Source organism: Copadichromis virginalis, linkage group LG15 (genome assembly GCF_057382275.1).
Source record: "Copadichromis virginalis isolate Kocher_CV1m ecotype Utaka linkage group LG15, C_Virginalis_male_GT1.1, whole genome shotgun sequence".
NCBI lineage: Eukaryota > Metazoa > Chordata > Actinopteri > Cichliformes > Cichlidae > Copadichromis > Copadichromis virginalis.
This window is the reverse complement of record NC_140632.1, coordinates 33,635,564-33,695,836: the sequence shown is the minus strand read 5'-3', so window position 1 is coordinate 33,695,836 and position 60,273 is coordinate 33,635,564. Positions and strand designations below refer to the sequence as shown.

Genomic DNA, 60,273 nt, shown 5'->3' with positions numbered 1-60,273 from the left:
ATATGTTGACAGAAATTTGAACAGTCTCTGTAATTACTTTTACATCTTTATATGACAAGGTTTGATAAGGTTGTATGAAGGCTCGAGGAAGGGGATGCAACACTGTGAAAGAAATACTGTATGTAATACTGAAAGAAATGATTCAACACTGGACATCTCTCGGGCAAAGAGAGCCGAGTTTGCAGTATACCATTGTGGAAGAAGCTTCTCCGATGAGAGGTGAAACGTGCGGTCGCTTTTCTTTCCAAGCTCCTTAGACTACGATGACCTGGATGACCGAGAACCGTCACAGACACAGTGTTGAACATAGAGGAGTTCAATTTACCCTTTTGTAATTCCTTACCTTAACACCAAGCGTTTCATATTTTATACATGACTTTGGCATCCTCAGTGTGATTTTTTTCCCCTTAAAAATAAAAATTGCACTCTAGCTCAGGGGGCGATCACGTGCCATATGGATGAGAGCGGACGGTCCACCGGTTCAAGTCCGACCCTTTCCCCTTCTCTCTCTGTCGTTTCTTCCCTGTGTCTATCAAATAAAGCTGAAAAAAAAAGTAAATTTTCTGAAAGTAATCATGGCCTGTCATTTCTCTTTACTTAGCTGATTGGTTCTTTCTGATTTTAATCTATAACATACTTTGACCATCATCATGGCATGCATCATAGCTTCACTACAAAAACAGCATCAATTCAATGTCTTTAGAAGACTAAAAACTAGATATCTGATATGTCCTTTGATCATTCACTGTGGAAAACTTCAAAAAGTGGATATTGGGTGAGCTTTTAAAAGGTGTGGGTGGCTTTACTGTACACTTTGATAGTCATCTGGCTTTAATTTTTTCTGTGTAAAAATAATGTTCATAAAATAATGCCATTTTAATTCTTAAATGTAGGGTATGGCTATCGAATGAAAAAACAAACTTGGTGTTGACGTGTTTTGAATGAAGCATTTAGACATGTTGCATTGATCAAACAACTTTGTCCTGAAGGCCCTGATTCGTTTTTAATCAAAATCTTGCAATTTGAGCATGAAGAACCTGAAAAGCAAGATAATATGCCCAAAGGAAACTGTAACAAGTTTAACAGGCAGTGAAACAATGAGAGAGCATCTATTGATTGTCACACATTCTGGGATCCAGGCCCTGCACACAACTGCAAGAGGTCAACTTGATCATCAGAGTTTGACTTGATGCATGCTCGATCATTCAGGTAAGAAAATCCCAAAAGGTTGATTCTGTTGAATCTGTTGATTCTTCAGTCTCAGCTACTGCAGGTTTCCCCAACCTTATGAACAGTACATTTGCACAATAACTGAAACTAGCCCCCTGATGAACAATGGGCTGTGAGGGGCTAAATAAGGTAATAAATAAGGATAAGACAGAATAAAACTTGGCACATGGCAAACACATTCCTTCATCTGAAATTGATTTATTTTCTGTTTATATCCAAGTACAAGAGCTATGGGAATAAAGACAGAGGAGACTGTCATAAAGAAATTCTGACAAAATGCACACTGATAAAAAAAAATAATAAAATCTTGAATGTCTACATGTAATACCTGGACATATGCAGGTATCCGATGCTGCTTGAAGAAGAAAAAGACTACAGAGGCAAATTTGTTCCTGTAGACTGTTGCAACTTCCTTTGACCTATCTGTATGCAGCCAAGACGTTCTACGTATCAGAAAGCTGTCACCTTTGATGTGCAAAGAATACATTTAAATTGCTTCCATGTTCCTCTGAGTGTCACGAGACTGATAAAATTCTAAATCTAAGTTGAATCAAAAAGGGTAAATACTAAATGCTTGAGACAGTTTCTGAGTCTAAAAACTGGGAAAAATAACTTCAGAGAATGCAAGGCAAACAAAAAATGAATGCAAAGACATGTGCTATGAACACCATGAAACAGCTGGGGTGACAGAAGTACCGAAAGAGGAAAGATACTGAAACAAATGGAATTACAAATCCACAGAAAAGCGAGTTTGTGTTGGAAACAAAGTGTGATGTTGGTGTGATAGGTGAAGAGTCCAAGCAGTTATACTTGTGTTGGAAGTAAGCACTTGGTTGCACGTTTGGCAGACGTTTATGAAGACACTGTCTTGTTTGAGCAAGTAATCCTTAAAATGACATCACCAATAAACATTGCTATGGTAATAAGATTAACAAAGCTGTCTACCCTGATCATGTTCTTCAGTAAACATGCATTTAGCTGATACTGGATCAGTCACACAGGATTACTAGGAAGCTTTACACTCCAGGCTCTATTTTGGTGGCAGCACAACATATAACAAATGCTTCAGCACAAAGCAGGTAGTGTTCTGATGGAAATGTGTCTTAAATGTTTCTGTGTACAAGACATTAGACACTTCAGCCACTAAAAGACCTTTGACCCCTTAACATCTAGTATATCATATTTCCCAGATTGTTCAACAAATTTTCGGACAATTCTTTTAGGCTTTAAAGGGTTAAAGTTTAGTGGAAAAGAAAGCATAATCCTAAACCTCACTTTGAAAGGATTCATCAATTTTTAACCCCATTTCCAAAAAAGTAACAATTAATTTAAACCCTATATTTAAATGAAAATAGTACAAAGACAACATCCAATGATGACAGTGAAGAAACATAACACTCGAGGCTTTTACTATGGAGCTATAGTGCTATGACAACTTGTGAAGAATGTGGTTTACCATTGTTGTGCTGAATAATTAATATTGTGATTGACTTAAAATACTTACTGAAAGCAAGTGTTGCTAATTTCTACACATGCCTTCACCAATTCTGGTGCACATTACCAAAATCCTGTGCACTAGTGTGCAATACAAGCACAAGTTCCTCTGCCTTTAGTTATATACCTGAACTTTTACTGCAGATATCCTTTCTAATATTTACTATTTGGTTGTTTTGTTTAGTATTTTCTTGCTGGAATATGCAGTACCTTAGCTAAGGGTTATCATCTTATCAGTAGCACAAGTTGCTAACAAAATCTTTAGATGCACTGATAATTCAGTATTAATTGGATCTTCACAGACAACTTTGTATAAGATGAGTATAAATGTATTGTATTTGGGGGAAATCAAGAAAAAAAATCTCAGTTTAAACATTTTAAATACTCTTTTTGTATTCTTTTCAAATAAATACACAGACAAAAATGACAGTGATTATAGCACAGGATATCGGTACAGGTATCTGTAAAAGACACTATACCTATAAAGGAATAGACTGCGTTATAGTCCACTCTTTTTAACCTAAAGCTCTGTTGTACTGTATTTAGATTAATTTATGAAATTTAGTTTTTTAATATTTGTCTTGGTCCTTGTTTGAACTACTGATGTTTTACAGTGTACGGAAAGCTTCTACATCAGTCTATTAAATCCCCACAGTCACCTAAAAGTAGCAGGACACACGGTGATGCAGCTGCAGCTTCTGCTATTCAGATTGGTCTGAATGCCCCCGTGCAATTAAAACAATTGTCCACATTAACTTTGTGCTTGTTGTTAGCCTTAAACCATTAAAACAGAGCCCTGTGCACTGTGACCAAGCTGACCTTGCAGGAAGATAAAACACATGATAAAGTCATAATAGCACATGTAATTTGTGCAGATGCTTTCTTGATCAAATAATTAGAATGAGACAACAACTGCCCCTGATCCTATGTTGTTGTCATTTTACGTTACTCTGTTATTTCAATATTGGAAACAGTCAGCAGCTGTAAGACAATTTCTATGGAAGGGGACATGTTGTGTGTGTGTGTGGTTTAACAGGTCACAAACAATGAAGTTTCCCATTCACAAAAATTCAAGATGCTCTGGAAAGTAAAATTCACATTAAATTAAAGACACCCTGGAGGTGTTCTAGCGATTAGAGGAATGAAAGTTCCCCCTAAGTGGAGGCTGAACCCTCTGTGGACAGGCAGAGAGGACAGCTGTAGTCACTGTTAGCCACTGCCTCACCTCTGGTTCTGCTTTAGCTAATTAAAGTTCTGTGGAGTTGGTAGTACGAGCGGTTGACTCAGGAGGAAGGTCACAAATCATAGTCAAACTTGTACTCATGTGCAAGGTAGATCCTGCGGAAGATGAGTGCAGCCAAAGCCAGAGTGAGCACCACAATGAGAACTGCAGAGCCTGTGTGGCTTTCATCCTGAGGCTGATGAATTGGTGTGAAAACTGCTCTGCTGGCTGCTGACTCTCTTTGGGTCTGTTGGGCGCGACGTTGCCTGGGGCTGAGAGGACGATCGGAACTTGTGGAGGTTGTAGGTGTCTGAAGTGCTTCTGCTCTTGTGGACTGAGAAGCCTCTACCTGTGGAAGAGGATCTCAGTGTAAGCATCATTAAGACAAGGACATTAGTCATCTCATTAGTTACATTTTTGGCTGTTTGGCTGTTTCCTCAGTAAATGTCTGAAACTCACTTATTTTATAGACTTTTTCTACTAAGCTTTTAAGCTTTTGTTCTTCTGTCTTTAAAATGCTTTGAACCACTTTTAGGAGCTAAATTTTGCCTGTCCTTTAGGTCAAGCAGCTTTGGTCGGTCGCAGCAGCAGACTACAATGTTAAAAATGAATGTTTGAAATAATACACTAAGGACAGTACAGTGACACAGCAGTTAGCACTATCGCCTCACAGCAAGAAGGGTTTGAATGGGTTGAAATACACTGGCCACGGGCTTTTTCTCTGAGACATGCAGTCAATAGGGTGAATCTAAATTGCCAATAGGTGTGAATGTGAGTGCGAATGGTTGTCTGTCTTTCTGCGTTGGCCTTGACAAAGACTGGTGACCTGGTTGATCTGTTCCGTCCTTCATCCTGTCTTCTTTCTCTCACCCCAACCGGTCGCGGCAGATGGCCCCGCCCCTCCCTGAGCCTGGTTCTGTCGGAGGCTCAGGGAGGTTTCTTCCTGTTAAAAGGGAGTTTTTCCTTCCCACTGTGCTTGCTCATAGGGGGTCATCTGATTGTTGGGTTTCTCTCTGTATGTATTATTATAGGGTCTACCTTACAATATAAAGCACATCGAGGTGACTGTAGTTGTGATGGGCACTGTATAAATTTACAAGGAGCTTTTAAAATGCTTTCCAGTTAGGGACATGGGAGAGTGCACAGTAGACACCTACACATGTATGCACCTAAACACACAAATATGACAAAGACCAAAGCAGAAATGTTATTAGTTTACACAGAACTAAAGCAGCTTTAGGTGTGCTGTAATTTCCTGTTAATAACCTAGTGACTTTAATCGCCAAGTTGCTTTATTTTGTACGCACACTTTTTAAGACAGCCAATCACACAGGACAGCAGATGCCATTAAAACGGATTCATGCTGATTATATCAGACAAGGACATCATCACGAAATGTGAACAGCAGGACAGCTTGGACATGACTGCTGCTTAAATTAATTTATGAGCTTCAAGCTGATTACTGCTATATAGAATTCAGCTGTCTAGCAGGAAAAAAAATTAAACTGAGAACAATAACATCTAGAGTTTGGCTACAATGAACACAAAAAATTATCTTCTATTATGATAAACTAAATATGTGCTGATATTATAAATTATACATTTGTAAAGGAAAAAAATTAACAGCATTTTGAAGCAAATCTTAGATTGTATTGAGTAGAATTGTAGTAGATCAATATACACTAACAGAAAAGTTTTAGAACACGCCAATTTTTTAATTTTGTATTGACAATTACGCAGTTTTATTCTCATTGCACATTGAAATGAAAACATAGTACAAATAAGCAATTAGAGTTAAATAAGAAATCATGGAATCAATTTATAGACCAAAATGTATTCTAAACTTTTGACTCATCAAAGTAGTCCCCTTTGGAAGATATAAGAGCTGAACACACCTGTGGCATTAATATTCTTCACAAAGTTCTTCTCATATCTGTTGCTGAAGTTCCCATAAACGTGCGGCACTTGTAGGTTACTTTGCTTTCACTGTTCTGTCCAGTTCATCCCAAACCAGGGTTTAAGTCTGGAGACTGTGCTGGCTACTCCGTGTTTTTAAGCTTACCATCTTGTTCTTGTTTACTGAGGTAGGTCTGACATAGCTTGGACTTATATTTTGGGTCCTTGTCTTGCTGTAGGATGGAATCCTGATCAACTAGGCACATACCAGAGGGTATTACATGGCGCTGCAGAACGCAGTGGTAGCTGTTTTGGTTCAGGGTGCCTCTCACTCTGAATAAATCACCAACCCTGGATCAAGCAAAACAGCCCCAGACATCACACTTCCTCCTCCATGCTGAAACTACATGGTTTAGCAAAAAGGAAATTTTGAAGCGTAATCCTACATTAGAGATAGTGTCTGTCTCCTGAATCCAAACTGGAAGCTGGTTCCATAGAAGACAGGCCTGAAAACTGAAGGCTCTCCCTCCCATTCTACTTTCAAATACTGTAGGCACAACAAGTAAGCCTGCAGTGTGAGAGCCAAGTGCTCTAGTGGGGTGATATAGTGCTATAAAGGTCATTTAGATAAGATGAGGCCTGATTATTTAAGACCTTGTATGTGAGGAGCAGGATTTTGAATTCAATTCTGGATTTAACAGGAAGCCAATGAAGGGAAGCCAAAACAGGAGAAATCTGCTCTCTCTTTCTAGTCCCTGTCAGGACTCTTGCTGCAGCATTTTGGATTAACTGAAGGCTTTTCAGGGAGTTTTTGGACATCCTGATAATAATGAATTACAGTAGTCCAGCCTGGAAGTAATAAATGCATCAGCTAGTTTTTCAGCGTCACTCTGAGACAGGACATTTCTAATTTTAGAGATCTTGCACAAATGGAAGAAAGCAGTCTTACATATTTGTTTAATATGTGCGTTGAAGGACATATTGTAGTCAAAAACACTCCAAGATTGCTCACAGTGGGCTACTTTCAGTCATTGTTCAAAGGTACTGTAAGGTTGGGGAAACCTGCAGTCAGCTGAGACTGAAGAAGTCACCTGGATGAGTGGCAAAACGTTTCTCCCACTGAATACGCTACATCCAGATGAACAGAATCAAGTTTTAGGGATTTCCTTGCCTGGATGATTGAGCATGCATCAAGATGCTATAGTTAACAGTTTAACTACTGCCAGCTTGAAGACCTGGAGTACGTAGCCAATTAATAGGTTGATTACATTAAAGACTGAAGCACTAATTAATGTTAGAACATTTTTTGAGCAGGAATGGGATCTAAAAGAAATGATGATGGCTGGGAGGGAGTAATTCCCTGAGTTAACTCAGAAAGATCAATTGGAGAAAAAGACTAAATGAATATTAATGGTACTGAAAGTAGTTGTACATAATGTTATCTCTGTGAGATTATTATGAGTCCTTTTTTCTCTAATGGTAAAAATTTTATTTGTGAAGAAGTTCATGAAGTCATTACTAGTTAACGTTAAAGGAATGGCTGATTCAACAGAGCTCTGACTTTTTGACAGCCTGGCTACAGTGCTGAAGAGAAACCTAGGGTTGTTCTTATTTTCTTCAATCAGTGATGAATAGTAAGATGTTCTAGCTTTATGGAGGGCTTTCTTATAAAGCAACAAACTATTTCTCCAGGCTAAATGATGATCTGCCAGATTTGTGACACGCCATTTCCTCTCCAGCCTACAAGTTGAACAAGAACAAGATGGCGCCGAGTATGGCAGCCTTGTCGCGAGCTCCCCCAAGCAACAGCTTTTTTCTGTGTTTAATTTTACTTTTCCTTCATTTTTTCGCGAGTAGCACATGTCTCCTTGTGTACGACCGACAAACCTTACTGGACATAAAAGACGGTCTTTCTTATAACTTTCCGGAGTTCAAGTTTTGCAACACGGACGCTCCGTTTGCAGACCCCCCATTCATCTCACCTGAGACGCCTTTGTTCTCTGGCCCTGGAGGCCGCAAACGCAGATGCAGAGGGAGAAGATCTGGCGTTCTGGTTCGACTGAGACGGCGCACTAACAGACCACCGTTACCCAGTTTATTACTGGCTAATGTGCAGTCTCTGGAGAACAAGCTGTGCGAGCTTCGGGCACGGATCTCATTCCAGCGAGAGATGCGGGACTGCTGCGTGATCTGCCTCACAGAAACCTGGCTATCAGACAAGGTACCGGACTCCGGAATACAACTACCGGGGTTCTCCGTGCATCGCGCGGACAGGTCACAGGATCTTACTGGGAAAAGCAGAGGCGGTGGTGTGTGTTTCATGATCAACAACAGCTGGTGTGATTATGCGAACGTGCACCCGGTCAAATCCTTCTGCTCACCGGACCTGGAGTACCTGATGATTAAGTGCCGGCCATTCTGGCTACCGAGGGAATTTACAGCAGTGATTATTACGGCTGTTTACATTCCCCCACAAGCCGACACTGACCGAGCACTCAGGGAACTGTACAGCGCGATCAGCAGCGAGGAAACCGCACACCCAGAGGCGGTGTTTATCACAGCCGGAGACTTTAATAAGGGAAACCTGAAGAAAGTCTCACCCAAACTCCACCAACACATCCATTTTAACACTCGTGGAGATCGGCTACTCGACCACTGCTACACCTCTTTCCGGGATGTGTACAAAGCCCTCCCCCGCGCCCCATTCGGCCAATCAGATCACCGCTCCATCCTGCTCCTGCCCGCCTACAGGCAGAAGCTGAAACAGGAAGCTCCAACCCGGAGGGCGGTGCACTGTTGGACGGACCATTCGGAGTCTGCGCTGCGGGACTGTTTTGATCACGCGGACTGGGAAATGTTTCACGTGGCCGCTAGGGACATTGATGAATACACAGACTCAGTCTGCGGATTTATCAGGAAATGCGTGGAAGATGTCGTCCCATCCAGAACAGTTAAATCCTTCCCAAATCAAAAACCCTGGATTAACGGAGATGTTCGCGCGGCACGGAGCACCGCCTTTGCCTCCGCGAACACATCGGACTACAAACACGCACATTACCAACTCCGGAAGACGATCAAAGCAGCCAAACGTGAGTACAGGGACAGGGTGGAGCAACAGTTTGACAACCCTCGGAGTATGTGGCAGGGACTAAACACGATCACAGACTTTAGAGGGAAAACCAGCACACCGCAGACCACGGCCTCTCTGTGTGAGGATCTAAACGTATTCTACGCTAGATTCGACACAGCGAACACCATGAGACCGGACAGTGTGCGCACCGCGGATGACGTCAGTGCGCACACTGTGTCTGAGGAGGATGTGCGGAAGTGCTTCAGGAAGGTGAACGCGCGCAAAGCTACTGGTCCGGATGGGATTCCCGGCCGCGTCCTCAAGTGGGGAGGATCATCAAGGACTCCAGTCACCCCAGCCATAAACTGTTCAGACTACTTCCATCAGGAAGGAGGTTCTGCAGCATCCGGTCCCGTACCAGCAGACTGAGAGACAGCTTCTTCCATCAGGCCATCAGACTGCTGAACACGTCATAGACACCTCAGCTTCACTACTGGAACTTTAACATTATGCACTCCATACTGTACAGTAATGCCACTGTTTTGCACATGTCTCACTCTGTATATTTTATTTTATATATTTTATTTATTGTTTACTCTATTTAATTTGTAAAATATGTGTACACACACACACACACACACACACACACACACACACGTAGAAAAATATTTAGTATACACATCCAGAAGTACATATATTTATTAGTTTCAGATGTAGCCATTCTTGTATTTTTTGTTTACATTATTGTATTTTGCACAACTCTGTTGCTTGTGAAGCTCGCACACAAGAATTTCACTCACATGTGCTGTACCAATGTACCTGCACATGTGATGTGACAATAAAAGTGATTTGATTTGATTTGATTTGAAGTCATCACCTTTAAGGTGCGCGTTAGAGAGTTATACCAGAGAGTTGAAAGTAGTTTTAATTTGAGGCTCTCTTTTTCACAGGAGCTACAGTATCCAGAGTCATATGCAGTGAAGAAATAAAATTATTAACAAGATAATCGACCTCTGTTGGACTAACGTTCAAGTAACCGTGCTGCACATGTCATTGTAGAAGACAGTGGATGAATTTATCCCCACTGCTGTGTAATAGGGCTGCTCGATTATGGCAAAAATGATAATCACGATTTTCACTGAAATTGAGATCTCGATTATTTGACGATATTTATTTAACCCTTACGACCTACTATAGAACCAAGTCCGCCAGAGCTTATATTATTTTTTTACATGTTATAGTGCCATTGGGAGCATTTCAAGTTGCTATACATCAATACAACTGTTATAGCCCATATTTTAATAATATGTATGCATTAAGTCCATAGTAACTACATTAATTACAAAAAAGTGCAATAAACTACAAAAAAATTGAAAATCATTTTTGTTTTTTACATATATTTCTACTTGGAGAAATTTAAGAGGTTTGTCCCTCAAAACTTTAAATGCAAAAAATAGTTTACAACAACAGGAAATTTATTTTGAGTGTCTTCATAGTTTTATTTTGGAGATAAAGCAATTTTTATATAGTGCAGGAAAAACAAAACAATCCTATGATTCAAATTTGCAAAGAAAACAGCAGGTGCATCAAAATAAACTATTTCCAGCAGTGCAATATGAGTTCTAAGCATCCCAGCAACTATTCAGAAAAGTCAAACATGACTTATAAAAACACCAGTATAGGTTTTTAAGGCCTACAAGTAAAAAAAACTACATGTTCCACGAAGATGACGTCACTTCCGGTTTCTGGCAGGAAATGGCGGACATGCGATAGTTCGCGCTGACGTCTATTTCAATGTGGGAACGAACAGCTGATCAGATGGCAAAGCTGTTTCTGGAATATTATGTTTTTGTTCCTGCAAGCGCTTTTTATGCAATTTTTGCAAAGCTTTATGTGGAAGGAAACCGTGACCGAGGACAAGCTGATGGCATAAGATGTAAGTACAACTCCTCCGGTTTCATATGCAAAAAAAAAATTATTGCGCTAGCTTAGCGGTTCCGGTTCTACAGGGATTTAAAAATAGTTACACAAAACAGAGCGTGCTGCTCTGACCGGTGTTCTGGGAATTTCTCCTACCCCGTAAACCGTCCTACCCGTAGTTCCTGAGCATGTGCGCGCATGCGCACAACACAAAAAGGGAAGCTAAGCGCATCCGGCTGTGATTTCACGCTACTCCATTGTCATATTTGCAGGAGAATAGGTAAGTAGTAAGTATTAGTACTTTTTATTGACGTTGATACTTGATTTTTTAAGCCTTTGTGATTGTTTGTCAATATTAAAGTGAAGTCGCTATCTGCTTTCTGCACAAAACTGTCGAATTTGCAGATTCGGTGAAGTCTGCTGTCAAGTTACCGGACACGTGGTATTTGCACAACACTTTTGAGTCCGCAGCTTCGGTGTTTTAAGGCTGTTTCGGTAATTTCGTTATTTAATAAGTTAAATTATTTGCATTGTCAACTGCACATATTGAAGCTCATAAGAAAATGTTTACTGACATTCGTAGATATGGAGAAGAAGTGGGAAGAGATTTACGCGTTCATTTCTGCGGGCTCCTACCCTTCAGGATATGACAAGGCTCAGAGGCAAAACCTCAGAAGATATGCCTCAAAATTCAAACAAAAGGGTCAGTAATTTACTGTTAATACTAACAACTCATATATGTGGTTAAATTAATTTCTAAATATATATTGTTTTACTGCAGATGGAGAACTCTTTGTTGGAACCAGAAGAGTAGTAAAAACCATGGATGATGCCAGGAAGATATTTCATGAGTTTCATTCATCTCCAATTGGAGGACACACTGGCACACACAAAACGCTAAATGCAGTGTGTTCCAGATTTTACTGGTTTGGTATGACAGTTGACATTAAAACATGGGTATGTATTAACTGTTTGTACTGTTGTTAAATAGTGTTTAAAATAAGCACATTTTTTGATATCAGTTAAAAATATAAATAAATATGGTTAATTAGTGATATTACAGTAATAACCCGTAGGCCTGGCAGAGATTTGAAGACACGCACACAAACTATTGTTGCTAAATAGTTTGTTCGTTAGAGAATATGTCATTAAGTGTTTTTGTTTTTTACAAATGAGAATGTTGAACATTTACGTGAACTCCATAAATATTTTTACCTTAAAGATTCAGGAATGTGACCAGTGTCAAAAAGTTGGGAAACCACTGACTGCTGTGCAACCGTTGCAGTGTATTCAGGTAAATATTATGCCCCGTTTACCCATCAAACTATGCTTGTAGCTCATATTCATAAAGGCAGGAGGGTTTGCCAACTAATTTTAACCATCAATGTTAATGTGTACATTATACAAATTGTTATTCAAATTATTAATTTGTCCTTGATAGGTGTCTGAAGTGTGGGAACTTATTGGTATAGATCTTACTGGACCTCTTCCTAAAACTTCAAGCGGCTTCCAGTATATACTTACTGCAACTGACTACTTTTCAAAATGGGTTGAAGCTTTCTCATTAAAAACGAAATCTGCATCTGAGGTAGCCCAGCACTTGTGCTCCATTATATATAGACATGGCTGCCCCAAAAGGATTTTGTCAGACCAAGGCAGAGAGTTTGTGAATGAAGTAAGTGTTAAATAATTTTCAGTTACATTTTTTAACTTTACTTCACTGGGGTCAAAGATTTTTTTCTTGTGTGCTTGTATAAGCAGTATAACCTTGTCCTTATCTGTTGAAGCTCAACTCTGATCTTTGCAAGTTATTGCAAATTGAAAGAAGTGTCACAGCAGCATACCATCCACAGACGAATGGTCTAGATGAAAAGACCAATGACAACATAAAAAGGTATGCCTAATTTTTATCTATCAGTTTTTAATAACATTACTTATGTTATTCAAACTTAATTGTTACTTAATAATTTATTAATTTCTTTACTTCTAATTAAACTTTGTCTTACTTACTGTGTTTACATATTTCTATGCCTGCATTTAGAGCCCTCCGAAAACTGGTGAATGACCAGCAGAATAACTGGGATCTGTATCTAGAGCCCACCCTGTTTTCACTTCGGTCAAAAGTACACACCACAACAAAATACACACCTTTTTTTCTGATGTATGGAAGAGAGGCAGTATTTCCATCAGAAGTGCCTGTTCAAGTGCCGGTGAGTGTTTGTCAAATTCTTTCTATGTTAGAACTAAGAATTGAAACCATTTAAGAAAAAAACCCAGTAATGTCTTTATGAATATGATATCATCTTGTTTTAATTGCTAATATCTACAAAATTTTAGATTTCCAACATCATTCTGCCAGACGACAAAAGGTACAGTGACTATGTACAGTCTGAAAGTGAAGCACAACATGCAGTTAAAGAAACTGCACAAGAAAACATTGCGAAGTCACAAGACAAGCAAAAGGTTGCATATGCCAAGCGGGCCCTGAAAAAGTACAAAAATGTTGTGTACAATGTAGGGGATCAAATTCTGCTTCTAAATATGAGGAAACGTGGGCGAAAAGGAGGAAGACTTGAACCGGATTTTTCAGGTCCCTACACAATTGATGACTTCAGTGGAAAATGTGTTAGACTGAAAAACGCTGAGGGAAATACTTTAAAAAGTCTATACAGTATTGACCACATTAAACCCTATAGAACAAGCCACCCTGTCCAAGTCTCAACTCCAGCTGAACCTGTTGAGAGTAGCCCATCTTTTGAGATGTGGCCTTGCAGTCCTCAGCATCAACATGAAGCGCTGCAAAATAACAGATCCTCTGTCATTCAGTTTGCACCAAAAATAGCTCAGGTAAAATCAGTCCAAGCACCAGAAGAGCTTGTACCAGTGACCCCCCAGAAACCCAGCACGCAAGAAAAAGGTGGCATAGCTAAAAATCTCATTCTGACCGGTTGGTCAATTGTTGCCTGTTTGGCTAGTCAGATGGATAGAATGTTTTATTTTTTTCTCCCCTCTTGCTAATTTTGACCTGTTGGTCCAATTTTTGCTAATTTCTGATTTACATAAAGCTACTCCCCTCTGGCATGTTTATGTTGTTGGCCCGTTGGCCCTTGTCTGCTTGTGGCCCGTTGGCCATTGACCGTGATTTTCAAATGGCAATTGTTATTACTAAAGAAACTTATCATATTTTGTTTTTTAGTGAAGTGGCTTTGGGCTGCAAAAGACACCGGGCGTGTGGAGGCAGTCGTTGGGCCATACAAATTGTATGACTCTTCTTTTCGCACACTGGAGGATAGTGGGTGGCTTTCTGATGAGGTAAGTGAAATAATCATTTTTGGTCCTAGTGGTGGTCTGTAAAAATAATCTTCTTTTAATCCAAACAGGTCATTGATGCATACCTGCACTGCCTCATTAAGAAACAAAAGGCAAGTAAGAACGTATGCCAGTTATTTCACAAAGGTATTTTATAAAATTTTGTAATCATTTAAAAAAAATAATAATAATAATAATCTTGCATTTTTTCAGAAACCCGTGTATCAGTTGTCTTGCGTTGTTGCAACCTCTGTTTTCTGGGAAGTTTAAATGTGTCAGCAAGGTAATGTAGATGTTATATTGGTTATATAGTGTATGTTATGTAAATAAATCTAAACCTTTATAAACTTAAAAATATTCCACAGATGTTGTTTCTGGCTGAGGACATTTGGTTGTGCCCACTGAACTCTGGTGCACACTGGATACTTGTGGTACATGTTCACACCTCATGTGTTTTTTCTCTATTTTGTTTTACTGTTCTTTTTAGCAGCATATTCTTATTTTGAAAATGTTTACAATTGATTATGTTTACTTGAGTGTAATACACATATTCTACTAAATACAATTTTTATTTTAGGTTGTCAAAATCTCCTCACAATCTGTACTGCTGTTAGACCCTCTTGGAAATGAAGGTTGTTATGAAAGGAAAGTTATGCGTAACTGGAGGTATTCATCATTCATTAATTATCTGTTTTAGGTTGTTTGGTTTGTGGGGGGTTTTTTCTTTTTATTTAGAGCAAAATGCTGGCTACATTTTAAAAACTTGTTTTGTTTTTATTAGGAATTTTCTGAAGATGAAAGGAAAGGAAGAGTCCCGAGTGGATTGGAAAATGGAGACTCTGCCACACAACAAGCAGATGGACTCCAGCAGTTGTGGAGTTTTAGTGTTGAAGGTATTTAATAAGCAATTGTATTTAATGTATTAAACTAGAATTAAGTTAATCAATTGCAATTACTGTAACATATTTTACAGTTTGCCGAACACTACCTTCTGAGTGGAGAGGTTACTAGGGTGCTGTCCACTCCAGAAGCCATTGGGCTGCACCGCACTGAAATTGCTTGCGAACTGCTAGAACATCAAAGTAAGTTGAGTCATGTGCTTTTGTATTGCAATAGCACTTTCAGTTTTGTTTAAAACTGTTAGGTTTAATGTCAGTGTGTTTCTAGGTAATGCTGATGACTACTGTGTGGTTTGTTCCATGCTGGAAGCCGATCCAGACTCCAGTATGATTGAAATGGTAAAACAAATAAACCACAAATGCAATATACAGTGGCTTGCAATAGTATTCGGCCCCCTTGAACTTTTCCACATTTTGTCACATTACAGCCACAAACACAAATCAATTTTAATTGGAATTCCACGTGAAAGACCAATACAAAGTGGTGTACACGTGAGAAGTGGAACAACAATCATACATGATTCCAAACAATTTTTACAAATGAATAACTGAAAAGTGGGGTAATTATTCATCCCCCTGAGTCAATACTTTGTAGAATCACCTTTATCTGCAATTACAGCTGCCAGTCTTTTAGGGTCTGTCTCTACCAGCTAGAGACTGGTAGAGACATTGGTCTTTCATGTGGAATTCCAATAAAATTGATTCATGTTTGTGAATGCAATCTGACAAAATGTGGAAAAGTTCACGGGGGCCGAATACTTTTGCAAGCCACTGTAGTAATTATTTTCTCATCAAATTCATAATGTTGGTTAACACACTTACACACACCCCCCCCCCCCCTCCCCTCCCCCCCTTCTCCCTCTTCAGGTGCAGTGCGAGTTTTGTTCCAGATGGGCACATTTTGGATGTGCTCAATATGAGAGCAGCCTGGTCAAGTACCTGTGCGACAAATGTGCATAATTTGTACACTGTTTCTTTTTCAGTTCTTTCTCCCTGTGTTCTGTTGATCTATAAACGTCAAATATATGTATCTGTAAATATATTCAGTAAATATATACTGTAACTATAATGGAGTGAGTTCATTGTCAAAGTTTATATAGTCAGGTGTTCCAATCACTTCAGTGGTGACAGCTGTATAACTTAAGCACCTTGGCATGCAGACTGCTTCTACAAACAAGTGCCAAACCATGCTACCTTTGTTATTATAAAGTAGAAGCATACTCTGACAGGAAGAATTACGTGCCAAAACATGCTACCTTTGTTAATAAGAGCAAGAAGCATAATTCTGACGGGAAGAATTACGTGCCAAAACATGCTACCGTTGTTATTATAAAGTAGACGCATACTCTATGTTGTGAATGTGAATGTGACCTACAAGCACACTTTAATGGGTAAAAAAAAGTGTCAAACCGAACTGGCTTTATGAATATCAGCTACAAACATACTCTGATGGGCAAAGTTAAGTGGCAAACCATCATACCTACTTAAATTTGTGCTGGAATTATTGTTTGGCAGCAGAAATGTGCATAAATTACATACAGTAGGACATTTTGCCAAAGTAGGGCAGTTTGTCATATGGCAGCGTAAAATTATCCTACGGGTAGGACGTTTTGCCAAAGTAGGATGGTTTGTCAGAACACCGGCTTTAAAGGGTTAACAATAACAATGTATTGAATAATGACTTTAAAAAAATAATATAAAATAGTGTGAGAAATACTGATAACAGTGCAAATGTTTGCAATATAAGAAATAAATGAAAAATGTAAACATCTATGTTTAGTGAACTTTGCAGTGTTGCTCTGTGGTGCAGCTACGACACCGTAGCAAAGTTTACACACTGTGTCTACTTGATCCACGTCTGACTCCGCGAACCCATAATGTTTCCAAACCACTGAAGTTTTTTTTTACCTCTTTTCAACCAACGGCAGTCACTCTCCTCTCCAAATAACTTCTGCTTAGCTTTCTGAGCTTCCCTCGGGTCCTCTTAATTGTTGTGACGTGTGTTCGAAACAAGAGGTGCGCTCGTTTTGCCACACGGAGCAGCGCGAGAGTAAAGCACGAGGGAGGTGCTAATAATCGGCTCAGTCACTTTTAATGATCGTTGAAAGCCCAGATCGTAATCGTGATTAAAATTCGATTAATTGAGCAGCCCTACTGTGTAATACATTATTATAAATTAAAATGTTATTAGGGAAAAAAAAAATCAGACAAAAGGTTTTCAGGAAATGTTATTAAATACTCAGTTTCTCTGCTATATATCATAAAAAGATCTAGAAGTGTGATTAAAGTGGAGAGTGGGTTCTTCTACATTTTGATAAAAGCCAATTGAGTCTAATAATAGAATAAATGTTTTTAGCATCTACATGAATGTTAAAATCACCAACAGTAATTATTTTATCTGAGACGAGCACTAAATCAGATAACAAGTCTGAGAAATCAGACAGAAACTGTGTAACGGTGTGTTCACACCGAACGCGATGGACGCGAATAGAGCGTCAGGTTTACATGTAAAGTCAATGGAAAGGCGCGATGACGCGCGATTGCGGGTCCCGCGAAAATTCGGAAGCAGATTTGCGTCGCGAAAACGCCAAAACGCGTGAAACGCGCGTCAGTGTAGCGCGTCAGGCGCGTTTGACGCGCGAATAAAACCACGCGCGTGAGTTTTTGTGTTGCACTTTGTGCATACGCGCGTTTCGCGTCTACCGCTCGAGTTGGAAAAATCTGAACTCCAGCGTCAAATCGCGCCGCGACAACCAATCAGGAGCCTGGTGACGTGGCTGTTACCTAGGTCAAAGGGGCAGATCCAGCCAAAGCCCTTCATTCTTCATTCAGTATGGAGGAAAAGCTGATCAGCGCCGTGGCTAACCACCCCGAGCTATATGATGCCAGCTCCTATTTCTACCGAGACAGGAATAAAAAGGACCTAGCTTGGAGACACATAAGTGAGGAGATCGGGCAACCTGGTAAGTTCATTCCTTCTTCTTTTTAATTTTCAGACTGACCCGATGAAGCCGTGCAAAAGCTAGCAAGCGCGCCTACTGTCCCGCGATTTTCCCACTGTTGTACAAATACCTTTCCGCTAACCAGATAATGCGTTTATTCAGAGGACATCTGCAGGAGAAAGTGGAAGAGCCTCAGGGACACATATAATAAGGAGAAGAGGTCAGAGAAGGAGAAGAGGAGTGGGTCTGCAGCAGGATCGGGGAGGAGATGGAAGTTCTTCGCGGTCATGGGGTTTCTGGACCCCTTCCTCACCCCGCGGGAGACCAGCGGTAATATGGTGCGGACCGTGGAGAACTTCTCCCCCGAGGACCAGGGACAGCCCGAAGAGGCAGCAGGGGAGTGTCAGTCAGAAGGTATGTTTACAATTAATTAATGTAGGCAGTTAATTTATGCGTGTTGTCATACAGGAATATATTTTGTTTATTAATAAACAGTATAAAGTAGTCCCGCTGTTCATCCGTCACTGCCTCGCCTTTTCGCTGATTTTTTTTATTGCACCGTACAGCTTTCAACGATGCGCATTGCATTCTGCAGCCCAAATGACAAATCTCCTCCGTGTCGTGTCTCCTGCGCTTGCCAAACTTATCATGTTTGGTTTTGATAACCATCACTTCAAATAGAAAAAAACAGCACAAAAACACTCATAACTATGACCCTCATTCGGAAATAGACACCTGCACCGGGAGCGAAAAAGGCGCACGAAAGTGGCGCCGCAGACGGAGAAAAAGCGCTGCATAATACTTTTACGTTTTAAAATCGACAAAGGTTTGCACTTTGAGAATCAACTTGTGAGAACTGTGACTACTGTTCATGTGCTGCAATAAATGGGAGACCACTGTATATAATAATAAGTATATAATAATATAATATTCTCTATGACTATTGTCTTCAACCTGTTAACATTTAATATTGTCTTGATAGAGTCAAGTTATCATGCAGCAGAGTCCTCCCCTGTTGCTTCTCCTGACTCCCCAGTCCCTGGTCCCTCCACTCCTGCTGCTGCACCCACAGGTATGAACATCAAGCACTGATAGCTTTTTACTTGCTTGGATTCCCTTGTGATCACCTTTACTAAATATCTACAACCAATCTGTTCATATCCTGTTTTTTTTTTCAATTTTGAAAATGACAATCTAGTAGCAGCCTTCTCATTTCTTTGTGGTGTTTTGTTCTGTTTTTTACAGGCCCACAGAGGAGGAGAGCTCGAAGGCGGTCGAGGGAAGGGTCCCAGGATGGTCCATCGGCGGTGGAGCTGGCTATCCTGGAGTCCCTAAAGAGGCCACGCCCGTCTGCAACAGAGTATTTCCTCCTCGGCCTTGTTCCTGCTCTGGAGAGCATGCCGCCTCAGACACGAGAATTCGTGAAATTCCAAATTCATAAATTAGTTTTTGACAACAGCACAGCTGTGCTAAATTTGGAAACATTGGACCCTAATGATCAGTAGTTTTCTGATGAGGCAGCAGCTCTCCAGGGCAGAAACAATGTTCTTATTCTTCTCCTCCTTCTCCCCTGAGGCTCTTCCACTCCAAGCTGGGTCCTTTTTATTCCTGTCTCTCTGTAAATAGTTAAATTTCATATATTTATGTTGAATCTTTTTATTACTGAATTTATATATTTTATCAAATAAACATTTATAATGACAAATGTCTCTGTTCTACTACACAGCAAATATTGGCACCCGACTTGACACAAGTAGAATTTATTTCATATTATACTAATGACAAAATATACTGATACAGTGGGATGCAAAAGTTTGGGCAACCTTGTTAATAGCCATCATTGTCCTGTACAAATCGTTATTTGTCACAATTTAAATTGTCAGTTAAATACATCATATAGGAGACACACACAGTGATATTTGAGAAGTGAAATGCAGTTCACTGGATTTACAGAAAGTGTGCAATAACTTTACACTAAACAAAGCAGGTGCATATATTGGCAACACATAAAAAGAGAAATAACATAAATATGTAGTGTATATCAATGTGTGTGTCTCCTATATGATATATGTAATTGACATTTTTTACTGTAACCGATTCATACAGGAAAATAATGACTATTAATAAGGTTGCTCAAACTTTTGCATCACACTGGTTATAGGAACATAGTGAAGACAAGTTACTTAAGAGAATAAAGAGAGGTTAGGTTATTTTGGAGTAGAGATCCATTTATTAAGAAAATTTTAAAAAGGAGAAAGTTCCCTTGTAGTTGTGGAACATGGATCCTGAGTTGGGGGGTGCCTTCGTCTGGACGTGCTTCCCATCCAGAGCTCCACAACAGAGGGGGAAGTTCCAGCGCTCCTGGAATCCCTCTGCGATGGACCGCCAGTCTTCAGTTGAAGGCACAGCCGTGAAATCGTCCACTAGACAGTCCCAGATGGCCGTCGCTACCTGGGGGATGATCTGGCTCACCATACCTATGACACCACAGCCATGCTATCATTCAACCACTGAACTGATAACAGCATAAATCGAATTAAATTAAATCGGGACTTGATGAGACCATCTGAGTATCACTAGAAATATTATAAACAGTACCAGTTTGCTATCGGTAAACACCGAGAGCATTCACTGTTAGCATAGCACATCCATGTTAGCAGTGTATAAACGATAGTTTATACACGCCGACAGCATTCACTGTTATAGCACATCCATGTTAGCAGTGTATAAACGATAGTTTATACACGCCGACAGCATTCACTGTTATAGCACATCCATGTTAGCAGTGTATACACGATACACTGCTAACATGGATGTGCTATGCCATCAGTAAACGCCGACAGCATTCACTGTTAGCATAGCACATCCATGTTAGCAGTGTATAAACGATAGTTTATACACGCCGACAGCATTCACTGTTAGCATAGCACATCCATGTTAGCAGTGTATAAACGATAGTTTATACACGCCGACAGCATTCACTGTTATAGCACATCCATGTTAGCAGTGTATACACGATACACTGCTAACATGGATGTGCTATGCCATCAGTAAACGCCGACAGCATTCACTGTTAGCATAGCACATCCATGTTAGCAGTGTATAAACGATAGTTTATACACGCCGACAGCATTCACTGTTATAGCACATCCATGTTAGCAGTGTATACACGATACACTGCTAACATGGATGTGCTATGCCATCAGTAAACACCGACAGCATTCACTGTTAGCATAGCACATCCATGTTAGCAGTGTATAAATGGATGGTTTAGCATATATTAGCACAGGTATCAATAAAGGACTACCGTATTGACCACTTTTACTAACCTCAGGCAGACGGACAGGCGCTCTGCAGGTGGGATTGAGCGCCTGTAATTGGTGTCTAGGCGGGCGATTCTGGGACCGACACGGGAAAGCAGGTCCTCAAACTGGCCGGGTGACAGACGATGATATCGCTGGAATCTGCCGTCATCCAGGCGCAGCTCCTGGAGCAAATGGTGAAACTCACCAAACTGCTCACGCGCCTGGAGGACCTGATGGACCCAGGTACGGCGAGGACGTCTTTTACGCTGCTGCTCTGCTCTCCACAGTACATAGAGAAGGGAGACTCTCTCTTCAAGCGCTAGCTCGATAGCTGCCATCTTGCAAAACCAGGTCTGGCACAACTCCCTCCCACATTCCTCCCACATTTCCGGTTCACGCGCGTCACGCGCGTCAAAATATCATATTTTGACGCGCGATGGATTTTTCTTGGACACGCGTTGAGACGCGAATGTACACGCGTCAAATTAGGGGCGTTTGGGGCGTTTTATTCGCGTCCATCGCGTTCGGTGTGAACACACCGTTACGGTGTGTTCACGCGTGTCCAAGAAAAATCCATCGCGCGTCAAAATATGATATTTTGACGCGCGTGACGCGCGTGAACCGGAAATGTGGGAGGAATGTGGGAGGGAGTTGTGCCAGACCTGGTTTTGCAAGATGGCAGCTATCGAGCTAGCGCTTGAAGAGAGAGTCTCCCTTCTCTATGTACTGTGGAGAGCAGAGCAGCAGCGTAAAAGACGTCCTCGCCGTACCTGGGTCCATCAGGTCCTCCAGGCGCGTGAGCAGTTTGGTGAGTTTCACCATTTGCTCCAGGAGCTGCGCCTGGATGACGGCAGATTCCAGCGATATCATCGTCTGTCACCCGGCCAGTTTGAGGACCTGCTTTCCCGTGTCGGTCCCAGAATCGCCCGCCTAGACACCAATTACAGGCGCTCAATCCCACCTGCAGAGCGCCTGTCCGTCTGCCTGAGGTTAGTAAAAGTGGTCAATACGGTAGTCCTTTATTGATACCTGTGCTAATATATGCTAAACCATCCATTTATACACTGCTAACATGGATGTGCTATGCTAACAGTGAATGCTGTCGGTGTTTACTGATGGCATAGCACATCCATGTTAGCAGTGTATCGTGTATACACTGCTAACATGGATGTGCTATAACAGTGAATGCTGTCGGCGTGTATAAACTATCGTTTATACACTGCTAACATGGATGTGCTATGCTAACAGTGAATGCTGTCGGCGTTTACTGATGGCATAGCACATCCATGTTAGCAGTGTATCGTGTATACACTGCTAACATGGATGTGCTATAACAGTGAATGCTGTCGGCGTGTATAAACTATCGTTTATACACTGCTAACATGGATGTGCTATGCTAACAGTGAATGCTGTCGGCGTGTATAAACTATCGTTTATACACTGCTAACATGGATGTGCTATGCTAACAGTGAATGCTGTCGGCGTTTACTGATGGCATAGCACATCCATGTTAGCAGTGTATCGTGTATACACTGCTAACATGGATGTGCTATAACAGTGAATGCTGTCGGCGTGTATAAACTATCGTTTATACACTGCTAACATGGATGTGCTATAACAGTGAATGCTGTCGGCGTGTATAAACTATCGTTTATACACTGCTAACATGGATGTGCTATGCTAACAGTGAATGCTCTCGGTGTTTACCGATAGCAAACTGGTACTGTTTATAATATTTCTAGTGATACTCAGATGGTCTCATCAAGTCCCGATTTAATTTAATTCGATTTATGCTGTTATCAGTTCAGTGGTTGAATGATAGCATGGCTGTGGTGTCATAGGTATGGTGAGCCAGATCATCCCCCAGGTAGCGACGGCCATCTGGGACTGTCTAGTGGACGATTTCACGGCTGTGCCTTCAACTGAAGACTGGCGGTCCATCGCAGAGGGATTCCAGGAGCGCTGGAACTTCCCCCTCTGTTGTGGAGCTCTGGATGGGAAGCACGTCCAGACGAAGGCACCCCCCAACTCAGGATCCATGTTCCACAACTACAAGGGAACTTTCTCCTTTTTAAAATTTTCTTAATAAATGGATCTCTACTCCAAAATAACCTAACCTCTCTTTATTCTCTTAAGTAACTTGTCTTCACTATGTTCCTATAACCAGTGTGATGCAAAAGTTTGAGCAACCTTATTAATAGTCATTATTTTCCTGTATGAATCGGTTACAGTAAAAAATGTCAATTACATATATCATATAGGAGACACACACATTGATATACACTACATATTTATGTTATTTCTCTTTTTATGTGTTGCCAATATATGCACCTGCTTTGTTTAGTGTAAAGTTATTGCACACTTTCTGTAAATCCAGTGAACTGCATTTCACTTCTCAAATATCACTGTGTGTGTCTCCTATATGATGTATTTAACTGACAATTTAAATTGTGACAAATAACGATTTGTACAGGACAATGATGGCTATTAACAAGGTTGCCCAAACTTTTGCATCCCACTGTATCAGTATATTTTGTCATTAGTATAATATGAAATAAATTCTACTTGTGTCAAGTCGGGTGCCAATATTTGCTGTGTAGTAGAACAGAGACATTTGTCATTATAAATGTTTATTTGATAAAATATATAAATTCAGTAATAAAAAGATTCAACATAAATATATGAAATTTAACTATTTACAGAGAGACAGGAATAAAAAGGACCCAGCTTGGAGTGGAAGAGCCTCAGGGGAGAAGGAGGAGAAGAATAAGAACATTGTTTCTGCCCTGGAGAGCTGCTGCCTCATCAGAAAACTACTGATCATTAGGGTCCAATGTTTCCAAATTTAGCACAGCTGTGCTGTTGTCAAAAACTAATTTATGAATTTGGAATTTCACGAATTCTCGTGTCTGAGGCGGCATGCTCTCCAGAGCAGGAACAAGGCCGAGGAGGAAATACTCTGTTGCAGACGGGCGTGGCCTCTTTAGGGACTCCAGGATAGCCAGCTCCACCGCCGATGGACCATCCTGGGACCCTTCCCTCGACCGCCTTCGAGCTCTCCTCCTCTGTGGGCCTGTAAAAAACAGAACAAAACACCACAAAGAAATGAGAAGGCTGCTACTAGATTGTCATTTTCAAAATTGAAAAAAAAAACAGGATATGAACAGATTGGTTGTAGATATTTAGTAAAGGTGATCACAAGGGAATCCAAGCAAGTAAAAAGCTATCAGTGCTTGATGTTCATACCTGTGGGTGCAGCAGCAGGAGTGGAGGGACCAGGGACTGGGGAGTCAGGAGAAGCAACAGGGGAGGACTCTGCTGCATGATAACTTGACTCTATCAAGACAATATTAAATGTTAACAGGTTGAAGACAATAGTCATAGAGAATATTATATTATTATATACTTATTATTATATACAGTGGTCTCCCATTTATTGCAGCACATGAACAGTAGTCACAGTTCTCACAAGTTGATTCTCAAAGTGCAAACCTTTGTCGATTTTAAAACGTAAAAGTATTATGCAGCGCTTTTTCTCCGTCTGCGGCGCCACTTTCGTGCGCCTTTTTCGCTCCCGGTGCAGGTGTCTATTTCCGAATGAGGGTCATAGTTATGAGTGTTTTTGTGCTGTTTTTTTCTATTTGAAGTGATGGTTATCAAAACCAAACATGATAAGTTTGGCAAGCGCAGGAGACACGACACGGAGGAGATTTGTCATTTGGGCTGCAGAATGCAATGCGCATCGTTGAAAGCTGTACGGTGCAATAAAAAAAATCAGCGAAAAGGCGAGGCAGTGACGGATGAACAGCGGGACTACTTTATACTGTTTATTAATAAACAAAATATATTCCTGTATGACAACACGCATAAATTAACTGCCTACATTAATTAATTGTAAACATACCTTCTGACTGACACTCCCCTGCTGCCTCTTCGGGCTGTCCCTGGTCCTCGGGGGAGAAGTTCTCCACGGTCCGCACCATATTACCGCTGGTCTCCCGCGGGGTGAGGAAGGGGTCCAGAAACCCCATGACCGCGAAGAACTTCCATCTCCTCCCCGATCCTGCTGCAGACCCACTCCTCTTCTCCTTCTCTGACCTCTTCTCCTTATTATATGTGTCCCTGAGGCTCTTCCACTTTCTCCTGCAGATGTCCTCTGAATAAACGCATTATCTGGTTAGCGGAAAGGTATTTGTACAACAGTGGGAAAATCGCGGGACAGTAGGCGCGCTTGCTAGCTTTTGCACGGCTTCATCGGGTCAGTCTGAAAATTAAAAAGAAGAAGGAATGAACTTACCAGGTTGCCCGATCTCCTCACTTATGTGTCTCCAAGCTAGGTCCTTTTTATTCCTGTCTCGGTAGAAATAGGAGCTGGCATCATATAGCTCGGGGTGGTTAGCCACGGCGCTGATCAGCTTTTCCTCCATACTGAATGAAGAATGAAGGGCTTTGGCTGGATCTGCCCCTTTGACCTAGGTAACAGCCACGTCACCAGGCTCCTGATTGGTTGTCGCGGCGCGATTTGACGCTGGAGTTCAGATTTTTCCAACTCGAGCGGTAGACGCGAAACGCGCGTATGCACAAAGTGCAACACAAAAACTCACGCGCGTGGTTTTATTCGCGCGTCAAACGCGCCTGACGCGCTACACTGACGCGCGTTTCACGCGTTTTGGCGTTTTCGCGACGCAAATCTGCTTCCGAATTTTCGCGGGACCCGCAATCGCGCGTCATCGCGCCTTTCCATTGACTTTACATGTAAACCTGACGCTCTATTCGCGTCCATCGCGTTCGGTGTGAACACACCGTAAGGCCCAGGTGGACGATAGATGATCACAAATAAAACTGGTTTTCAACAAGCCTTCAAATATATTAAAACTCTGAGTCTGATTAATAAGCTGGAGTGCCGCCACACCGCCTCAGCCTGTGCTTCGAAGATTCGGAAAATTAGTATAACTCGTGGTTCATTTAAACTAACATAATCCTCCTCGTCTAACCAGGTTTCTGTAAAGCAGAAAAAATCAATTTGTTATTAAATTTTTAATTAATGTACTAATTAATGGCCTGTTTAATAATCCACATTTTTGCTTCGGTCTTTGCTTGAGTCGTGGATACCATGTTGTTCTTTTTTTGTGATTTTTTTTTATGTTTAAATAGTTTTTTTGCATTTTTTTGTCTGGATGCATTGATGATGATCATTTATCATCATCATCAGCAGCATAGAGGCAGTGTGGAATGCCAGCCTGTCTGATTCTGCAGTTTTAACCCCCCCCCCCTCCCCAATTCTAGCAGCAGATGGTGAGTACTATTTTTGATATGTCCCTCCTTAGTTTATCCTAACGCAGCAGCACTGATCTAAGTTGACCCTCCACAGTACTCCTTCACACTCAGTCTCTGTGCTTCTGTGGGTAGCAGCTGGCACCAAAATCAATCCTCTTAGGCAACAAAGCTCACCCATATCACAACTTATGAAGAGAAGCCATGGTATCACAGGCTTTAAGCTACCATGACACATCTTCTACAATGTTAAACACGAGTGTCTAAAATGACACACTGGATGGACAGTACAGTGACACAGTGATTAGCACTATAACCTCACAGCAAGAAGTGTTTGAATGGGTTGAAGTTCACTATCTGGCCACGGGCCTTTTCTCAGAGACATGCAGTTAATGGGGAGAATCTAAATTACCTATAGGTGTGAATGTGCGTGCGCTGTCTTTCTGTGTTGGTCTTGACACAGACTGGTGATCTATTCAGGGTAGTACCCTGCCTCTCACCTTATAACAGCTGGGACAGCCCCTCCACAATGGATAAGTGGAATATGGATGAATTGCATGGCTAGATTACGTGAAAAACATGAATTATAACCTGACAGCTTTATGTGATGTTTTACGTAAATGTTAAAAATGGACTGGACTAAATACAAAAGTTGTTCTTGCAAACATTTGACAATACTTTTAATTATGAAACATGAGAATACATTTTAGCCGAAACTGAATTTTAAACTGACATTTTTTTTTTCAACTATACGATACTACTACTCTATATCAAATGTTTATATATATTATATTATTCTATATGTGATATGACATACTGGGAGAGATGGCACTGTTTTGTGCTGATGCCACAACCTGTGCTAATAGTGCAAATTATAGACAAAATGTATTTATTAAAACTATGACTTAAAATTTTGTACTTCCTTGGATAAACAACTGCTCCAGAACACACATGAAAGTTAGCAAATGAATGTAATGCAAAAAATAAATTAAAATGTGGTACTTGGAGCCAGTTTTATGCCGAAAATCTACTTTGTTATGTGTTCAATATAAGTTACAATGGAGTTTTACTCAGGTTAAAAGAATGATACCCTCTGTACAATCCCTATGGTAAATTGTTGTTTCACCTTCAAAGACTCCCAGTCATGGCAGTTTTTGGAATCACCTGCCAACAGTTATGGAAGATTGTGGGATCATAATGTAAAGCAATTTAAAGGGTGAAAAAGTCTTCAAAGGGAGTAAGACACTGGACACTGGTTAAACAAATCTCTTCATTTGGGCAGAGTGGGGCTGAAACTCATGTGAAGAAAACAAATCATCATTGTTTTATTTTTAGCAAGCACATGTCTGTGCTTGTCTGGTGGGAGGAATTAACAACAGGGAGAAGAGACAATTCAGAGGACTCAACTCTGTAAACATCTGGTTTCCTAGCCGACTTTATGCATGTATCATGCATGCAGAATAAAATAAAACAAAACCACTGGGATGGATAACTCTGTAGGTGGCGAGCTGGCTGCAGGTTATGTGCTGTCTTGTGTAAAACAAGAGTGGTAAAAAAAAAAAAAAAAAGATACCTACCTGTTCGGCCTGGTCTTTTTCAGCTTCTTGGCTTGCAGAGGAGGGTCCCTGGGTGTGGGTTGAAGGTTCACTTTCTCCTCCTTCATTCTCACTAGATTCTCTGGATAAACTGGACTCTGCCTGCATAAACACAGTCAATTTATGTAATCTACACCATGCCTTGCGTTTTGTAATGGGGCCAGACCTCAAATCTATATATTCATCCTACATTCTTCCAGTAGCGGATTTTTAAAGGTCAAGCTGCTCATATTTAATTTTAATTCTCATCCTGCATAGTTCTCAAACAAAAGAAATGTAAAAATAAGGGGCATGCCTATTGCGCTACTGCAAAACATTGGTGAGAACTATCTTAATAGGTATTTGCTAAATTATGCACTGACTTTATAATCTTTGTAGTGGGATTATGTTAGCTTCCATTCCAATGTTCAATAATGAACGGTTAACACAATGAACAGTGCTTTTGGCCCATCTGCTCTGTGGTTCTAATAAATAAAGGCTCTGGATATAATCTGTGGAGTTCCAGTATTCTCAATATAATTATGGAAAGTTGTGATACGAGTTAAACAATTATTATCAAAATCAGCTTTGTTATGAATTGTCATGCACAGAGAAAATATAAAACAAAAGAATTATGAATTTAACCCGCCTCATGTAACAGCCAGAGTTTGTACCTTAAAGTTGATTTGCTGAGCCAGTTCTTTAGCCGTATGGTCTTCAGCACCAGGGTTGCTATTGGGGGTTAGATCCAGGAGGGCAGAGCGCATGGTACAGCCACAGGTCTCACAGCAGAAGTCCTGGGACCTGTCAGAGAACAGGTGGCATGTGGTGATGTCATCTTGCCACAAGGACTTGTTTGAGTTTCACACTTGGAACCTTCTAGATAATGATCGTGAATAAAATTGAATTCACTCCATGACTGATCAACCTACTACAGCAGGAACTCAAAACGGTACTCTCTATGGGACCTACATGCCGATACACATGCCCTATGAAATCAAGGTATGCTCCTAATGAGATCACGGGTGGTGTCCTGGGCGATCTCCTCCCAGATCTGGACCAGGGCATAACTGAGCTCCTGGATGGTCTCAGGTACAACGCGGCAACTTCAGATGGACAACAAAATAATGTCCCAGAGGTGTTCTGTTTGATTTAGGTCACACAAGCATGGGGAAGAGTGAATAGTATCAATTCCTGGAATAACCATTTTTGCCAAGTGAGGCTGGGGATTGAATCCTCTGGATAAACCCAGGACCCATCCAAGGATTTCATCCCGATACCAGCAGCAGTCAGGGCGCTGTTGTCTAGCCTGTGGAAGTCTGTGACCACTGACTCACCACTGTATGGGTCATGGTAGTTAGGGGCAGCTCAGCACGCCTCAAATCAGACAGTTACTAGAACATTGTCTGCTCAACCATTTCCAATTTGCATAAAAATGTTTGTCTCAAAGTTTGGACATATATAATGCATGTTGGGAAAGTTTAGCTTCATAGATAATTTAAGATGTATCTTGTTTTTGGAAAAATGGCCCACTTTTAAACAATTTTTTTACCTATTGAAATCACATTGCAATGTTAAACATGAATATATAAAAAATAAAGGCCTGAAATTTTCACTGGTGTTTCTTACCACCAAAATGAATCAGGTGTGTAATTTTCGATAGATGCATTAAAAATTGTCTCAATATTGGCTCGTAAACATATGAAAAGAAGCCCAATGCTCCTGCTGGACTATCTGAGGACACACTAATATAAGAAAAGGCAAAAAACCCCAAAACAACTGGCGGCAATTTCTAAATAAACAAAGTTCACAATATTGCAAGATAAAACATGTAGAATCATTTTTACCATGAAATTCCTAGTCACACAAATTAAGAAAATGGCATTTAACTTTCAAGCTGGCTGTAGCAAATATGACAAGTTGTACCACAAAAACAAAAATAGTTTAAAACCTGAGTCACTACATCTGAAATCACTAAAGTTTTAGAACATTTTCTGTTAAACCATCTTCAATTTGCCTAAAATTGTTGTCATCCAAGGTTTGGATATAAAGGGTGGGCCATTTATATGGATACACCGTAATAAAATGGGAATGGTTGGCGATACGTTGAAACCAAGCACACCATTGTTTTTCTTGTGACATTACCAATAAGTTTGATGTGTCACATGGCCCTCTTCCTATTGAAAAAACAAAATTTTGTATCCAAGATGGCCGACTTCTAAATGGCCACCATGGTCACCACCCATCTTGAGGAGCTTGCCCCCTCACATATACTAATGTGCCACAAACAGGACTTTAATTTCACCAACCATTTCCATTTTATTACGGTGTATCCATGGCCCACCCTGTATAATGGCTGCTATAAAATGTTCAAGCTTCAAATATCAAATACTTACTCATATTTTTTTCTTACATAGTTTACCAATACACAGCTATTTTTGATGTTTCTCTCCCATATTATAGATTCGTCCATTTTGACTAAAACTTTAGGCTGAGATATTCATGTTCAAATCTAGTGCTAGAAATTCAAACAGGCTTGAACCAAAGAACCAAAGAGTCCAGAACAGGATTAAAAATGTTATTCCATTTACAAAAAAAAAAAAAAAAAAAAAAAATCCCTGTCAAAACTTTATTGGAAGAATAAAATTTACATTCAACTTTACAAAAAACAAAATCCCATGGCAGCCTCAAATCTCTGAACACAGAACAATCAACTCAAAAAACTAAATAGCTCAATTACTCCCAACTCATGTTGGTTATACACAGAACAAGCATTAAGCTGAGACATACTTTTATTAGACAGCCAACCTATTAAGAAACACCAATGCTTTTGTAAGTCTTCAGCGCTTCAAATTTCTGACCGTGAAGCTTCCCCAACTTTACGGTCACATTAAATTTAAGAACTTCAAATTTCTCCAGAATTTCAGCCCTGACCGTTGAGTTTCTTAAGAACTTTCAAATAAAAGTGACTACATTATCAGCTTTTTACAGCTAAGGGGGGACAAACACAACAACAACAACAAAATCTGCCACTGACATCCCAAAAAGAAAAGTAAAAAACTGCCCCACAAAAAATACAACAAAAGGCAGAATTATGTTGGTGAATCTTGAGATGAATATGAGCAAAAAGCTGTGTATAGTTATACAGCCAGTGAGCAGCGTTTGGTACAAAGACATAGATCCAGATTTGTTGGATGATGGTCAGAGAACTTGCTGTTCTCAACATGAACAAAGCAAGAAAAACCAGAACCCTCACAGCAGCATATGCAGTGTGGCTCTTTGATGTATGTGCCAAAGAAAAATGTAACACCATGTGGTGCTTCGCCCATTCGGTACCAATTACAGTATACAGTTCTAAAGACTTTTACATTGAGCTGCCCATACTTTTTAGGGCTGTGTATCAATTCCCATCATCCCATACAAACAGACAAAACTCTGCTTCAAACATCAGTACCGGGATTACACTGTGACTGCAAGTGTGTTTGTAACAGTGACTTTCTATATCGTGTTGACTGCCACAGTGTGTATCGTCAGCTGTAATTTTTTTTTTAACATTGACATGCCCCTGTTAAGAGCTTAGAATACTGTGTGCACCTTTAGGCCAACATCTCAGCCCTGACAGCAAGGTTTGGTGTGATATTACTAGGAACACGATCAACAGAGACGCTTAATGCAGTGGAAAAAAAATGAGCAGTACAGAAAAAGATGTTTCAGTGGATTTCATTGGATTGTGTTAGAATAGCTAATCATCCCTAGAAGCAACTAATGGCCTCATATTACAGCTGTGAAGTTGTGGAATGACTCATGCTCTCAGGAACAGCACATTATCACTGTAAAGCTCCTCAAGCAAAAGGTGGCATAGATAAATTTGGATACATTATGTATTAAATGATCCAAATCAGAGTCTTCCTCTGGAAAAAAGTGGTAATTAGATTCTATTCAAGTCAAGTTTAGACGTACAAAGAAAAAGCTTGGCTTATTCGGCATGAGGAATTTTGCACAGCATGTCGAATGTTCTTTTTTGGCCTCCAGTCTTCGCATAACTGGACTATGACATGGTAAATGGGAAGCCTGTGTCTCCAAAAGCAGGGACCACATAGGCACAGTGGTTGGTTGATAGTTTTTCACAAAAACTACAGTTGGAACCCTTTCAGACATAAATCAAGAACACATATGTCGGCTCACAGAACTGGAAGAGCTTATTTGTAAATTCCAAGACATATACTGAAAGAATAGCAGCAGTTACGTCTGCTACTGGCTTACAAGCGTTGTTTGTCTGTTTGTCAGCAAACAAGTGTTCACAGTTTTCAAGATATAATTTTCTTATTTTTCATTCAATTCAGTTTTACTTATTTAGCACCAGACTGCAACAGTTGCCTCAAGGTGCTTTATATTGCAAGGCGAAGACCCTGCAATAATAAAGAGAAAACAGAAAAAACAACAACAATCAAATGATCCCGTATGAGCAAGCGCTTTGGCCACAGGGGGGAAGGAAAAAATTCTTTTTAACAGGAAGAAACCTCCAGCAGAACCAGGCTCAGGGAGGGGCGGCCATCTGCAATGACCGGTTGGGATTAAGGGGCGGAAGACAGGATAAAGACATTCTCTGGTAGTGAGCCACATATTAATAATAAGTAATAATTAAATGCAGAGAGGTGTATAAAAACACAGTGAGTGAAAAAAGGTTACTGAAGAAGAAACACTCCGTGCAGAGACAGTCCAGTCATCTGATAGGTGAGTCACAGCCCTGTTTAGCCTCCCAGCTCGATCAGTTCTTAAAAATGGTTCCCATCCTCTATGGGGTGAATTTCAGCGTCTTTCCTTGGACAGAGGTTTCTAGTTCCAAGATGCAGGACAAAGCGTTATAAAAACACCTTTGTCCCTGTTGTTGACACCGAACTCAATAAGAATGGTTTTGATTTGATTCATTTGATTTAATTACAAAAAATGTGCATTTGTCAGGTTTTATTAGGTGTGTGTGTTTTGTGAAGGGATGCCAAATGCTATTATTTTTCTGTAAAGCAAATTTCCCTATGGGTATAAATAAAGTAACCTTAACCTTGGGTCACCTGATCCAGCCCTAACTATATGCTGTAGCAAAAAGGAAAGTTTGAAGCCTAATCTTAAAAGTAGAGATAGTGTCTGGGGTGATATGGTACTATAAGGTCTTTAAGATAAGATGGGGCCTGATTATTTAAGACCTTGTATGTGAGGAGCAGGATTTTTAGTTTTAACAGAGGATTTAACAGGGAGCCAATATAGAATAAATATGCTCTCTCTTGCTAGTCCCTGTCAGTACTCGCTGCAGTATTTTGGATTAACTGAAAGCTTTTCAGGGAGTTTTTATGGCGTTATTTTTGTGCCACTATTCTGAGCGCACGTAAGAAAATTTTGAGCGCACGTAAAAAAAGTTTGCAGGAGCAAGTGTTGCATTTTAAGGAGAAATTTATTTTGAGCGAAGAAAAGCTAAATTTGAGTGAACAAAATTCATTGCTGCGTGCAAAAAATTTATTTCAGTGTTTGCTATTATCCACACACACACACACACACACACACACACACACACACACACACACACACACACACACACACACACAACAGCAGCCCCTCTCGCTCAGTTTTTGCATTTGCGCTCGCTCGCAATGTGTTGCTCACGCTCTCAACATTTCTGCCCGTGCGCGTTCAACTCTTTCTGTACACCGTTATAGTTGTGCCACAAAACCAGCCAATCATAGACTTGGATGCAAATCTGATTGGCTGTTTTGGTCTCCAATCAAATCGAAATGACGAAATGCAATATCCCAGAATCCCTTTCGTCCAAAATTCAAACGAGGCAGTAGCGGAGGAACAGCATGTTTTAACAAAAACATCATAAAACAAAGTTTTAGTATAGCTCTTGCCCTTCAGGAGGAATTACACTCTCTGAGTGCTCTTGTTTATTCTTTGATACTTCTTTCACAGCAGCACTGTCCAGCACTACTTTCAAGAAAATACTGGCAGAGGAGTTAGTACTGTGAACTCAAGTTGACAGAACAAGAAAATGAAAGGATCCATCTTGATTCTTTAAACTATAAATAAGATGTTTAATGATGCCATTCCTCTACTGTTCTTGTACTTGACTTTAACCAATGGTTTGTAACTTGTTCTAAACCCTCTGCATTTACATTCATAAAGGCATCTCTTGACTTAAGACTTTAACAATGGCATCCCTACGTAGAAGTGTTCATTATTTCATTAGATGTCAAAGGGTTTTTCTGTCTTATGTTATCAGTGACTAAAGTGCAAATCTGAGCTGCTGCTGACTTGTACCCAGATGCCATCTTTATTAGGTATTTGCAATAGATTGGTTTTTGTTCATTATGTTTGCAGAGATGCCAGTATCTGAACAGGGACTAAATCCAGCAAACATTATGTTAATAACTAGCTGGTTGAAGTTTAAGGTTTAAGTTTCCTTACTATTTTTCAAACTGTCCTTACATGCAGACTGTCTTTTCACAAAGTGTCTAAAGATCAGATGTTGTCATTTCTGAATATGTAATCAAAATGAGTGTAAATGTGAAGTACTTAAATAGTAATATTTTACATTTTCATTTAATAAATGAACATTTTAGTGCTGCCTCAGCCACTGCGTGTGCATGTGTGTGTGTGTGTGTGTGTGTGTGTTGGGAAGGGGTGGAGGTGCCATCATGGAGACAAGCAGCCTTGTATTCATCACACAGTGTGTTTTCCTATCCATTTCATCTCCATGAACTAATGAAATAACCGGATGATCAAAAACTCATCTCATCTGCTAATAGAAGAGCAATTTTAGCTTGAACTTTACCATCGCTGGCTTTGTACCATTTTCTCTGAGGAAAACACAGTGTGATATGAAAATTGAGTGTCTGCTCACGCGTCCTCTGGAGACTGGCAGCACACAGCAACGATGAACTTGTCATCTTTCAATACCAGGACTGGCCTGGAAATGTTCTTTTCAGATTGTGATAGACCAGTAATTAGCAATGAGGCATGTCGACTCGAGCTCAGGTGCTTCTATTACATGTTTGAACGGACTTGGCTGTTTGAATATTTTATGAGGATCATATCCACTTCCTGCTTGCCTGCTACTTGAGGTTGTAACATTATTTCATACAAGAAGATGCAATATGCCATACTCACCTTATTACCATTCTCAACTGGAAAGACTGAAAAGATTTTTGTATCTACTAAATCTTACTTTTTGGCAAGGGCTCTTCTCTCTTCAGGAGTATAATCGAGAGATCCAATGGCACCCTCTCCTTTTGTTGGCATGAATCCAATTATAGCTATGAGGGCAGTGCGAACTGGAAGAAAAAAAAAGAGAGAGAGAGTGTGTAAACAATGAGGAGAAAATAGCAAGTGAATGAAAAACACAACGTAAGGTCGGGGGGCGGGTCCATTCCACTGCAGGACAACCTGCATGTGGCGAATGAAGCTGATTGAGTATTGACTATTGATATTCATTGTTAGCCTCACTTGGCCATGACAACCTGTTAATTGTCCAGTTTATGTTTATTCTCTGAACTGTCTGTTCTTTAAATACATCTTGCTTGTAAATGTAGATTTGGTAAAAAAAATTATCATTCATATCAGCAGCAATAACATCGGGTTGTGTCAGTCAGAGTTCACTATAATTATATTGAAACAGTGTGTGACTTTGGCAAAAACTATGTTGTTTTCTCTGGTCCTCTGCCCAGTCGGACCTGGAGTGATGCATTTCGTCCTCAAATTGCTGGCTGTCTGAGTGGTGTCCAAAAAAATCACGTGGGCTTTTTAGATAATTGGGAAACTTTCTGGGGAAAACCTGATCTTATTAGGAGAGACGACATCCATCCCACTTTGGATGGAGCAGCTCCCATTTCTAGACATCTGGTGAAATTTATTAAACCCCCCAAAATGTGACTGAGACTTGGGACCAGTCTTACACACCTCTCTGCAACTTCTCTCTTCCTGTAATCCCCCCAAAACCCCTTCTTTTTAGCGGCTATCTGCTCGCAGACCATCAAAAAAAACAAAAGAAAAATCATCAAAAATACAATTTAAAATAAATTTTTTTTTAAAAAAAAAATCAAAGTAAGAACAATATAGTATCCACAACTGCACCAGAGTAAAGCTGTTAAATATGGATTGTTAAACATTAGGTCTCTCTTTTCTATGTTCCTATTCGTAAACGGCGATGATCTATTGCTCCATCGATCAATAGAGAAATAGATAGAAATAGAGAGAAATTTCAATTAAGTGACTGAAAAAGACACTAGGACGAAGACAAGAAGAAGCAGCAAATTTTAACAGCAGCCAGTCTATTGAAATAAGTCACTTTGGTGCAAACTGTCATACTTCAGTTCTGATGACCTGCTATCTCTAACTGTGTGTATAACCTATGACCAAAGTTTGTGAAAATAGCTGGGCTATAAACAATACACACAATACACTTCAGCTTACATTTTAAAAAATAAACAGTATTAAGTACAGACAGACCAGAAAACAGCTTGAGGAAAAACATTTGTCAAGATATTCATGAGTAACGATACCATATCTAAATAAATCAGCCTATGTAAAAAATACAAATTTAAATATTTCCCAAAGAGACATCAGAGGGAATGTTTAATTATCTGAAGCATGCTTTATTAAATATGCAGGCATATCATATGAACTAAAGCAGCCACCAAGAGTAGTGAGCATAAACCTGGAACCCTACAGTTGGCCTGTCTGTGACAATCGGAAGCACTGTTCAATTATCAAGTCAGGCCTCCTGTGGTCATTGCAAACAGGATCAGACACAACTTAGAGCCAACACTTTAAAAACCCAGCAGGGGAAGTCAAATCTCTGAGGCATAGCTGGCCATGTGACCTACAGTTTGTTGGTAAAAAGAAGTTAGGAGCAACCTTTGTCTTTGATTTAATTCTGTTATTGATTTGAAACTCTTCTTACTTAAGAGAGGGAGGCAGTAGAGAGAAATGCTTTGAGGAAGATGCAGCATCTCCCACTGAGTTTCCACTGATTAAAGTTCCATGCTGAGAAGTAACATGAAAGCAGAACTCAGCAAACGGACCAAACGCCAGTTACAAACTAATGAGGAGTTCTTGGTAGTAATAAATTATTCATTTTTACTCTCGAGGTGTATAAAAATACTCTTATATCAAGACCCTCAGCACAAGTTCATCTATCAACACCAGCACCCAAAGTGCAATACTGTTTAGGCCAGAAGCAGATTACTGGAGTGAGCTTTGTCATTTATATTAGAAAACAAATGTTTCACATACAAAGTTCATGCAGTACTGAAAAAGATCTCTTTGCATTTAACATACTGACTTTGGCAAGCAAGCAATCTAAGGACACTAAATGCAAGTCTAAAAAGTTTTAATTTTAGTTTTCTTAGAGGAAAGCACCGAGTGCACAGATCTCAAACTCAGGGGGAGAGAGTTCCAGAGTCTGGGGGCCAAAAGTCTACTTTAGTTTTCAACTCTAAAATAACAGGCCGAGCTAGAGCAGGAACAGACAATGTAAATGTTGATGGAGAAATAGTAATTCTTCTATTATCAATTTTTCTATCAAGACAGAAAATTTTCACCTTTATTTGAAGAGATTGGGGTGGCAGGTGGAGCAGGAGTAACAATATTACTAATGGCATCAAATAACACCTGAGGATTACCTCTGCTCTTTGTAACCAGATGTGAGAAATAGGCACTCTCGCATCTCTAACTGAACGGTTGAAAGAAAGATCCTTTATTAGACCATGTGCTCAGCTTATCGACAAGAACGCTTTAAGCAGCGAATGGTTTCATTTATGCGAAGGGAGAATTTGGAAACGAGCTAATTTCAGTAAGACAGTAATTATTAAAAAGATTTGTTGTAAGATCATAAGGGGATAAGAACAACTTAAAAGAATCAGAGAATTTCTCAGCAGTAGAGGAATTTAAGGTGTGAGTGCTGACCACACGGCAAGCAGGAGAAAGACAAGTTAAAAATAATACAGTGATGATCAGAAGTAAAAATGTCCCCAGAACAAATAGAATCAATATTTAAACCCAAAGTAAAAACAAGGTCCAGTTTGTGTCCTTTGGTATGTGTGGGACTAGACACAAACTGAGTGCAATGAAAAGAATCCATGATGCCAGTAAAGCTTCTGGCAAAGAGGTCAGAGTTGTCGTCTACGTTAATGTTAAAATCTCCAACTATAAGGAGTCTGGGCAGCTTTATAGTGGAGGATAATAAGTCACTGAATGCCTTTAAAAATGGACGATACACCACAGGGCAATAAAAAAAAAAAAAAAAAAAAAAAAAGGTCTTATACCTGACTCTAATCAGCTGTAGTTCAAACGAAGAAAAATGTCTAACTTTTGCTGAATGACAGGGGAACTGGTGGTAAACGCTGACACAGGAGAATGAGGTATCTTGACCCGTCAGTGAAGATCGGATAGATAAGAGCAGCAGTCAATATGCCACCGACACACACAAAAACTACACCGCACTACACCACATCAGGACAAACTGCAGCCGCCAGCAGCAAAACCAAACACATGTATCATCATAAGGGCCTCTGACAGTGGACTCGTCTCTGTGCTTGTCCTCCTAGACCTCAGTGCAGCATTAGATACTGTAGACCAGGGGTGTCAAACTCCAGGCCTCGAGGGCCGGTGTCCTGCAGGTTCCAGATCTCACCCTAGGTCAACACAATCAAATGATTAGTTCAATACCAGGTCTCTGGAGAACTTCAGGACATGTTGAGGAGGAAATTTAGCCATTTGAATCAGCTGTGTTAGATCAAGGACACATCTAAAACCTGCAGGACACCGGCACCTAGAGGCCTGGAGTCCGAGACCTGTGCTGTAGACCATAATATTCTCTTAGAATGATTAGAGCATGCTGTAGGTTTTACAGGTACTGCACTGTGGTGGTTTCTATCATATCTATCTAATAGACTCCAATTTGTTCATGTAACTCGGCCTTGATGACCTTGAGAAAATGCTGAAGCGCAACTGGGTTCTGCAGCAAGGCAATGATCCAAAACAGACCAGCTAGTCCATCTCTGAATGACTTACTGACACAGTGAAAACCTTGGAGTGGCCCATTCAAAGTTTTGACCTGAATCTGACTGAGGAGCAGTTGCATGACCTTAAAAAGAGGGTGTATTTTCGAAAACCCTCCAATGTGGCTGAACTATGACAATTCAGCAAAGATGAGTGGGCAGAGCTGTAAAAGAATCATTGCCAGTTACTGAAAACGCTTGATTGCAGATGTTGCTGCTAAAAGTGGCACAAACAGTTATTCGGTTTAGCGGGTAATCACTTTCTCACACAGGGCCATGTAGGTTTGGATTGTTAAGATAAGATAAGATAAGATAGAACTTTATTAATCCCTCGGGTGGGTTCCTCGGTTTCCTCCTTAATAATGAACACCTTCATTTAGAAACTGCATGGTGTGTTTACTCGTGTCATCTTTGTCTAACATTTAAAATTGGTTGATGATCTGAAACTTTGAAGTGTGACAAACATACAACAAAAATAGGAAATCAGGAATACTTCTGTACCAATTAACAGCATTAGAGCATCAGTGCTTACCTGGATGGTTTTGCATGCAAGACATCAGTGCTATTAATTAGTGATGATCATTTCAGTACTTTTCCTACACATCTCATTTCACAGCTCTACAAATTCTTTTGTGGAGCTTATTTCCAAATGCAACCTCTAAATCAGGGGTGCTCAATCCCAGTCCTCGAGAGCTACTGTCCTGCAGCTTTTAGATGCATCCTTGTTCCGACACAGCTGAATCAAACGAATGGCTTGTTATCAGGCCTTCTCCAAACTTGATGGCATGCTGAAGAGGTGATCAAACATTTGATTCAGCTGTGTTGGAGTAGGGATGCATCTAAAAGCTGCAGGACAGTAGCTCTCGAGGACTGGGATTGAGCACCCCTGCTCTAAATACTTAGATTACCTCAGGGAATAAGATACGTATGGAGAACTGGGATCTTGTCTCCTATACTTACTACTCCAAGAGGGCTGCCAGGTCTCGGGATGGTGGCCAGAGATGCTCAGACAAATCTTCTTCCCAACTTCAAATCTCCCATTTGGCTAATGGAAGGGAATAAAAAGAAAGTGGTATTGGTACGTATGGGAAAACAGAGGCACAGCACATATTTCTCAAAACCTATGAACACAAACTGACATAAAAGTTTTGAGCAGTATTAACAAATAAAAATGAGGCTACTACTGTGCAAATGTCAGAGCTTTCAAACAAAAATCTAATTAAAAATTTGGTTCAACAAAGAACCAATAAAATAGTAGCTGGTGTCAGTGAAAACATGTGAACACAGTTTTCTCACAACAAATTCTAACTTTTATCAGTCATTAAAACATGTACCGCACAGCTGCCTGAATATAGTGGGAAAAGGATGATTTGATCTTGTGAATTTTTAAATTTCGACAGTCTCATTTTTGTGGTTGTTTCATATAAACAAAAATCCACACATTACATAAAGATCTATAACTGACTGAAATAAATATTTGATCCGTTTTCAATAAGCGCCTTCCTTATGGTCATGCAGCCTAGTCCAGCCTTGATTTGGGTTTCCTGACCACAGGACTTCCTCCCAACGTGAGGATTCTGGTTGGTGGTCAAATACTTATTTCACTCAATGACATTCAAATCCATTTTCAACTTTTTTATTATTATTTTTTATTTTTTTTACTGATATTCCATCTCTCAACATTAAAATGAAATTACCATTAAAATATGAAACTATTCTTTTTTGTATGAGAGGAATTCAGCATGGGATAAAATTAAATTTCCCCCACTGTGTGTGCGAGTTAATCGATTCCCCCTGTTTTATAAGTAAAATTAGAGCTGGATTTTAAAATAAGAGAAAAAAATGAAATGTTAAAAGTTATGCATTCAATGTTTTAATTAAAGTGAAAAACACAATAAAGGGAGAAGCTTGAATGTCCCTCGTTCTCTTTTACATCTTGACTCTACTAATGTTTGATTAATGGTCGCTGTTGTCACTAGTCGGTACCAGACTTTCTGCTAAGGTTGGGCGATATGTAAAAATTTTCCAACTGACATTCGCCGGTCCAATAACCGACAAAAGGCAATATACTCACGCAGGCGCAGACTTTTTGATGGGCGCTATTATTTTTTCTGTTGACTGCTTCTCCCTAGCTTCAGTCAACATTATCAGCAAACTTACTCACGGGCAAATAAATAAATTGGTCTTGTAAAAACGATCGGTGAAAGGCTCAGTCTATCATCGATGGGCAATATATTCGTCCAGTCACCCAACCTTACTTACTAGCAATTGAATCTAATTGTTAAAAATTTCTAGATCTTACGACATCTATCGGCCGGCCCGGGAAAGGCTTGAAGTTTCCTCGGATAAGCTGGAGGTGGCAGCAAGAGGGAGGTTTGGGCTTCCCTGTTGCAGCAGGTTTGTTTTAACTGTTTAAAGTATAATGTTGTATAATGCTGAATATAATGTACGTGTAATGTTGATAACGCACAAAACGAAAAGTTAAGCGGCATGATTCATTATTGAAGAATGGGGTAAATTGTTTACAATGCCTTTGTTATTAGTTTTTGAAATTTCCATGAAACGATTTTAAAATTGAACTTCATAGTTTTAGACTAGTCAGTCAGTCTCATTTTTTCCTGGCCAGGAACATCCTTAATCTTAACACCTGAACTGTTCTGGAAGCTCACTTTCTTCCCCTATTACGTTCAACTCCCTGACTGTTTCAAAAGAAAATTGAGCTCTAGCTTGTTCCTCCAGGTGTGTAAGCCTGGGCTTGAATGGAATCAGGGCCATACATATGCTCACTGGTAAGCCTAGAACGATATTTATTTTTGATAATGTTCATTTTAGAGAATGTGCCTTGCAGTTATGTGTGAAGCCAAACATGGTCAGTGTATAAGGTTGGGAAAGTTGTCTGTTCTTAAAAATTGCTTTTTCAGCTTTTTGATTATCTGCTGCATCAGGAGAATAATCAAATGCAGCTAAGATGTGATCTTCATCTGCATCTTACTGTGAGTAGGATGATGCTGGGAGGTTTCATGGGGTATTCTGGGGGAAGTATGATCCTGCCATGGTAAACCCCACCATCAAAATCAGAGTCTGGAGGACCACGAACAGAAAAGTGCCACTCAAAGAGATTGTCCTGCAGAAAGAAGGAAATATCATTTTAAGTAGAGCAGGGCAATATGACCAAAAATATTTATCACGATATATATTTGAAAATTTGCGATAACGACATAGCTGACGATATAATTGACACTAGACAAAACACTTTACAAATTCACAACTTTATGGGTGCAGAAAAAAAAACATCAATGTATTTTCACTTAAACAAGCAGCTGTTTTTTTATGTGCATTAAAGTTATATAAAAAATTAACAGTGCAAATGCAAATTCCTTGCTGACAGTTTAACCAAAAGGCCGACATATCCTCAGCATAACCATGTATAATATCCACAAAACTTAAAAAGAGGTTATACACACACAATACGGTAACATTATGTTGAAGCACAGTACGTATCACTCCGCGAGGCTCCGCCTACGATAGCCGTAATGCTCCGACAATCCATCAAGCGGTGCGGGTTCGTAGCTTAGCAAAGTCGTACTAAAACGTTTGACAGATTTTCGAGCGCCGTGTACATAAAATCGTTTCGAGGTCAGTAAACACAACCAGAATTCATACATAAGGCACACGGGATTATAAAGGACACTGTCGATTTTCAGAAAAATCAAAGGATTGATTTAAAGTGTGCTGTATTTTCCAAACAACACGGTAATAACGACGGCCCGCTAGCATGCTCTACCAAAAATAGTGCTTTGTTGTGTATCTGACGGATGAAAGCTAAACCAGTTCCACACCACTGAAGTTGCAGCATTTTTACAAACCAATTCTGGTTCATCTGTTTCATTCAACGATCCGCTTTCGCCCTTCTCATTCTCCGTCGCCGCCATGTGCGTATGAAAACAAAGGCACTGCGCATGCACGTTTTACCCATATTCTATCACGATATTTCATTTTCTTATCGTTGCCCAACATTATACCGGTATTACCATGAACGGTGTGATATGGCCCAGCCCTAATTTTAAGAACATATTTCTGTCTGAGAAGACAACAGAAGGTAGGACTGGGCGAAATATCAAGTTTTAAAAAAAAAAAAATCCATATACTTTGATACGACATATAAGATGTGACACTATCATTTATATCGATATAGTCTACGTTTGCTATAATTATACTTGTGGAGCCAGTCTCTCTCGTCCAGGCTTGTCTCTACACGTCACTCTGCCCCGCCTCTATTTCTCATTGAACACAACTCGCCCATCGCTTCACCTGCAGGCAGCGACCAGATGGACACAGTAGCTATCGCAGAGTAGCTGGTTGGTAAAAAGAAAAACAACGGCTCAAATATTTGGAGATGGTTTGGATTCAAAGTGTCAGATGAGCAGCAGAATAATGTATTCTGTAGAGAATGACGAAAAAGCGTCCCGACAAAAGGTTCGAGCTCTACCAATCATTTTCACCATTTACAACAGCGCCACAGTGCTTGAACCTGCGTGCTGTATCCCAGACCGCGACGTCTTCCCAGCCTCCTGCCCCGAAACAAACCATCTTAAAGCCACAGTAGCCTATTATATCACTAAAGACATGATCCCTATCGCAACTGTGGAACAAGAGGGCTTTATACAGCTGATTATCTGATATTATCAGCTGATTTGAAATAAGAAAAAAATATGCTAAGAAATAAAAAGTGACTTGCAGAGCTAAACATCTCTATTGACCACTAGACAAATATTTTCAGAAGTCATAGCCAGCGTATATCTATCACTTATGAAAGTGAAACTAAGTATTAAATCCAATGAACTTACTGGAGTGTGTTTGTGTTTGTATTAGCTTGAGGATTGTGACACTAAATGAGGACCCCAGCTGAGACAAGACAGGGATATATAGTGAGATATAAAAGGCCTAAAAGTATGGGTTATCTTATATAAAAGATTTTCAGAAAACTTGACTTCTGACCGTGAGGTCACAAAATTCAAAGAGAATTCGGAGAACTTTAATAACCATATTCTATCAGTTTGAAAATCCCAGGTCACGTCTTTGATTTCACACCAATTTTGACCTGCAGTCAAGCTCACTACAAACTGCAACTGATATCTATAGGTGAAAATTGTACACACTGTAACTTGAAGGCTATCAAAACTAGTAGTACCTAGTAGTGTAAAAGTAGCGTAAAAGTAGCTGCATTGCCTGCTTATATTTTCATTGTCATGCATTGTTAGACTATAGAGTAAAGTAATAGCATAAAAATGCCAAACTTACTTCTAGTGGTTGGGCATGATAGTGCTCTGTGGGATCCCTCAGTTCAGCAGCCTCCTTCATCAGCCTCTTCACCGCTTTCCATCAAAAGAAATAAAGAAAAAGGAAAAAAAAAGGTTACCACCTGCACGGAAAGCTACAGTACATCTGGAAAGCATTTACACCACTTCACTTGTACCATGTTTTGTCATGTTACACCCTTATTCCTAAACCGATTCAATTCATTTTTCACCTCAAAACTCTACACACAATGACCTAATCTTTCTTTCTTGCAAATTTATCAGCCGTCTGGAGTCAAATGTATAAATGACTACATCTGATTTTACTTTTATATTTCACCTTTAAAAACTATTTACTTTGACTTGCGGAGAATATGAAAAATAACAAGCTAGTTTTCTTAGACTTAGAAATGTCCATCATTAATGGGGGACAATGTCTATGAATCAGTATTTAAGGTTTGAGTCTCGTGAAATTGTGTGTCATCAGGACACCACAACACAGAGCAAACGCCTTTTTCACAGACACACAGCCGTGGCAGCAGAAGAATATCACATCAATAAGGCCCTGAGTAAATGTGCTTAAGCCAGCTAAACATTTGCCAAAGAAGAGTTGAAGCAGTTAGAGCCACAAAGGGTGAACCGACATTGTATTAAATCCTGGATTACTACTGGGATGCAGCTCAAGTTCATGTTTGAAGGCAGATGAGTAAATAATTTTGGCAATGTAATGTATATCTAAAGGCTGACAGCCTGAAAGCCAACTTTGGTATGTCAGTTTCTAAGAACTGTATGGATGATGATGATGAAAGTGAGGTATTAACAGCTTCATCAACATCTTCCAGTAAGCTTTGTTTACTGTGTTGTTTGATGTTTTAGCTTAGCATTTTTACTCTGGCTGTAATGAAATTACTTATTAACATGGTAGTTACGGTAAACAAATAAGAAACTTTCATTTATAACCAGTAAAAGTATAACATTATTATTTAACACTGTAGCATGCAAATACTGTAATGGTAACGACACTATCACATTACCAGATAGCAAGCAAGGCAGTTGGTGTGGTGTATAAAATGGTGTTTAACCCCAGAAGCATAGACTTGCATGATTTTTTGCTAAGTATCATTGGATATCGTTACTCAGTTCAACATATCAATAACACACACACAAATCTCAGGGTCGTGGAAAAGATATTAGTGTGTTTGAGAAGGGTCAAATCATTGTCATGCTTCAAGCACAGTAAACATCTAAGGGGATTGTAGAAACTACTAAAATTGGGTTAACAACTGTCCAACGCATTATTAAAAAGTGGAAGGATAGCGGTGACCCATCGTCTTCGAGGAAGAAATGTGGCCTGAAAAAAAATTCTGAATGATCGTGATTGCCGATCACTTAAACATTTGGTGAAATCAAATCAAAGAAAAACAATAGTAGAACTCAGGACTATGTTTAAAAGTGAAAGTAAGAGCATTTCCACACACACAATGCAAAGGGAACTCAAGGGATTGTGACTGAACCGCTGTGTAGCCGTAAGAAAACCACTAATCAGTGAGGCAACCCGGAAAAAAAGGCTTCAATTTGCTAGGGAGCATGAAGATTGGACTCTGGAGCAATGGAAGAAGGTCATGTGGTCTGGTGAGTCCAGATTTACCTTGTTCCAGAGTGATGGGCACTAGATAGAAATAAATCTTGTGACATTGCAGAAGCTTATTGAAACAATGCCACAGAGAATGCGTGTCGCAATCAAAGCTAAAGGCGGTCTAATGAAATATTAGAGTGTGTGACCTTTTTTTGGTGGCGACTTTTTTTTTTTTTGGCCAATACTATAATATAAATTCCATATTTGCTCAGGTCTTAAATAACTGACCAACAACAAAATCCTCTTGCACTACCATTGCATTGGCACTCAAAGAAATTGTGATCAATGATGATTTCATTTTTTGCCAATATCGTTGAGTCCAAAACACTACAAAGCATAAAACATAGTGCTATATTTATAGTTACTACTGCATTCATTCAGATATGTCGCCACACAATTTCTGGAAAATTATCTTTTTTCAAATTTATCTTCCAAAAAAAAAAAAAAAAAAAGCTCTGTTACATGCAAGCTAAAGATGGGAAGATAAGATAAGATAGAATTCAAAGGTGGTGATAGTTAGAGTTGACAATACAATGACAACGAAAATGATAGTGAAATTAACATGGTTTTTCTTGGATTTCATTATGACATTCTCTCATTTAACGTATCTGTGCCTGGAGACACTGACAGGAACTACACTGCTCCTTATTGCCTGCTGAGTTTCATATTCATTTTCCATTTTTGGCTCTGTCCTAAATGGTACATAAACTGGTTCTTGTAAGATGCTTTTCTCCTCAAACTGAACACTCAAAGCGCTTTCTATCCAACATTCAGACACATACTCCAATAGATGCATCAGAGAGCAACATGGGGTTAGTATCTTGCCCCAAGCAGATTTGGCATGCACAATGGAGCAGCCAGGGATTGAACCACCAACCTATCCGTTTAGTAAATAACCTGCTCTACCTCCAGAACTGCAACTACCCCCATAGTAGGAAGAGATGACAAGAAAAGCCTTTCCCACACAACTGTCTCTGCAGAAGTCCAGTAACAGGCCCAAGGTGATAATCCTTATATGCCAAATCATCTTATGCAACACAAATGTTGACTATTTGCCACTAGGAATGACTCACACCAGGTCCAAAGGGATAAAAAGAGACACTGTTACATAATAACAAGCTAACACCAAAGACGTGAAAGGCATAGACAAGAGAATGAAAAGAAAAAGCATCTCCAGACTGTGCGCACGTCTACCGCTGTCACTACTATTATAGCATTTAGCTAAAAAAGGAGACCTAAAGCGCTACAGGTATAAAGACCTGCTCTCAAAAACCGTCAAAGGTTTAACGCTCTAATTGTTTAAAAGATTTAGAGCATGTTTAGTACCATCTTATGACGGTACAGAAATGTAAGCAATGATGTGGAGATTTTTGTTTCTATGTACACGCTGATGGATGCCAGGATTCCTGATCATTCTATAGTGAGAAACCCGGTTATGTTTGCGGTGTGATGGAGCAACCACATGTTTTAAATTGTTTGGGTGTGCTTGGGACAAAGACGACACCATTTTATTGCATAAAATACAGCCGATTGCATGTCGTGGACTGCTTTGCAAGTTGACTGCATCGCTCTGTATACCTGGCCGATGAGGAGACGAGGGAGGAAAAAGTAAATATATAAACAGTGCGTTTGACTCCAGCTTGTCAGTCCAGTGAGTCACCAGTTCACCAGCTAAAAATAACACTTCATTAGAAGCTTATACTAACAAAACTTTGTGGTTGTATTTAATTTAACGAGTCGTTAGTCGCAGTAAACCCATCAGCAGATAACCTGGAGAAGATGGGCTACGTAAAAAGTGAAGGGGGGCGTGTTCACGGTCACATCCAGCAGGTGACACAGCTATTCCACCTCGAGTCACTACTGCACAGACTGACTCCAAACGTGCAATACGGCAGCTCCCACAAGTGGGAAATTTTGACTTCATTTTTGTACTATGGAAGGAAGTGCAGCCAGGTCATGCATCTTTTCTACAGTCATTTGTTGTGAAGGGAGAAGAAACTATGCTGTCCCATAATTCATTGCAATGGATCATCCTACCATTCATGAAAACCCATCAACATAATAACCAAAGTTTCACAGAAATGGTCATTTACAAGTGCATTTAGCACTTCATGCCACAACCTGCTGATGTATTAAAACATTACAAATACACTTACTCAGCATTGTGGAGATTTAAAGAGGGTTTCTTTTTCAAAATAACCATCAATTGCCTGTGTCTATTACCTATGTGTCTATTAGGAAACCTGGGTGAGTTTCCTGAACATACTCACATCTTGAGAGGATGCTATTTAGTCCATTTGATCAAATCGGTGGCAGAACAAATTCTCATTAAAGCAACAAGTTCGCTTATGAAGTGCTCTGTAGTTATCTCAGTGTTCATCGCTCCTCGTTTTAAATCTCATTTTTAACCCAGATCAGTCACTCTGAGGGGAAACACAATCTCCAGCAGCTCTGCACTCAGGAAACAAGCCATTGTGATGACATTACATTATGTTGAGGACGCAGCTGCCCACTAAACTGTGTCTAACACCAGTTAATGTGGGCATGTTTCCTACATCAGCAGCAGACGTTAGACAGCTGACAGGTGAACAGGATGCATGCATGACTGAGGGTCCTTCAAGCAGATCGGTGGTGTCATAAGGAAAATGTCAGCTTGTTAGTTATGTTTCTTTTTTTTTTTTTTTAATTGAGATAATTTAATTGTTGCCTGAAGCTAATGTTGAGACACATAGGCATTTGTACGAGCTGGAGATGTTGCCCTTTCTTGTGAAACCGCAAGACACACTGGCAAAGTGAGAAGACCATTTGATCTGCGGAACATAGAGAGTTAACGTAAAAACCAGTTAACCTGGAACACTGGAGTCCAATTCCCTCTTTTGTGGGCACAAATAAAGATGTTTCTGATTTCAGTTCACTTCTGTCCCAGTGAAAACTGAGAAACTATAAGGCTCACCTCTAAACACTCATTATCAGGGATCAGTGAAAAGGTTTTGGACAGCTGGCCAAGTTTTGACCCTGCCAGAACAGCTTTGAGCCATGCACGCAAAATGCAACTATCATAAATCACAACAGACATAAGACATGATTTATATTCAGCGTTAAAGACTTTGTGCAATATACTGCAAAGTGCACAATATTTTTCATTCCCATTTCCGTGACTCATTTAAATCTTCTTCTTACGAAAGTGAAAGTCATAAAAATACATATACTGTTTTAAAACGTTTTTTTTTTTAAATAAACATTACGTATTATTGCTGTGGGTTGCACACCACCAGCATGCTCGCTATGTTTCTTAAAGTCAACCTTCAAAATCAGCCGATTAAATCGTCCCCATGATCACTAATATTACACAAGCAGCTAACGACAACGCTGAACACGCAGACGTGTCCTTAATTACGTGTGTAACGTCAAAGAACTCCGCAACACGAAAAGTGCAGGGACAGAGCCAGCCGGTACAGTTTCAACAGACAGATGGTTTGCTCTGAATACCGAAGAGTTTAAAAAAAATAAATAAAGCATCCCACACAACAGAAAGAACTCAGAAAAAATACCAAATAAAGGTGCCAGTGTAAACATTTAGATTGGGACGGAGGCTAATAACAGTTAAGCTAATTAAGAAACATTAAAGTGTTGGATTTTAGCTGTAGGATTTATCCTAGGGTTCTGAAAGCTGTAGAAGTTGTTTTGGGATCAGGCTTACCTGGACTCTTAAGGTTGTATTTGCTCTCCATCCTTAAAGAAACTGGGCACTGTCTTGAAGTTGTATTGTTTTCGTTTTCAAATACCTAGCTTTCAAATATTAGCGTTAGCTTCGCTTAGCAGCCCGGGTAGCTTGCTTCGTTCTTAAATCTGAGCGATACAGCTCAAACCGAAGGTCCCGCTCTCGCACCGGTGCTCCAGTCTGCAAGTGAGACAGAACGTGTTTCAGTAATGATGGGATATTTTTCAACTTCTCTGCTGTTTAGGTTTTGAAACGGTTTCTCTAACCTTATCGACGTGACGTCATTTACGGAACGTAAACAGGAAGTGAAATCTGAGGCTACGCAAGGAGTGCGCACATCACTGTTAGAAACGGTAATGGCATTAGTCTGGAAGTAAATCATTACCAAAGAATTAGAATTTTATTAGCAACAGGAAAGTGAAAGATTTAGATATAATACTGGTGATGGCCAAATGAAGCGTTCCGAAGTACTGAAGCTTCTCGAAGCTTTTCAAAACTGTCCTCTTTAGCGAGATCTGGTGGCTAGAAATATGAAGAACAGCTTAAATCAAGAACAAATAATGACCTGCTTCATTATGATTGGCCGCTCTGCAGAGCTTCTGTTTCATGTGACAGTACTGTGTGATATCGGGCTGATATGGTGCTTTGAATATGTTTTTTGGGTGAAAAAAAATAATGTTATGTCTATTTTATTAGATGAATAAACTTTCCTTGTTTAAACATGTGCCATGGTGTTTTCTCCTTTTGCTTGTGACTTCGTTTTTTACTAATAAAAAAAAATACACTATATATATAATAATGTACAGCACAATCTTACAATAGGTTGGGAGTATGCTTGTGCTGCGAGGTCCTTGCCTCCACGTGATTAAGTAATTAACAAGCGGACAGGTACGTTTATAGATAATATACTATAACTTCTATAAGACATTTCAGATGGCAGTTTCAGTAGAATAGTGTTTCGCTGTTTATAAATTCAGAATAATTCAGTACGTGATTTGCAGAACCTACCATAATATGAAGTCTTCACTGTGTCAAGATTATATTCCTTTTGTGTATTTTAAACATTTTTTAAAGTTAAGTTGTTACGTCCCCCCCGAAGGGGTCTAGGCGTGCGAGTGCAGTGTTGGGAAGGTTACTTTTAAAATGTATTCCATTACAGAATACATGCCCCAAAATGTATTCTGTAACCTATTCCGTTACGTTACTCAATGACAGTAACGTATTCTGAATACTTTGGATTACTTAATATATTGTGGCGAGTTCAGACAAGGAGGAGACGGAGGTATCGTTTGGTCTTGCTTCCCGTGAGCTAGCCAGGGAGCACAGCCGTTTATTACATTTGCAGAAGAACACACTGCCACTAGCTAACTGCTCAGCGCCGCAACCACAACACACATAGGTCGCCCTCTGACCCCGGAAGGACACACCGTCGCAGCGAGAGGGCGTCACCCGTCACCATGGCAACATACACAAAACATAACTGTACAAGCAGAACCCCGAACAGCCCTGACCCGCTACAATATTATCATGCTTTTTACAACAACGTGAATGTACTATTGCTGTGTGATTTATTACTATTACTGAAGGTCCGCGACTCCGAACTGTAGTAAAGGGACCTCTGACTAATGCTGGGCTCACACTGTGCGATTTTTGGCCCATTTTGAGCCGATTTTTGAGTCGTGCGATCGTTTTGGCGATCGGCCCGATTTTGGCCTTCATCGTGCGTCGTGCATCGTATAGTATACGTGGGGTAACGAGAAGCGATTGACACCTCACGACCAGCTCCCGATCATCAATCGCTTGGTCGTGAGGGTGTCACCGCAGTTTGCCACACTGCGCACGCGCAAACACAAATGTCAGCGAAAAAGACGGCGTAGCACGGCAGTGCAGCGTGTGATCTGGACACAAGCGATGGAGGCACAACCTGTAGAACCATCCGAGCCCTTTCGATGTGGCCTCACAAAATTATCACGACCACAACAACCGTGAAAATAGTTGGATCGACACTGCTGCTCAATCACAGCTGCCTGACCAATGTTTTTCATTAGCAATTTAGCAAAGTTGATGGTGGTGGTGTGTCTGTGTGAGTGAAAGACGGAGAGGGAGAGCGAGCGACAGAATTTCTGTTATAACCTTCATTTTTATGGACGCACAGTGTTGGCGACTGTCAAGCCTTTGAGTCGCCGAACAGCTGAATAGGGGAATAATGTTGACGCGCCCGCTGTTTAAAACGTTAGTCAAAGTTCCAAGTTAAAACTCCTTTATTTGTTGTTAAATCCTTAAAATCCGTAGAAAACAGTGAACAAAAACATTCTAAGCTTGAGCGGTCAGCAAAAGTCGACTTCCCCCATCACCCACTCATTCACAAAATTTCCCTCGGGCCGTGAACAGGTGATATAGCAATCACTATTACAGACACCACGTGACCCAAAGCTACGCCTATCCATAACATTCCGGCCCCTAATTATTACATTCTTACAGTAATAATTACACATCCAACACCACAACACACACGTCATCATATCACAGACACCCAGTGAGACAACATAACATACTCAAAAAGTCCACCAAAGTTATTTTCTCATGTCTTCTCTTCTGTCTGCACATGGTCAGTCAGTCATAGGCCAGAGGTTACCAGCACTTAGCCTAAATATAGTCAGTCTGTAATGTACATCTCATAACATTAAAGTCAATTCAAAGTTAGTTATGTCACACTGTGTCAAAATGTCATAATCATGGGTCAGAAGTCTCCTGAAGAAGGCATATCTTTGTGATGGGTCTGCACACATGGCTGGTTGGGGTCTTAATCCAGACCTGACGCACAAGCCCCTTTTCATCTGGTGCAGCTCCGGTGACTCTCCCAATGATCCAGGAACCACGAGGTGCAGAATCATCCACTATAAGGACCACATCTCCGGGAACGAAGTTGCGTTTAATCCTTCCCCATTTCTGGCGCTCTAATTCTGTGACTGGGACTCTCTTTGCATATCCTCTAGATATAAGATCTGTCATGAAGGCAGTGTAGTCTTTGTGAAAGTCTTTATCTCTGATGAACCTTTTCTTCAAACCTAAGGCTCGTTGCTCAATTGCACGGTTGTCAGGCATTCTTATGTCTCGGTCTTTTAGTGGCAGGGCAATGCTGTAGTGCCAATCCCCCAAAGTCACCGTCTTGCTGGCCAATTCCAGGAACTTCAAGTCTTCCTTTGACAGCCCCATCTGTTCATCATTGCTGCTCTCAGGAAAATCCATCTTGAACTGCTGTTTCCATAGCTTGTCCAGTATGACAGCAGAAACTCTGTTGGCGGTAACTGTTGCCAAACATCCTGGCCTTCCACAGCATTCTCGATTAAGTGGCCCATTCACAGTCCAGCCGAGCACAGTCCTAATGGCAAAGGGTCCATCACCTACACTCCGGATGACCTCCAAAGGTTCTAGAGCTCTGGGCATATTCATGCCAATCAAAAGCTCAACATTGGCCTTAATTTCTGGCAAATGAACGTGCTTCAAATGTGGCCAGTCATCCAGGTCCTGTTGATTTGGGATGTTACCAGTATCTACAGGCATTTTATGCTGAGTGAAGAGGTTAGGCATATCACAGTACATGTCACTGTCCAATCCAGCAACTTCAAGTTCAGGTACAATGAAACTGTCCACCACTTTCTCCTGTCCCATGGTGCGCAGGAGAATCTTTGTCTTCCTCCCAGCAATATTCAGCTTGTCCATAAGACCCACTGTACAAAAGGATGCTGAACTCCCATGGTCCAGAAAGGCATACGTTTCCACTATTCTTTGACCTCTCTTTGATTTTACTTTAACTGGCACAATGGCAAGCTTACAGTCCTGTTCACCAGCCCCAGTAAGACCACTAGTCTGGATCGTAACAGGAATGTTATCTGCCTCATTATTAGGTTTGACTTCATTCTTCTCTTTGTGGTGAATATGGAGTATACTTGCATGTCGGAGGCCACAGATTTTACATGAAAGGCGTTTTCTGCATTCTTTGCTTATGTGCCCAGTACACAAACAGCCAAAACAAATGCGGTTCTTTTTAAGAAAAGAAATCTTCTCATCATGAGGTTTCTTATCAAGCAGAGCACATGACTCCAGTGTGTGTCCGCCTTTGCAGAAAAAACAAGCCTTCACAGTGCTGTGACGATCTTGAGCCTCTATCTGATTCTGTCTCTCGACGTCAGAGACTGTTGTGGCGAAGCTACTTCCTTTAGCTTTTAGATGTGGAGAACATTTCCCTCCATTGCTGCCCTTGGCTGCTAGATGTGTTGCTGGAACGTCACATAGATTTCCAAAGATGGGATCTGTTACAATTTTAACTTGACGCTCAAGGAAGGAAACAATGTCAATGAATGCGGCTCTGCGATGTTGCCTCTCCTGAATGTCATATGCTACTGTTCGCCATTTGTCTTTTAACTTATATGGCAGTCTTCTAATCACAGCAAGCATATTGGCAGGTGTATTTAATTCAGAGAGATCATCAATCTCTTCCATTGCATTGCAGCATCCACGTAAGAACAAACAATATGCCTGAAGAGCTTTTCCATCTTCCGATCTAATCAGTGGCCATGAGTGAACTTTGTTCAAATAGGCAGATGCAATCACATGTCCATTCCCAAAGTGCTCATACAGCAGAGTCTTTGCCTTTACATATCCAGCACTTCCAGACATATGTTGGCAGCTTTTAACAAGTTCATTGGGCTGCCCCTTGGTGTACTGTGCAAGATAATGCAGGCAGTCACCAGCATCGCCAGTCTTTGCTTCTATGACCTGTTCAAACGAGCGCATAAAGGCCTGAAAATGTAAAGGGTCACCATCAAAGGTTTGAATCTCCCTTTTGGGCAGTGAAGAAAGACTTTGCTGATGGACCAACATACAAGTTAATTCATTTTGTTTTTCCATAATGGACAACAGATTTTCATTGGCTACTGGAAGAGCAGCTTGTGGCTTAGGCAAAGGTGGAATTGATCCAAAAGCGTCAGAAGGCCCCATAAGAGCTGGTGCAGGCCTTTCCCTTTTCATATTCTGTTGCACTGTTTTTACTTGAAGCTCTGCATTCCCAGTGATTGCATTTCCTTCTGTAAGCATCTGAGGAACAAAAGTCTCTGCATCAGCATTAAGAATTTCAAGGCTGTTTCCCTTTGTTTTAAAATATGATTCCATTCCATTAGATTTCCGTGAAGCGACGCTCCGCTTAGTGGATCCAGTTCTCAGCACGTTCACCTTTGCAACAGTTGCAGCTATATCTGCTTCAAGCTGAAGTTGTTCTTTCTTTCTCCTCAATTGTTCCTCTTGTTCTTCAAGAGAGTGTTTTTCTTTCAGCATATGTTGACGTGCGAGCAAGGCGGCCATTTCAGCTTCTGCCCTGAGACATGCAGATGAAGTAGATGATACTCTTGAGCTTGACCTACTGCCTTGATTTGACACACTGTCGGATGGCAACACGTCATCATTAACATCATTCTGAGGATTAAGAGATAATTGTGGTTCTTTTCCAGTGTGCTCTCGAACCTCCACTTCTCCTCCCAGGGAAGTTTCCTGTGACTGTGCCTTGTCAGATGATGGCCTCCCTGAATGTTTATCAGTTTCAGAAAGCCATATGTTAACATCCTCCATAAACCCTTTATTGTATTTAGAGATGCTTGAGAACCATGTATTTTGTTTATCTTTCTCATCAAATGAGATTAGAGAAAGTAAAGATTCATGCAATGCACTGGCATCCTTAAACAGGTGTGTTAACTCATCAAACTGTTTTTTGACTTGTGAATGATTTTTATCATCTTTCATTAGCTCTTTAATAGACATAATAACACTTTTCATTTTGTTTACATGCCTTTTCCGATCTGTTTGGATGGTTTCAATTTTGTTTGCAAGAGCTTTCTCAGTGAGGGAAGTTATTCTTTTATCCTTTTCAGTTTTTCCAACAACAGATGCAGCCTGTGATCCACTCATTTTAAGCATTCAACATAAGCAGCATGCCAAAATCCAAAACAAAGGCAACAGCAATTCCTTTAAACTCAGTTGAACGCCTGCAGAGCCACAACTCACACACACCAAATCCAACAGCAAACGTAGCGGTGGGCGTGTCACAAAAACATCTTCGTATGGTCAGAATCCAAACTGCGTTCAAACAAACAATACGCAGCACAAAAACACAGTTTACATACCACCGTCGTCTTCTCCTTATCTGTCGGTCTAGCCGCTTTTACGGGTGTAGTGGCGGCGGTGTGTGGGCTCGCATCGGCGTTTATTCAGCGCTGATTGCGGGACGGTCCATTGCCGTCGCACTTTTTGCTGACAAATGTTGGCGACTGTCAAGCCTTTGAGTCGCCGAGCAGCTGAATAGGGGAATAATGTTGACGCGCCCGCTGTTTAAAACGTTAGTCAAAGTTCCAAGTTAAAACTCCTTTATTTGTTGTTAAATCCTTAAAATCCGTAGAAAACAGTGAACAAAAACATTCTAAGCTTGAGCGGTCAGCAAAAGTCGACTTCCCCCATCACCCACTCATTCACAAAATTTCCCTCGGGCCGTGAACAGGTGATATAGCAATCACTATTACAGACACCACGTGACCCACAGCTACGCCTATCCATAACACACAGTGTGAGCACTCAGGTCGCATCAGAGCATAGGGCCGTATAGTGTGAGACCCTGCATCGTGACCTATGAACTTCTAACTCCTGCGAGTCAATCGTACAGTTTGAGCAGGAGCTGAATCGCGCGACTGAAAAAAAAATCGCACAGTGTAAGCCCAGCATAATACGGCGGGGTCCCTGTCGGCTGGTAGCCGAAAAATAGCTCTACTTTGTTGTGTGGGTCAACTTTTCTTGCGACAGACAGAGAGAGGCGTTGAAAGGCTGCTCCAACGGAACTTGTTGTTTTCGGAGGAAAACACGAACACAGTGTACAGTCGAGTCTTAATAGCTTACTTACAACTGGGCTCGTCAGGCACTCTTCTTGGCTGCAGTGGTTATTATTATATTTACATGCTTCCAGCTCCCGTTTTTGCTCGATGACTGCTCGTACCTTTCCACTCCCCTTTTTCTCCCTCCTAGCGCTCACAGACACATAACGTGTATGGCAGTCCATTCTCCCAGCAGCACGGACTACACTGAACATGATGCTACATTCTTTAGAGCTATGCTTGTAGCATTCTGCCTGTTAGCTTAGCACAACAACAACAACAACGAAAAGGCGCAGAGAGAGAGAGCGTCGCCCTGTAACCATGGCAACCGTAACGCTGCCGCCTGGAACAAAAGAACGTAGCTGTCAAACAAAACCCAAACAGTCCTGACCCGCGACAAAATGAAACAGGAAAGTACCCCAGTGTATTCCATTTATTTCAACAAAGTAACTGTATTCTGAATACCACCTTTTTAAACGGTAACTGTAACGGAATACAGTTACTCATATTTTGTATTCTAAATACGTAACGGCGGTACATGTATTCCGTTACTCCCCAACACTGTGCGAGTGAGGGGACCAGTAACAAATGGGTCCGGAAACAGAATGAAAAGGAAAACAGACAGGTGTTTTTAGTAAATAAAATAGTCTTTATTATAGATAATCTTAACATAAAGAGCCGGCAACGTCGTTTTACCAATAACACTTGGAAAAAGGTTGCAAAAACACGGAACACAACAACCAAACAAAAAAAAACAAAAACAAAAAAAACAAAACAAAAAAACTCCACACCACAGGAGGCACTTCCAAGGGCCCACAAGCTCCCCCTGTCACTAGCAGCAGCTAGTTTTACTGCTGCCGAAGCCCACACTACTCACGTGAAGCAGTTACACTGCACAATGCTTCCACACTATAGGATCTCTCCCAGACAAACCACCCTGCTCACAGCTCACCCCCAGCTTAAATAGCCTCAGAGGTGATTGCTGACTGGATTCATGTGGCCAACGAGACTAATCAAGAGCAGCTGTGTCCTCGGGAGAGAGGAGAGTGAGAGAGAGACAGAGGGGTGTAACAAGAGAGGAAGAGGCGGAGAGAAAAACCACACCCACACAAGGGCAGTTTCAGGAGGCCCAGCTAGGGCCGTAACACCCCCTCCCATAAATACAAACCAGTGGTTTGTCACAGAACGTCCTACCCAACCTTTAAACATATACCTACCATGCACCATAATAACAGTTAGGCATACCCTGCCAAATCTGCCAAGACCTTTTTGATGGGTTGAAAACACTGCACGGGGTTGGCTCAAGTCCCTCAACATAGTGTCTCAAGTGACAGCCAGATGTTTTTTGAGCCATCACATATGGAGAACCCGTAAGGCAGCTAGAAGGCCTTACAGCAACACTTCTGATGCTTTTTCGCTAGGTCATGGCGAAAGGCATGCTGGTTAGCCAGAGGTGCAGGTTGGAATGGTTGTGTCACACACAATCTGTCACACTGTAGGTCATCTGGAAGATGGTCAACAGGTGGCAGCTCAGAATTAGTCGACCTCTGACATTCACCAAATGAGACCACTGAGCAATTATGCTCCAATTGTTGCCTAGGACTGGCAACTTTGTCTGTTTGCGAACCACAGTTCACTCTTTTGAAAGCAGATCGATTTTGCCTTGAGTTGGCTTTCGAACAGTGAGCAATCAGGTGGCCAGGTTTGTGGCAGAAGAAACAGAGCTTTGTTTTGGATCTTGAAACCACACCTGTATCAGCTTTGCTAGCTGGCACACTCCTAGCCCTCGAGACCAACTGTTTCTGTTTGTAGGCCTCACAATTTGCTATCAAATGGCCAGACTTTAAACAGAAAACGCTTCCGTTTTGCTTTGGGATGGGACACAAGTACCTCACTCTTTGGGTACTGTGCAGCTGGCACATCACTAACCTTCACTGAGGCGTCGCGTTGGTCATTCTTAATGACACTGGTTTTATGGATGAGGGCAAACTCATCAGCCAGTGTTGCAGCCTGCTGTAATGAGGACACCTTATGTTCACTGAGGTATACTGCGATGCGCTTGGAGACGCAGTTCTTAAATTCCTCTATCAGCATTAATTCACGAACCGACGCCAGGTCAGTAGCTTTGCTGGACACACACCACCGATCAAAAAGCATACTTTTCTTCCTTGCATAATCTCGGTAGGATTGACCCTGTCCCATTTTTAATCCCCAGAAACGCTGCCTATAGGCTTCTGGGACGAGCTTATAAGCTAGAAGGATGGCACTTTTCAGCTTGTCATAAGTCAGACTGTCCTCACCTGACAATGAGGAACAAACTTCCTGAGCTTTACCTACCAGCTTACATTGTAGCAAAATGGCCCACGACTCCCGTGGCCAGTGTAAGGCTGTGGCTATTCGTTCAAACCACCCGAAGTAGCTGTCAACCTCAGTGTCGCGGAACACCGGAACCAGACGACTGTTTTTCCCTACATCAAACGGTGTGTCTGCCTGCCGAATGGAGGCAGCCGGAGAAAGGGAAGCCTGCTGGAGTTCCAACTGTCGCAACTTAACAGCTGTCTCCGCCTCCACCTTTTTCAATTCAACCTCCCTGGCTCTGGCAAGCTCTGTGTCTAAACGCTTAAGCTCCAACTCCTTCTTTAGCTGGAACTCCCTCTCACGATCCTCCTTTTCCCACTGGAGACGAGCCAGGCGGACACGTAGCCTAGCATCCTGCTTCGAACCTACTGATGACTCTATGGAGAGTGGTTCGAAGTGAGGCAGTGTCATCGGCTTGTCCTCAGGGATCCCCTGAGCAACAGGCGTAGACACTGAAGGAGCTACAGCTTGATCTGGCACCTGTGGAACAGGCTGAGACGTTACACCATGCTCAGGTAGACTGGCAGACCCACTATCCCTTTCTCCACCAAGCCAGACACAAGAGCAGCTTTCAGCTCAGCCTTATGCAGAGCTGTGGAGACACAAATGCCATAAAATGATGCCACCTCATGCAAATCCCTCTTCCTACAGGCGTCCAGCTGGACAAGCGAAGGGTTTTCCTTAAACACGGTAATAGCCATTAAAACTAAAACTACCTGAGGATAACAGTAACAACAAAGCAGCACCACCTCCAATACACAAATGAAAAATAGGTGGGAAATGTGTGGCAACAGGTTAACCAAAAAATAAAAATACCACCGACTCTCTCCCCAGACCTACCTACTAAAATCTTAGCCTGCTTAGCTTCTGAAGTGTACCAGGCTCGAGGCAACTTTAAAGGCTAAGCATCAAGTGCACAAAGCACTGACAAGCCTACCTCCGACAGGGAACTAATCCCCACCCGGGATTATTCCGAAAATAAAACAGGCAAAACAAAAAATGAGTGCCTGAAGGAGGAGTTCACGCTCAGCTAGACACTCCCCTCTGCTAACCAGAGAGAGAGCGCAGCAGACACAATGCAACTAAACAAGCCACCGGCGAACAACACACTAAAACTCAATTGCTGTTCCTTCCATTCATATTCCGGACGAGCCCCCACATTGT

General features: G+C 40.8%; 3 protein-coding genes and 2 long non-coding RNA genes across 7 annotated transcripts; 2 read left to right on the top strand and 3 right to left on the bottom strand.

Moving 5' to 3' along the window:
- Positions 1-1,408: 1,408 nt before the first annotated feature.
- On the bottom strand, positions 1,409-57,326 carry ube2j1 (ubiquitin-conjugating enzyme E2, J1). 3 transcript variants are annotated; one of them, XM_085433001.1, is made up of 9 exons: positions 56,781-57,326; positions 49,817-50,017; positions 44,485-44,558; positions 42,176-42,307; positions 40,144-40,228; positions 35,352-35,457; positions 28,810-28,939; positions 28,139-28,258; positions 1,409-4,295 (listed from the first exon to the last, which is right to left on the bottom strand). In XM_085433001.1, the coding sequence occupies exons 2-9, from the start codon at positions 49,845-49,847 to the stop codon at positions 4,020-4,022; spliced, it is 954 nt and encodes a 317-aa protein (XP_085289127.1). In that variant the 5' UTR covers positions 49,848-50,017; positions 56,781-57,326; the 3' UTR covers positions 1,409-4,019. The 3 variants fall into 3 exon arrangements, with proteins under 3 accessions (XP_085289127.1, XP_085289126.1, XP_085289125.1); XM_085433000.1 differs by lacking the exon at positions 56,781-57,326 and adding an exon at positions 50,104-50,154; XM_085432999.1 differs by lacking the exon at positions 56,781-57,326 and having other exon boundaries at positions 49,817-50,152.
- On the top strand, positions 17,501-19,953 carry LOC146692808 (uncharacterized). Its single transcript, XM_085433002.1, has 4 exons — positions 17,501-18,003; positions 18,145-18,396; positions 18,965-19,054; positions 19,228-19,953. Exons 1-4 carry the CDS (start codon positions 17,874-17,876, stop codon positions 19,485-19,487), a joined length of 732 nt encoding a protein of 243 aa, XP_085289128.1. The 5' UTR covers positions 17,501-17,873; the 3' UTR covers positions 19,488-19,953.
- Positions 20,190-21,818, bottom strand: LOC146692807 (uncharacterized). Its single transcript, XR_014915291.1, has 2 exons — positions 21,312-21,818; positions 20,190-20,459 (listed from the first exon to the last, which is right to left on the bottom strand). It is a non-coding gene; the product is annotated as an uncharacterized LOC146692807 (long non-coding RNA).
- LOC146692806 (uncharacterized) lies at positions 21,909-23,398 on the top strand. Its single transcript, XR_014915290.1, has 2 exons — positions 21,909-22,276; positions 23,129-23,398. It is a non-coding gene; the product is annotated as an uncharacterized LOC146692806 (long non-coding RNA).
- On the bottom strand, positions 23,635-26,093 carry LOC146692805 (uncharacterized). The gene is made up of 4 exons (XM_085433003.1): positions 25,585-26,093; positions 25,192-25,443; positions 24,534-24,623; positions 23,635-24,360 (listed from the first exon to the last, which is right to left on the bottom strand). Exons 1-4 carry the CDS (start codon positions 25,712-25,714, stop codon positions 24,101-24,103), a joined length of 732 nt encoding a protein of 243 aa, XP_085289129.1. The 5' UTR covers positions 25,715-26,093; the 3' UTR covers positions 23,635-24,100.
- Positions 57,327-60,273: the final 2,947 nt, after the last annotated feature.

Bases quoted from the DNA above. Each gene is read 5' to 3' on its own strand.
- ube2j1 (XM_085433001.1), bottom strand. From the start codon at position 49,847: ATGGAGAGCAAATACAACCTTAAGAGTCCAG. The intron at 28,940-35,351 runs GTAAGATTTAGT...GTTCTCTGACAG, and splicing joins AGAAGAGCCCTTGCCAAAAA to GTCCCAGGACTTCTGCTGTG. The intron at 28,259-28,809 runs GTACAAACTCTG...GTGTTTATGCAG, and splicing joins CTCAGCAAATCAACTTTAAG to GCAGAGTCCAGTTTATCCAG.
- LOC146692808 (XM_085433002.1), top strand. From the start codon at position 17,874: ATGGAGGAAAAGCTGATCAGCGCCGTGGCTAACCACCCCGAGCTATAT. The intron at 18,397-18,964 runs GTATGTTTACAA...TTGTCTTGATAG, and splicing joins AGGGGAGTGTCAGTCAGAAG to AGTCAAGTTATCATGCAGCA. The intron at 19,055-19,227 runs GTATGAACATCA...TGTTTTTTACAG, and splicing joins TCCTGCTGCTGCACCCACAG to GCCCACAGAGGAGGAGAGCT.
- LOC146692805 (XM_085433003.1), bottom strand. From the start codon at position 25,714: ATGGAGGAAAAGCTGATCAGCGCCGTGGCTAACCACCCCGAGCTATAT. The intron at 25,444-25,584 runs GTAAGTTCATTC...GCGTTTATTCAG, and splicing joins TGAGGAGATCGGGCAACCTG to AGGACATCTGCAGGAGAAAG. The intron at 24,624-25,191 runs GTATGTTTACAA...TTGTCTTGATAG, and splicing joins AGGGGAGTGTCAGTCAGAAG to AGTCAAGTTATCATGCAGCA.